General features: G+C 39.3%; 1 protein-coding gene across 1 annotated transcript; it reads left to right on the forward strand.

Moving 5' to 3' along the window:
- Nucleotides 1-21,365: 21,365 nt before the first annotated feature.
- MYOG (myogenin) lies at nucleotides 21,366-37,350 on the forward strand. The gene is made up of 3 exons (XM_075850744.1): nucleotides 21,366-21,863; nucleotides 30,597-30,675; nucleotides 37,229-37,350. Exons 1-3 carry the CDS (start codon nucleotides 21,366-21,368, stop codon nucleotides 37,348-37,350), a joined length of 699 nt encoding a protein of 232 aa, XP_075706859.1.
- The last annotated feature ends 34,739 nt before the right edge of the window (nucleotides 37,351-72,089 follow it).

Genomic DNA, 72,089 nt, shown 5'->3' on the forward strand with positions numbered 1-72,089 from the left:
GAAAGTTGTGGGATCATGGCGAAAACAGGGTTGAACACTTTCCCTAGATTGTCCCTACAAGAAAGCAGGTAATTTGCCCTAAAAAGGACGGCCCTGTACAGAAACTTGTCCCTGCAGCTGTTCCTTGTATATCCTATATAAGACAGATATAACTTTAAGGCAACATTATGTCAGTAATACTGACAGTACCTTAAGACACGCAATTAATAGCAGGCAGTGATCTTTTGATGCACATGCAGCAGTACATTTCCCATGTTTGAAACAGAGACCTCCTCCACCCCTCCATGTGGAGATACGCAGTCATGGCATCCAGTGTCTTCTCGCCACCATTGCCATGGCAGTGGGGATGCTCTGCACGGCCAGCAGCACCCTTCTCTCCGCCACACCACGCCAACCTGCTCAGTTGCTCTGCATAGACATCAGCTGCTGCTGGACCACAAGGAAAGTCAGGGGAGTGAAGCAGTAGACATTAACCAGGTCACAGGCAGGGCCAGATTGAGGGTGTCTAGGATATGGAGCAGTTCATTTATCGTGGCCCTCCACTAACTCCAGACAAAGATTAAGGGCTTATCCACGCGTAACAGAATTACTGCAGAAAATTTCTGCAGCAATTCCGCAGAAACTAGCAGACATTCCGCGGCGGAAAAACCGCACCATTTCCTAAGTTTTTTTACTGCAGAAAATGGTGCGGATTTTGCAGCATTTTTCTTAATGCTGATAGATAGTGATATCTCCTCCGAAAAATGCAGCAATTAAGTCCACTTTCCGCAGCAGGAATTGACATGCTGCAGTCCGAAAAATACGCACCGCATGTCAATTTCTGCTCGAAAAATTTTACGCAGCGTGTGGATGAAATCTGTTAAATCACACACACTTTGCTTCAACTGTATTCTGCTGCATATCTTCCTTCCTGAATTCCGGACGGAAAATACGCAGCAGTTCCGTTACGTGTGGATAAGCCCAAAGACGTCACAGAAGGGGCACATGCATAGCAAGTGCCTGTGACGTGGACCATAAAAATGTATCTATAGATACATAATATGTCCCTTTATGTCTCTATATATAGGTCTGTGTGGTCCCCATGCTGCAGGAGGGGTATAGGTTCCAAAATGGGGTCACTTCTCACGGGTTTCTTTTATTTTTTAACATTCAAGCCCCTGAAATTGTGAACCAATACTTTGTAAATCGCCAAGTTAAGCCTCAATTTCGCATGGTACTCTTTCAGTCCTGAGCCCGGACGAATGTCCAAGCAAAAGATTAGGGCCACATGTGGAGTGTTTCTAAAACCAGGAAACACAGCATAATAATTAGAGAGCTGTCTTGTTATGGTGGCACAACCTGGGAACCACATATTGGCATATCTATGGAAAAATTCCCATTTTCACTCTGCAACATCGAATGCACGCTAATTTCTGGAAAACACCTGCAGGGTTAACATGCTCACTACACCCCTAGGTGAATACCTTAAGAGGTGTAGTTTCGATATGGGGTCACTTCTGGGGAGTTTCTACTGTTTTGGTCCCACAGGGGCTTTGCAAATGTGATTTAGCGCCCAGAAACCAATCCAGCAAAATCTGCACTCCAAAAGCCAAATGGCGCTCCTTCTTTTCTGAGCCCTGCCGTGTGCCCAAACAGCAGTTTATGCCCACCTATGGAGTATTTCCGTACTCCAGAAAAGTTGCTTTTAGGGGGCTTTTTCTTCTTATTCCTTGGGAAATTGTTTTTTTCTAGCTAAAACTACATCTTATTGGAAAAAATTAAAATTTTTCATTTTCACGTCCAAATTCTAATAAAATCTATGAAACACCTGTGGGGTCAAAATGCTCACTACACCCCTAGATGAATTCCTTGTAGGGTGTAGTTTTCAAAATGGGGTATTTTTTTTTAGGTGTTTACTTTGCTTTGGCATCACAAGACCTCTTCAAACCTGACATGGTGCCTTAAATACAATCTAATAAAAAGAAGGCCCCAACATCCTCTAGGTGCTCCTTTGCTTCTGAGGCCTGTTTTTCAGTCCACTATCACACATGTGGGATATTTCTAAAAACTGCAGCATCGGGGGCGTGGCCTGGCTGCTGAACTGGATGGACGTGTGAGTACCTAGCTCCCGCTCCTTGTTGATCAATATAGCGACGAACATTCAGTATTAGACCTCAAAAAGAGACTTTAACCTGCCAGAAACCTGCCAGATACCTGCAGCAACATGCCGAGAAAAAAAAGGCCTCTGCAAAGACCGGAGAAACTTATAGATTTCTATCTCTCACACACGGCGGAGCAAAATCAAGATGGCGCCGAAGCACACTCGCCAGCTAACTCCGTTGCCTCAGAACCGCTGCAGAGATCAGTGGAACGTATTTCACTGACGCTGCCACAACGAAGGAGCATATCTGTCTCCCCTCGAACACAAACACTTCTACAGGCGGGGAAAGACTTGCGGTTAGACTCTCAACCCTCGGAACAGGCCGTGAATGCACATATTCAAGATCAGACATACCTGGGTCCTACGAGGGAAAAATCCATCATGGCGCAGACCGCACCTTCCTCACAGATCCTGACAAGACAAAGCCAACAACTTCTATCGCATGCAGATACATCTGAGGTAAGAGCTGATGACATGCAAAATAGAGAATCTATAGCTCCCTCGGATTTATTTGAAGATATGCACACCTCAGATAAGATGGTGACTGATTCTATAATGAAGGAAATGTTGAAAGCATTACGTCAATCTTTGCAGGCTGATATTGGGCATTTGATTAACCCTCTTCAAATTGCTATTCAGGAAGTGGATCAGAGAGTCCACAAAGTTGAATCCAAAATGGGGGACTTTGCTCGTTCACATAATGACTTGATAGACGCACATTATGAGATGGAATCGGAAATGCAATTTTTACGTACTAAAGTAGCAGATATGGAGGACAGGTCAAGAAGGAATAATATAAAATTCAGGGGCATACCTGAAAATATAACCCCTCCAGACCTGATATCATATATACAGTCGTTTATAAAAGTTATGTTACCGAAATGTACAGAGGCGGACATGTCTATTGACAGAGCTCATAGGGTTCCCCGCCCCAAACATCTAGCGGATACTGTGCCGAGAGATATGCTGGCGCGCATACATTTCTACACGGTGAAAGAAAACTTAATGGAAAAGACGCGTAAAACTGGCCAACTACCGGAACCATATCAGCAATTGTCGCTCTATACAGATCTCTCAGCAATGACACTCCAAGTGAGACGTCAACTTATCCCCATAACTACCATCTTAAGAGAAAACAAGATTTTATATAAATGGGGATTTCCGGTTCGTTTGCTTATCACCCGAAATAATGCCTTCTACGCGATCAAGAATGTGGAAGATGGACTCAACTTGTTGAAGCAGTGGGATCTGAGTCTCCCCACGTCTAGCCAAACGAAACAGCAAGTACCTCAGCATATTTCGAATGAGTGGCAGGTGGTGGGATCCCGGAGAAGGGACAAACTTTGAGGTTTATGACATATTACATGGGAGTTCTGACTCTCCGATCATCCAGAGTTGGCAAACAGGAACTACGGTTTACTTGCCCTCACTTTTGTAGATAGCTGGAATGCTATCTCCTGTTGTACAGATACTCTTCAGAGTAAAAATGGCCGTGTTATTTGCCTATGTTATATGTAAGATGTTTTGTTTATGTTTTTGTACTCAAGGTATATTGTGTGGGTCGAACTTATATAAGGGTCAAATTGATGCATTATGGTGGCTAATCTACTATTCTGATATAGGGAGGGTAATACTAAAAGGGAAAAGAGAAGAATATCACCGCTTATTGTATAATGTAGTAAAATGGTACTAAAATTTATGTCTTTAAATGTCAAAGGCCTGAATAGCCCACAAAAACGGTCGTTCTTATGGACGGAAGCTAAAAATCTATCTTGCGATGTTATATGTGCACAAGAAACGCATATAATGTTGAAAGACGCATTCCGATTGAAACATCCAAACTTCCCATTTCTATACCAAGCCCACTATTCCACTAAATCCAGAGGAGTTATGATAGCGTTCAAAAATTCTCTCGCTTTTAAACCTATGGTGGAAAAAATAGATCCGAAAGGACGATTTATTATACTAATCTGTTCAATTAACAATGTTATCTACACTATAGTGTCGGTATATTCGCCAAACAAGGGACAGATTCGCTTTTTTCACAAGATAACACGGATTGTAGCGAAATTGCAACAGGGGAAACTTATAATGTGCGGAGACTTTAACATGATTGTTGACCCCGATATGGATGCAACCTCCTCTGCCAGAGGAAATGGTCGGACTCTGAGCAAAGTACTGTGGCAGAGGGAGTTGTATGATGTTTGGAGAACACAACATAGCACGGAGAGGGATTACTCCTTTTTCTCGGCAGCTCATGGCACATACTCAAGAATTGACATGTTCCTTGTCGATAGAGAGGGCCTACTGATATCCCAAGATTCCACTATTGAAACTATTACCTGGTCTGATCATGCAGCAATTACTTTATCCCTGGAAGAGAGACATGGTATGAATCGTTCATATCTATGGCGGAACAATACTTATATTATGTCACATTCCAAGTATAAAAGGCAGTTTGAGGATGACTTAAATGAATACTTTCAGTCTAATGTTAATTCAGTTTCGGACCCTAATATTCTTTGGAATGCTCACAAAGCTTTCATTAGAGGTACATTTATCAAATTAGGTCATCGAGATAAAAAAGATAGAAATATTCGTATTACATCTATACTGGATGAGATCAAGCGGTTGGAACTCTTAAATAAAGCTCAGAAATCTATGACTCATACAAAACGACTTAACGAGTTGAGACAACAACTTCGTAGCTGTCTTCTACATACATATCAGAAACACCTAAAGACTGTAAAAGCTAAATATTATTCCCAAAATGATAAAGCAACTAGACTCTTGGCCTCCCGTCTTAAGGTGCAACATACGAAGTCTCGAATTCCCTTTCTGAGAAACGGGACGGATACTGGAAAATTATATAACCCAGAGGATATAGCCAATAGATTTAAAGAGTATTATAGCTCACTGTACAATTTACACGCTGACCCCTTTTCTCATCCAGTATCGGAACAAGATATTAATAAGTTCTTAAAGACCTTGTCGCTCCCGAAACTTACACAGGAAGACGTAGATAATCTGAATTTACCTATTACACAGACAGAAATATCTAAAGTAATAACATCTTTACCTTTGGGTAAATCCCCAGGCCCAGATGGGTTATCAAATGACTATTATAAACAGTTTGCTGGTATTCTAATACCTCACTTACATGCAGTCTTTGAAAAAGCCATAGCTACCGGAACATTCCTGAAAGAAAATCAATCGGCCTTAATAGTAACACTGCCCAAGCCAGAGAAAATCCCCGACATACCACAAAACTTTAGACCTATCTCATTGCTCAACTCTGATTTAAAGATATACGCAAAAGTGCTGGCGAACCGACTGGCTCCTATTTTGCCTGATTTGGTAAAGGGTGATCAAGTGGGATTCGTCAAGGGCCGACAGGCGTTTGATAACACTAGGAGAGTGCTGAACATATTACATACCTTAGAATCCCGAGGTACACCAGCAGTACTGTTATCATTGGATGCCGAAAAGGCGTTTGACCGGATTAGCTGGTCGTATGCATTTTCGGTTCTTAGGTATATGGGTTTTGAAGGCAGTATTTTGGACGCAATTCTAGCCTTATACTCCGCTCCATCTGCTAAAATATTCACAAATGGCACACTTTCTGAGGAATTCCTCATCACTAATGGGACTAGACAGGGGTGTCCATTATCGCCACTGATCTTTGTTTTATCAATAGAACCTCTAGCTCAAGCCTTAAGAGAAGATGTTGAGATATGTGGCATCAGGATTGGAGATCGCACACATACAGTTTCACTATATGCGGATGACATAATTCTGACGTTATCTGACCCGGAGACGTCTCTTGCTAAGGTTATGGAGGTTATCAAATTATTTGGGAACATATCATACTCTAAACTGAATACTCAGAAATCGCAGGTTCTCCCTCTCAACATTTCAGAGCAATCTTTATACTTTTTGAAGACCAAATTTCCTTTTGATTGGCGAGTAAACGGCATTAAGTACTTAGGAATAGTTTTGACAAGTACACACAAACAGCTTTTTAAACACAACTATGAACCATTACTGACACATATACAAGTAGAAGCACAGAGAATGACTAAATCAGAGGTTTCTTGGATTGGAAGGATTGCGGCCTTTAAAATGTTATTACTCCCAAAATTGTTATACCTCTATCGAACTCTTCCAATTCAGATTCCCATGTCCTTTTTCACCTCAATGCAAAAGATCATCTCTCATTTCATATGGGCCGATAAACATCCTAGAATTTCCTACAGATTATTAGCTAAAAGTAGGAGAACAGGTGGATTGGGAGTGCCTGATGTTTATCACTATTATTTGGCTTCGCAGGTGTCGCAGCTGTCCTCATGGTGGATAGAAGATGATAGTAAACATTGGGTACATATTGAATCGTGTGGAGCACATCCAGTATCGCTGAAGTTGTTAATGTTGGCTTCATGTTGGGGGATACCTACCCCACCTGGCGTTTCTCCACTGACACGGGCCTCAATCTATAGCTGGTCGAAATTTCATGAGTACTCTCAATCTAGCAGTCCCTTGTCCGAGACCAATTCTCCAATAGAACTATTACCCTTAGCTATTCCTAACCTACATATTAAGCATTGGAAACTGGGGGGGGTGAGGGATCTGTCTCAGCTCTTGGAAGGATCTCATATGATATCATTTGAAATACTTTCCCAACGGTTTAACTTACCTACTACAGAATTCTATACATATTTCAGAATTAGCCACCTTCTCCGCTACCAACATAAACATGAGACCTTTTGCAACAACGCTATATTTCCCATACTCTCGAGAAGAGGTAAAGGCTTGAAAGCCATTTACAATTTTATATATGATCACGATTCATTTAACAAAGCATACCCATATAGGGAATGGGAAAGAGAGCTGGGACAAGCCTTTACTCCTGAACAGTGGACAAGAGCTTTTATTTGGATTAATAAATCAGTACAATGTAGCTCTCATTATGAAGCAGCAATGAAAACTATGCTAAGATGGTACTATACACCTGAACGTCTAAGTAGGATATATCCCAATTCTTCCTGTAGATGTTGGAGAGGATGTGGAGAGAGAGGTACTTTGCTTCATATTCTATGGAAATGCCCAATGCTGACAACATACTGGCAAGATATCTTCGGCTTGATTTCCTCATTGACCAATCAAGTGGTCTCTAACTCTCCACAAATGGCATTGCTATTGCTAGATATCCATGTGATACCGCCCAGATTGAGGATACTCATATGTAAAATTTTGATCATCGCTAAGACGGTAGTGACAAGATATTGGAAATCTTCTTCCATTCCCACAAGCGCGGAAGTCATTTCATCGGTTAATGACACATATACATATGAAAAGATCCTTCTGTATGGTTCAGACAAATTTAATACTTTTTCAGGGATATGGAACGTGTGGAAGAACAGTCTGTACTGTACAAAAGCATGAGAATTGATGTGATATGACTCTGTAGTTAACACAAGAAATTCTTGAAGAAAAGACCTATTGAGTATACCTGTAATGTTATGTTTATTTTTATTTTGTTGTTAATGCTGATGAGGGGTGAGCACACCTGATCGGTATATGTTCTTTTGATCAATTATCAAAGTATTGACACAGAATTTTATATTCCAATAACTCAACATTATACTTTTTCAGTTTATGTACATGGAAATATGTGGTTATTGATCATGTTTGTTCCTTTTGTGTTTGTTTGAAAAATATCAATAAAAAAGATTGAACCATAAAAACTGCAGCATCTGTGCAATAAATATTGAGTTGCATTTCTCTGCTAAAACCTTCTGTGTTACAGAAATTTTTAATTTCTTTAAAAAATACGAGAAATTTCTGCTAAAGTTTTAAGCTTTGTAACATCCCAGAAAAATAAAAGTTAAAACCACATAAAGTGACACGTCAGATTTGAAATATAAGGCTCTGTCAGGAAAAGTGGCTGTAGCGGGAAGGGGTTAGGCTGGGTTCACACTGAGTTTTTTGCAGGCAGAAAATCTGCCTCAAAATACCGTTTGGAATTTTGAGGCAGATTTTGCTCTGCCTGCACGCCCTGAAAATTTTCGCTGCATTTAAGAAACGCCACAAAATACCCTTTCTCTGCCTCCATTGATGTCAATGGGAGGTCAGAGACATAAACGCCCGAAGATAGGGCATGTCGCTTCTTTTTCCCGCTCGTAGGAAAAAAACGCCTCCGCCTTCCATTGAAATCAATGGGAGTCATTTTCGGACGTTTTTTGGCGCGTTTTCCACGTCAAAAAAACTCAGTGTGAACTGATCCTTAAGAAGACAAATGCAAACAAAAAATGATGCATTTGCAAATTACAGTACTCAAATAGCTGCACCAATAACATTGCACGGGAACCAAGCTTATACATATACAGCACCAGAACCAAGCTCAGCACATATATGCAGTGTCAGATTCAAGCTCTGTACAAATAAACAGCACCAGGATAAAGCTCAGTACATAAATATAGTACCAGAACCAAGTTTATAACAAAATTAGAGCACCAGAACCAAGCTGAGTACATATATACAGCTCCAGAACAAATCTCAGTACATATATACAGCATCAAAATATATATCATACATATAAACAGTACCAGAACCGATCTCAGTACATAAATACAGAATAGGACCAAGCTCAGTCCATATATACAGCACCAGAACCAAGCTCAGTGAATATATATAGCACCAAAACAAACTTCTATACAAATATACAGTACCAGTAAAAATACTATACATAAAAACAGTACCAGAACTAAGTTCATACATATATACAGCAAGAAAACCAAGCTCAGTATTTATACAGCACCAGAACCAATCTCATACATATATACAGCACCATAACTAAGCTCAGTATACAGTGAAGGAAATAAGTATTTGATCCCTTGCTGATTTTGTAAGTTTAACCACTGTCAAAGACATGAACAGTCTAGAATTTTTAGGCTAGGTTAATTTTATCAGTGACAGATAGATTATATTAAAAAAAAAACAGAAGATCACATAGTCAAAATTATATATATTTATTTGCATTGTGCACAGAGAAATAAGTATTTGATCCCCCAAAAATCATTAAGAGTTCAGACTCCTCCAGACCAGTTACACGCTCCAAATCAACTTGGTGCCTGCGTTAAAGACAGCTGTCTTAAATGGTCACCAGTATAAAAGACTCCTGTCCACAGACTCAATTAATCAGTCTGACTCTAACCTCTACAACATGGGCAAGACCAAAGAGCTTTCTAAGGATACCAGGGACAAGATCATAGATCTGCACAAGGCTGGAATGGGCTACAAAAAGATAAGTAAGATGCTGGGTGAGAAGGAGACAACTGTTGGTGCAATAGTAATAAAATGGAAGACATAAAAAATGACTGTCAATCGACATCGATCTGGGGCTCCATGAAAAATCTCACCTCGTGGGGTATCCTTGATCCTGAGGAAGGTGAGAGCTCAGCCGAAAACTACACGGGGGGAACTTGTTAATGATCTCAAGGCAGCTGGGACCACAGTCACCAAGAAAACCATTGGTAACACATTACGCCGTAATGGATTAAAATCCTGCAGTGCCCGCAAGGTCCCCCTGCTCAAGAAGGCACATGTACAGGCCCGTCTGAAGTTTGCAAATGAACATCTGGATGATTCTGAGAGTGATTGGGAGAAGGTGCTGTGGTCAGATGAGACTAAAATTGAGCTCTTTGGCATTAACTCAACTCGCCGTGTTTGGAGGAAGAGAAATGCTGCCTATGACCCAAAGAACACCGTCCCCACTGTCAAGCATGGAGGTGGAAACATTATGTTTTGGGGGTGTTTCTCTGCTAAGGGCACAGGACTACTTCAATGGGAGAATGGATAGAGCAATGTACCGTCAAATCCTGAGTGACAACCTCCTTCCCTCCACCAGGACATTAAAAATGGCTTGTGGCTGGGTCTTCCAGCACGACAATGACCCGAAACATACAGCCAAGGCAACAAAGGAGTGGCTCAAAAAGAAGCACATTAAGGTCATGGAGTGGCCAAGCCAGTCTCCAGAACTTAATCCCATCGAAAACTTATGGAGGGAGCTGAAGATCCGAGTTGCCAAGCGACAGCCTCGAAATCTTAATGATTTACAGATGATCTGCAAAGAGGAGTGGGCCAAAATTCCATCTAACATGTGTGCAAACCTCATCATCAACTACAAAAAACGTCTGACTGCTGTGCTTGCCAACAAGGGTTTTGCCACCAAGTATTAAGTCTTGTTTGCCAAAGGGATCAAATACTTATTTCTCTGTGCACAATGCAAATAAATATATATAATTTTGACAATGTGATTTTCTGTTTTTTTTTATATAATCTATCTCTCACTAGTAAAATTAACCTAGCCTAAAAATTCTAGACTGTTCATGTCTTTGACAATGGGCAAACTTACAAAATCAGCAAGGGATCAAATACTTATTTCCTTCACTGTATATATACATCACCAGAAACAATCTTCTTACATATATACCATTTCAGAACCAAGCCCAGTGCATATATATACAGCACCAGAATCAAGCTCAGTACATATTTATACAGCACAAGAAACAAACTCAATGCATATATACAGCACCAGAACAAAGCTCAGTACATATTTATACAGCACTAAAAACAAGCTCAATACATGAATACAGCACAAGAACCAACCCTTATACATACAGAGGATTCAGAAAGTCTTCAGACCCTTTCACTTTTTTCACATTTTGTTATGTTGAGGCATTTCCCTTAAATTCAGGTTTCCCCCCCCCCCCCCATCATTCTGCACTCACTATCCTATAAAGGCAAAGTGAAAACAGAATTTTAGAAGTTTTTGCAAATTTCTTAAAAATTAAAAACTCACGTTTTGCATGGACATAAGTATTCAGACTCTTTGCAATGACACTTGAAATTTATATCTGATGGCCTCCCATTTCTCTAGATAATCTTTGAAATGTTTCTACACCATGATTGGAGTCGATCTGTGGTAAATTCATTTGAATGGACATGAGTTAGAAAGACACAACCATGTCTATATAAGGTCTCACAGTTGACAATGCATATCAGAACAAAAACCAAGCCATGAGGAGGAAAGACCTGTCTGTAGAGCTCAGAGACAATATTGTGTGGAGGCACAGATCTGGAGAGGGGTACATTTTTTTTTTTTTTTTTTTGCTGCACTGTAGAGCACAGTGATCTCCATAATTCTTAAATGGAAGAAGTTTGGCACAACCAGGACTCTTCCTAGAGCTGGCCGCCCTACCAAACTAAGTAATCTGGGGAGACGAGCCTTGGTAAGAGAGGTGACCGAGAACACAATGGTCACTTTGGCTGAGCCCCAAGAATCCTGTGGGCAGATGGGAGAAACTTCCACAAGGTCAACCATCACTGCAGCACTTCACCAAGAAAGAAGCCTGTCCTCAATAAAAGACACATGAAAGCCCACCTGGAGTTTGCAAAAAAGCACCTAAAGAAATCTCAGACTGTGGGAAACAAGATTATGTGGTCTAATTAAACCAAGATTTAACTTTTTGCCCTCAATTCCAAGCGTCATGGCTGGAGGAAACCAGGCACTGCTCATCACCTGCCCAATACCATACCTACAGTGAAACATGGTGTTGGAAGCATCATGCTGTGGGGGTGTTTTTCAGCGGGTGGGACAGGGAGAATGGTCAGGTTTGAGGGTAAAGATGAATGGAGCAAAGTACAGAGATATTCTTCATGAAAACCTGATCCAGAGTGCTCTGGACCTCAGACTGGGCCAAAGGTTCACCTTCCAACAAGACAGTGACCCTAAGCACACAACCAAGACAACACATGAGTGGCTTAGGGACAACTCTGTGAATGTCCTTGAGTGGCCCAGCCAGAGCCCTGACTCGAACCTAATCAAATATGTATGGAGAGACCTGAAAATGGCTGTCCAGCGACGAACCCCATCCAACCGGACAGAGCTTGAGAGGATCTGCAGAGAAGAATGGCAGAAAAACCCCAAATCCAGGAATGCAAACCTTGTAGCATCATACCTAAGAAGACTGGAGGCTGGATTGCTGTCAAAGGTGCTTCAACTAAGTACTGAGTAAATGGTCTGAATACTTAGGTCAATGCAATATTTTAGTTTTTCCTTTTCAATAAATTAACAAAGATTACTAACATTCTGTTTTCACTTTGTCATTATGGGGTATTGAGTGCAGAATGGTGGGGAAAATCTTGATTTTTTTTATTTTACCACATGTCCTCAACATAACAAAATGGGAAAAAATGTAAAAAGTCTGAAGACATTCCAAATGCATTTTATATACAGCACCAGAACCAAGCTACAAACATAAATAGAGTAACAGAACAAAGCTCAGTACATATATACAGCACTAGAACCATGCTCAGTACATATATACAGTACTAGAACAAAGCTCAGTACATATATACAGTACTAGAACAAAGCTCAGTACATATATACCGCACTAGAACCATGCTCAGTACATATAAACAGCTTCAGATCCAAGCTCAGTACATACAGTACCAGAACAAAGCTCAGTACATATATACAGTACTAGAACAAAGCTCAGTACATATATACAGTACTAGAACTAAGCTCAGTACATAGATACAGCACCAGAACCAAGCTCACTACATATATACAGTACTAGAACCAAGCTCATAACATAAATACAATACCAGAACCAAGCTCCGTACATAAACACAGTACTAGAACCAAACTATGTACATAAATACAGAACTAGAACCAAGCTACGTACATAATTGCAGTACTAGAACGAAACTCCGTATATAAATACAGTATCAGAACCAAGCTCAGTACAGCAATGCAGCACCAGAACCAAGCTCAGTACAATAAATACAGCATGAGAACCAAGCTCAGTACATAAGCTCAGTACATATAGACAGCACTAGAACTGAGCTCATTACATATATACAGGGCCAAAACCAAGCTCAGTATATAAATACAGTACTAGAATCAAGCTCAGTAGATAGATATAGCACCAGAACCATGCTCAATACATATATACAGCACCAGATTCAAGCTCAGTACATATATACAGCACCAGAACAAATCTCCATACATATATACCATTCCATAACCAAGACCAGTACATAAATACAGCACCAATCCAAGTTCAGTAACTATATACAGCACCAGACCCAAGCTAAAAACATAAATGGAGTACCAGAATCAAGCTCAGTAAATACATACAGCATAATAACCAAGCTCAGTACATATATACAGTACCAGAACACAGCTCATTGCATATATATATATAGCACCAGAACCAGGCTCAGTACATATAAACAGCACCAGAGCAATGCTTAGTACATATCTACAGTACAAGAACCAAGCTCAATGCATATATACAGCTCCAGAACCAAGCTCAGTACATATATACAGCACCAATACAAAGCTCAGTACATATATACAGTACCAGAACAAAGCTCAGTACCTAGATACAGCACCAGAACAAAGCTCAGTACATCTATACAGCACTGGAACAAAGCTCAATACATACATACAGCACCAGAACAAATCTCAGTACAGAAATACAGTACCAGAATCAAGTTTAGTACATAAATACAGCACTAGAACCAAGCTCAGTACATAAATACAGCACCAGAACAAAGCTCAGTACATTTATACAGCAATGGAACCAAGCTCAGTACATATATACCGCACCAGAACAAATCTCAGTACAGAAATACAGTACCAGAATAAAGTTTAGTACATAAATACAGCACTAGAACCAAGCTCAGTACATAAATACAGCACCAGGACAAAGCTCAGTACATACTGTATATTCAGCACCAGAACAAAGCTCAGTGCATAAATACACGACAAGAACCAAGTTCACTACGTATATACAGTACCAGAACCAAGCTCACTACATACACACAATACCAGCACAAATACAGAGATCATTTGCAAAGTCAGGTTAGCCCCTACCATATAAATTGGTATGGCATGAAACCACAGCTTCTAGTATGACCTAAACAATGGTTAGGATATGCTGGCAGTTAATGTTTCACAAAAAGAATGATACCACCCATCATCTCACTTCAGATCATACAGTAACTACAGTACGGATCAGTGAGAGGCAGAATAAATAGTTACATTCTGTTATCCACAGGCAACATCTCCTCTGACTGGCGTAATTCTCTTTCCTCTTTTTCTCCATCTGAACCAGACCTCCATGATGACGTCTTCTGGCCTTGACCCATCTCTGCAGAGTTTTCCTCACAGATGTCTTTGACTCCTCTCTTTTTTTAGCATGTCTGCATCTGAAAACCTAGACAAAATCTTCATGGTGCCACACAGTGCCCCCTGCAGATAGTGCCAGCTACAGTGACCCTGAAGAAATTGTCACAGTGCCCCCTGTAGATGATGCCACAGTGCCCATGTAGATAGTGCCACACTGCCCCATGTAGATAGTGCCAAAGTGCCCCCTGTACATAGTGCCACACAATGCCCCTGTAGATAGTGACACAGTTCTCCCTGAAGATATTGCCACAGTGTCCCTCTAGATAGTGCCACTGTTTCCCTATTACTAATCACCATAGCCCTTGGATCTGCATATAGCAACTCTATCCAATAAATAAAATTATGACCAAGGCTGAATTTCCCCAAAACAACCCACAAAAATGTTAACTCAATAGAGTAAAATGCCTTGGATGCATCGATTGATAATATTAGTACTATCTATTTGTAAGTGGAAGAATACATTTTTTAAGTCATCAGTAATAAGATTTACCCAACATAAAGCCACATTGCTCATTATGGACTAGTGCAGCGATAACTTTATTAGGTCTTGTCAAGAGAACCATAGCGAATCATTTTGTATCAAATTTTATCAAGGAGATAGGTCTATATGACTCTGTGAAAAGGAGATTCATGTCGTGCTTCAAAATATGAACAATCAATGCCTCATTTATATACTCCAACAGGGTCCTCTTGACAAGGCAGGAGTTATAGGTCTGCAACATCTGCAGAAGAAGTATATCTTGATATTTCCTATACACCTCCAGTGGGATCCCATCAATACCAGGTGACTTGTTTATCGGCATGACCTTTAATGTATTTTTCAATTTCTCTAAGGAAATTAAGTGATTCAACTATTCTCTCTGATCAATGGAGAGAGATGGAAATTCAACTATTTTCAAGTAGATATTAACCTCCATGTCAGAGTGCATTGCCCTTGAGCTATATAGTGAATCATAATAGGCTACAAATTATTGGAGGCTGTCCAAACTATCCTACATTATATACAAGAAGTCTTTTTCTGGTTCTTGATCAGATTCGCGAAAATTTTTCACGATTGTCCGTCCTTTGTAAATCTATTACAACCCTGTATCCCATATATATTTTGTACTTTTTCCATGACTAAATTATTATATGCATTCTGAAGCCCCTCTCATATCTCCCTTTTAGCATCAATTGGATTATGCAAATATCCAAACTCTGTTCTTTGGAGTTTTACCTGTAGAAATGATTAAGCCTTCTTCTGTTTCCTCCTCACCATAGCGATTTTTCCTAAAAATCTCCCTTAGATAGCACTTTGCTGTAACTAATACTATTGATTCTCTTAAATTGCTATTCATTTGAAAGTTGAAGTTTCAGCCCGATCAAGTCTTTTGCATCAATAATATCCAGCCAAGCAAAGTCCTGCTTAACCCCTTAATGACCGGGCCATTTTGCACGTTAATGACCAAGGATTATTTTTTGTTTTTTCACGGTTGCATTCCAAGAGTCGGAACTTTTTTTTTATTCCGTCGACATAGCCGTATAAGGGCTTGTTTTTTGCGGGACGAGTTGTATTTTGTAATTGCACCATTTTTAGATGCTTACAATATATTGATTAACTTTTATTAACTTTATTTTAGGAGAGAATTGAAAATAAGCAGCTATTCCAGCATTAATTTTCACGTTATAAATTTACGCCGTGTACTATGCAGCGTAAATAACATGTTCACTTTATTCTATGGGTCGGCACTATTACGGGGATACCAAATATGTAAAGGTTTTATATGTTTTTCCTACGTTTGCACAATAAAAACCCTTTTAGAAAAAAATTACTTGTTTTTGCATCGCCGCGTTCCAAGAGCCGTCATTTTTTTATTTTTCGGTCAATGAGGCCGTATGTGGGCTTGATTTTTGCGGGCCAATGTGTAGGGAATGGGAGAAGAGAGAGAATTTTGCCGTTGTTTTTTGCGTTTTTTTGGACGCCGTTCATCCGGCGGTTTAATTAATGTGTTAATTTTATTGGTCAAGTTGTTACGATCGCGGGGATACCATATATGTGTATGTGTGATTTGTTTTGACACTTTTACTGAATAAAACCACTTTTTGGGCAAAAAAAATAGTTTTATTTGATTTTCACTGTAATTATTATTTTTTTTTTCTACAAACTTTATTTAACTGATTGACATTTTTTTTTTTTAAGTCCCATCAGGGGACTTCACTATGCGATGTGCCGATCGCATATATAATGCTTTGGTATACTTAGTATACCAAAGCATTATTGCCTGTCAGTGTAAAACTGACAGGCAACCTGTTAGGTCATAACTCCGGCATCGCCTAACAGGCAGATGCTGAAGGCAGACCTGGGGGTCTTTGTTAGACCCCCGGCTGTCATGGAAACCCAACGGCGACCCGCGATTTGTTTGCGGGGGCGCCGATCGGGTGACAGAGGGAGCTCCCTCCCTCTGTCAAACACATTAGATGCCGCTGTCACTATTGACAGCGGCATTTAATGGGTTAAACTGCCGGAATCGAATCGCGCTTCGATTCCGGCAGTTGCAGCAGGAGCCAGGCTGAGTATAACAGCCGTGCTCCTGCTGCTGATCGCGTGGGTACAGTGACAGTACCCGCGCCATCACAGGACGGATATATCCGTCCTCCTGCGCGAACTAGCAGCTGCTGAGGACGGATATATCCGTCCTTCGGCGTTAAGGAGTTAAAGGCTATGTACACCTTTGAAAATGTTTTTTTTTTTTTTAAATTGTGTATCAGTGTGATCAGTGGTGGATTAAGTAGACCATAGGCCCTGGGCTATTACCCAAACTTGGGCCCCCCTTTTCCACAGCCGCCCTGACTTGCCATAACTATTGTTAACACTACCTTTTTGTGCGAGCATTAACAAATGGGTGTTACGATTTCCCTTGTCAAAGGGCAGTATTCCTACATACTGACAGTCGCCTACCATCGCTGACAGTATCACACTGTGCAGGGGCACATCCTCCTGACAAGGGGAATGGTAACACCCATTTGTCTATCAGTCCTGAACTGCACAAAAAGTTTTTGTGAAATACAAGGATTTCCTATAATAAACATGTCAGATGTGACAGATTCTCCAAAAATTCAGTGACTCACAGGTGACAACTTCTCAGATTCTAGCAGTTTTTTTCTCTTTTCTTCTCCATCCGGTCCAGACTTCATGACGACTTCTCCAGGCCATGACCCATTTCTGCAGAATTTGCCACTCAGATGTCTTCGGCTCCTCACTTTTCCAACATTTCCACTCCTATAAACAAAGATAAATTATCATGGTGCCAGACAATGCGCTCATAAGTATAATACCACCATACACTGTATCCATGAATATAATTGTGTCAATCACTGTAAAGTAAAGCACCACATACACACCGCTCCCTGTAGATAGCACCACACACAGCTCCTGTAGATAGCATCACACACACAGCCCCTATAGATAGCATCACACACCCCCCTATAGATAGCGACACCCCCCTGTAGATAGCGCCACATCCCCCTGTAGATAGCATCACACACAGCCCCTGTACATAGCATCACACACAGCCCCTGTACATAGCATCATGCACACACACACACACACACACACCTATAGTGCCACACACATCCCCCTGTAGACAGCATAACATACCAATAGATAATGCCACACAGCTCCCCTGTAGAGAGTGCCACCCCCCCCTGTGGATAGCACCACACACTCCCCTGTAGATAGAACCACACGCAGCCCCCCTGGAGATAGCATCACACACAGCCCCCTATATATAGCGCCACACAGCCCCCTATAAATAGCGCCACACAGACCCCCTGTAGATAGTGCCACACAGAGCCCCCCTGTAAATAGCTCCACACACATCCCCCTGTAGACAGCATCACACACAGTCCTACCTATAGATAGTGACACACTGCCCCCCATGTAAAGAGTGCCACACCCTCCCTATGGATAGGACCACCCCCCTGTAGATAGTGCCACACACAGCCCCCCTGTAGATAGTGCCACACACAGCCCCCCTGTAGATTGCATCACACACAGCCCCATATAGATAGCGCCACACAGCCCCCTGTAGATAGTTCCACACAGCCCCCCCTCCTCTAAATAGTGACACACGGCCCCCTTGTATATAGTGCCACACAGCCCACACTTGTATATTCTGCCACAAAGCCCCCCCTTGTATAAAGTGCCACACAGCCCCCTCTTGTAAATAGTGCCACGCAGCCCCATATGTGTATAGTGCCACACAGCCCCCCTTGTATATAGTGCCACACAGCCCTCCCCTTGTATATAGTGCCACACAGCTCCCCTACTTTGTATATGGTGCTACACAGCAATCCCACCCCCGTGTAGATAGTGCTACACAGCAATCCTCCCGTATATATTGCCACATTGCCCCCCCAGAAAAATATTATACTTACCTTGCCCTTTTCCCGCGACGGACGGATCACAGCCTTGCGGGCTGTACGCTTCCGCAGACGTCATCACGCCAGTCCGCGCAGGGAGTCTTTCCAGTGCCTTATAGGCTTCAGGCCTAACGTGGCCTGCAGCCTATAGTATTCATTTGTATCTGCTTCCTGAGGATGCAGATACAAGTGAATGTGGCTGTCGCTAGCATCGGGGCCCCCTCCGGTGCTAGCGACGCCACTGGGCATGAGGGGGCCCGTGCCGCCCGGCCCATAAATGTTATGGACCGGGCGGCCATGGGTCTTCTGAGAGCCTTGGGCCGCCTGAACCGCCCTTATGATGATCCGCCCTTATGATGATCCGCCACCGATTTTATGAAAAAAATATTTTTCCTTTTTAGGTACATCTGCTTTGCATCCTGTATACAGAGCAGTTGTATACAGAGACTTGAATCTGTCAGGTCAGTGAGACTGACAGGTTCAGTAACAGCGGGTCAGAGAAACTCAGGATCCACCTGTTATTGATGACATCTAAGTTATGAACTTAGATGTGATCGATAACAGCTTGATCCCTGCTGTCACTGAACCTGTCAGTCCTGCTTACCTGATGGATACAGGTTTCAGCCCAAGATACAGCTGCTCTGTATACAGGATACAAAGCAGCTGTATCCGAAAAAGTTTAAATAATTTTTAATAAAATGTAATTACAAAGTTGCACCAATTAAACTGATAGGCATTTTTATCAAAAGCAATTATTTTCAAAGGTGTACATAGCCTTTAAACCTTTTTTAAAATGAATTTGCTTAGATTTACATTATCAATAATTTACTATTTACTATTATTTACAATATCAATGGTGTATGATCAGAAATGCCTCTTGTTGTATATTCAAATCCTCTAACCAACCGGGCACAGCTCCAATCTACCAGGGCCATATCTATATGGGAGAATGTCTTGTGTATTTTAGAGTAGCAAGAAAATTTAATGCTCTTTTGATTTAACAATCCTCAATGCATCTTTCCAACCACATGTAGTTTTGCAGAGCCAGACTGGTCATTAACTTCGGATATAACAAGCCAGTTCAACCTATCCAAAAATGGATCCAGCATAGTGTTATGGTCGCCCACTGCCAATATAGGATGATTGTTTTTATTCATCCAGAACTGATGTAACTTGATCACTACCACCGAATTATATTTGGAGGAATATAAATATCTGCATGTACTGTTGTTAAACCATTAAAGTTTTTTTTCCCCATCATGATAATTTCTTACCTATCTTGTGGAAATGAACTGGGGCCCTGGAGTGCCCTGTTTGAATGGATGGGAACTGTGCATGATCTCCAGTGGTGATCTTTCTATGGGGTCCTGGAGATACTGCTTTATAGATATATATGAAAAGGATGGATGGATAGATAGATAGATAGATAGATAGATAGATAGATAGATAGATAGATAGATAGATAGATAGATAGATAGATAGATAGATAGATAGATAGATAGATAGATAAATAGATAGATAGATAGATAGATAGATAGATAGAATTAATAGGCCCTAATGGTTGCAATATCATTAAACATTCTGGACTGTCATGAGATGTTCATAGAAAAGTTTATATATATATATATATATATATATATATATATATATATATATATATATAAAATGTGCGTATTAACATATACATGAAAAATATATGAATTTCTAGAAGGTGGATATGAGAAAGGCTCCTGTGTTGAGCTGAAACGTCGTGTGTATATGGACCAATAAAGCACCTTTTTCTACCTTGCTTATACCTTGGAGTGCTGCCTGATTTTTGGATTCTACTACAGCAGGTCTGTTAGCCCTGACCTGGGCAGGTCGGCACCCACCTATGATTTACAAGGCTGTGCGGCTGACATTGTATTTGGACTTTAGATAGATAGATAGATAGATAGATAGATAGATAGATAGATAGATAGATAGATAGATAGATAGATAGATAGATAGATAGATAGATAGATAGATAGATAGATAGATAGATAGATAGATAGATAGATAGATATGAAATAGATGGATTGATGGCTAAAAATATAGATAGATTGTCATAGCGTATTGATAGAAAAGTATATATATACATATATAATGTATGTGTGCGTGTGTGTATAAATATATATATATATATATATGTATATATATATATATATATATGTATGTGTAAATATATATATATATATATATATATATATATATATATATATATATATATATATATGTATACAATATATATAAATGTCTTTTATATAGGCCTTAACACCATTTACTATATATACAAAAGTTTTCTTCAAAGTTTTCTTTTTTTTTCCAGAATCCCCTAGGGAGAATCCTGTCTATCCAGACGTAAAAAGTTTTGATGTCAGGCAACAGCTAAAAAGTGGATCAAATTTCGTGAACGTTTTCTATATTTATCTCTGTGATTTAATGCTGGGCAGAGGGTTTAAATGGCATCAAACAGTTGGTGTGAAGGGGAGAAGTGCAGTTGCTGTGTAGTTGTTGAGCAGACACACATCTTAACAGTTCTGAAGTATGGAACTCTTTGAAACCAGTCCTTATTTTTTTCAAGACCAAAGATTTTATGACAATGACAATTATTTTTCTGCTCGGCTCCCCACATATGAACAAACTGGATTTCAAGATCGTGGATCATTAGGACTTTGTACGGAAGGAGTTTTACTGCAAGAGTCAGGTATTGAAGATAAGGTCTCACCACATTCCACTATAAGCCAGCAAGACCACTGTCCTGGCCAATGTCTACCATGGGCCTGCAAGTTGTGCAAGCGGAAGACAGTGTCATTGGATAGAAGACGGGCAGCTACCCTGAGGGAGAAACGCAGGTTAAAGAAAGTAAATGAAGCCTTTGAAGCCTTAAAAAGAAGCACGTTGTTAAACCCTAATCAGAGACTCCCCAAAGTTGAGATCTTGAGGAGCGCCATTCAGTATATAGAACGACTGCAAGCTCTGCTGGCTTCACTTAACCAGCAAGAGAGGGACCAGCTCTACATCAGTAATGGATCTCAGAGGGTAGTAAGTAACCTTTCATGAATTTAAAATAATCTATAATCTATTTTCCTTCTCTATCTATCTATCTATCTATCTATCTATCTATCTATCTATCTATCTATCTAGCTCATATCTATCTATCTATCTATCTATCTATCTATCTATCTATCTATCTAGCTCATATCTATCTATCTATCTATCTATCTATCTATCTATCTATCTATCTATCTATCTATCTATCTATCTATCTATCTATCTATCTATCTATCTATCTAGCTCATATCTATCTATCTATCTATTATATTTCTATCTATGTAGTAGAGCTCTTTTTTAAAGCATGAATGCTCGGTTACTTGGCATGATTTGTCTTGATATCATATTCATAATGTATTCACTACCTGTTGTTTTCCATGGGACTACCTAACACATTCTCTTAGGGCTTATTCAGACGAACGTGTAATACGTCCGTGCAACGCGCGCACGGAGCTATATTAGTCTATGGGGCAGTGCAGACAGTCCGTGATTTTTACGCAGCGTGAGTCCGCTGCGTAAAACTCACAACATGTCCGTTCTTTGTGCGTATTTCCCGCATCAAGCAGCACCCATTGAAGTCAATGGGTGCGTGAAAATCACGCGCACCACACGGAAGCACTTCCGTGGGACGCGCGTGATTCGTGCAACAGCAGTGAAAAGTATGAATGAAAACAGAAAAGCACCACATGCTTTTCTGTTTACAAACATCCAAACAGAGTGTCATCATGATGGCGGCTGCGCGAAACTCACGCAGCCACGCATCATATGGTGATGACACACAGAGCTGTTAAGTGCCTTTTGCGCACGCAAAACGCTCGTGTGAATCCGCCCTTAGCTTGGATAGTTAAATAGCAAATCAGACATCAGTATATAAACTGAGATTGATGCTTCAATCTGTTTCTTTAATTACCTTGACGATGTCACCAGTATACAGTGCCATCAACTCAGTAAAAAAATAAATGCTTTCAGAATTATTCTTTAGTATAAAGATAAAATACATGAGTCACTAAAAAAAACAGAAAATAAGCGTCCTTGTGTTTTTTGATATTAAAAACCTGGGCAAAAATATATATTTAATTATTGTCAATTATAATAAGATATAAGCTACTAAGAAGCTATAAACATAGTTATGGATATTAAAAATGTCAAAATACCAACATATTCAGTGTGTGTGGAGATGATAGATAGATAGATAGATAGATAGATAGATAGATAGATAGATAGATAGATAGATAGATAGATAGATAGATAGATAGATAGATAGATAGATAGATGATAGATAGATAGATAGATAGATAGATAGATAGATAGATAGATAGATAGATAGATAGATAGATAGATAGATAGATAGATAGATATGAGATAGATAGATAGATAGATAGATAGATAGATAGATAGATAGATAGATAGATAGATAGATATGAGATAGATAGATAGATAGATAGATAGATAGATAGATAGATAGATAGATAGATAGATAGATAGATAGATAGATAGATAGATAGATATGAGATAGATAGATAGATAGATAGATAGATAGATAGATAGATAGATAGATAGATAGATAGATAGATAGATAGATAGATAGATAGATAGATAGATAGATAGATAGATATAATAGATAGATATGAGATAGATAGATAGATAGATAGATAGATAGATAGATAGATAGATAGATAGATAGATAGATAGATAGATAGATAGATAGATAGATAGATAGATAGATAGATATGAGAGAGATAGATAGATAGATAGATAGATAGATAGATAGATAGATAGATAGATAGATAGATAGATAGATAGATAGATAGATAGATAGATAGATATAATAGATAGATATGAGATAGATAGATAGATAGATAGATAGATAGATAGATAGATAGATAGATAGATAGATAGATAGATAGATAGATAGATAGATAGATAGATATGAGATAGATAGATAGATAGATAGATAGATAGATAGATAGATAGATAGATAGATAGATAGATAGATAGATAGATAGATAGATAGATAGATAGATAGATAGATATGAGATAGATAGATAGATAGATAGATAGATAGATAGATAGATAGATAGATAGATAGATAGATAGATAGATAGATAGATAGATAGATAGATAGATAGATAGATAGATAGATATGAGATAGATAGATAGATAGATAGATAGATAGATAGATAGATAGATAGATAGATAGATAGATAGATAGATAGATAGATAGATAGATAGATATGAGAGAGATAGATAGATAGATAGATAGATAGATAGATAGATAGATAGATAGATAGATAGATAGATAGATAGATAGATAGATGATAGATCATTTAATGGTTCCCCTAATTATGATGGTTACTCTAATTTAATGGTCATACAATGATGACTACTCTTTTTTGTTTTATTTGACTAGAATCTTAAATTCCAGCACATGGCACTTTTGCTGTCACATGTCATAGATGACAAACATGTTATCCAAACAGCTGTCACAAGTTTGTTTTCTTCCTTTCTTCATTTGGGCAACACTTGAACTCCTTAAATATGTCAATGCCAATACGCTTTTAAGGGTGACCTCTTCACCTCCTGAACTGATGAAGGTCACGTGGTCACTTGGTAGAGGAGCCGGAGTCCAGCCAGTGTTGGTCAGGACCAGCAGTCCTGATGAGACCGTAGCCCATAGTCATGCCTTATTAAGGTTACCCACACAGTCATGTCAGTCATCTTTTACTAACACCTGCCCTGCAATGTAAGTAATGCCGTGAAAAACAAACTGGAAACAAATGGACATTGTCTTTAAATGGTCATAATGCTGGAAACCATCTGTTCTTAAAAAGAAAGCGTAGAATTTGTAAAGCTTTGACCTGAGTTCTAGAGATGGGTGAAACTTCTTCATAATGATGACAAGTAGCCCCACAAATAGGACACACTCAAATAAGACCTTGATCCCCCTACCAATGACCATTATTTATTTTATGTATGAATCCACCGCCCGTTCCCCATGGGATGTTAATAGATGACACAATGCATTCGGCATATGTTCCTTCTCCGCTAGAATTCTTGCTCAGAAGGAACGCTATTCCATTCCGTTACAACTTGCATATGCTCCTTTTCTTTACACTATAGACAATATGATGGATTCAAATGCATGTCATCTTGACATCAGTTTTAACCCCATATACACTACTGTAAATACTGAAACTGAATGCAGTATACATTTAAGGGCCACCCTATTTTTTTTACAATGGACTTTTTGGATCAGTTTCCCCAAAACTTTTTGAAGGCTAGTCTGCTCCCTTTACCAGCTTGTAGGTGGCAGGCCACAGGACTCATACAGGACTAACAAAGTAGAGGCCTAAAGGGCTTTTCCCACTTCAGACATTATGGCATATTTACATGAGATGCCATACCGGCTGAAGTGGCATTAACGCTTTAAGGGCATTTCATAATCCTCAGACCTGTGAATTTACAACTCTCATTTCATAAAATTTCTGTATGACATTGTAAGGGTATGTTCACACTACAGCGTCCGTAACGGCCGAAATTACGGGGCTGTTTTCAGGAGAAAACAGCCCCGTCATTTCATCCGTAACGGCATGTGCAGGCGCTTGAACGCCGCGTCCATTACGGACGTAACTGGAGCTGGTTTTCCATGGAGTCCATGGAAAACGGCTCCATTTACGTCTGAAGAAGTGACAGGTACTTCTTTGACGCGGGCGTCTTTTTTACGCCCCGCCTTTTGACAGCGGGGCGTAAAAAAAATGACCGTCTGAACAGAACATCGTAAGATGGGCAGATGTTTGCCGACGCTATTGAGGCGCATTTTCGGACGTGATTCGGGGCTAGTACGCCCGAATTACGTCCGTAAATAGTGTGTGTGAACATACCCTAATGGTGTCATGCTCTTGTTAACTTCACTATGAAATTCCTATCAAATAATTGACAAGTGACATGTCAACATGCCGGGCTATTATTTTTCTGGCTATCATGTTAATAACTCATCATGTTGCTACAAATCATAAGATTTTAAATGTACGAAAAATAAAGATGTGGGTGTTACTAAAATCTTCCTTATGTTTTTTACTACAGACAAGTGGGACAATAAATCTCTTACTTTGTAGTGAGTGACTGTAGCAGGCTGTGTGTGTGGTATAGTCATTCATCCACCTTGTGTACTCAGTCGTGTGGCTGGTGGTCCGCATCTTTTATAGTATCACTTTACCCTTCCATGTGTGTCCACTCACTCATCCGGTTTACTTACATATACCCGTGCTTTACTAACTTGTAATAACTTTTCCTCAATACGTATGCAATCTATTCATATTTACAATGGTAATATCTATAGCAAGTCCATTTAATTTGAAATTAAAGACAAACAATTGACTTACATGAGGATATTGCAGTGTGCGCCAGTCCTGTTATTATTATGTACGAAACATATTACATTATTTGGATTATTATGAATTCGCTTTTATCTCGGCTGGCTTATTGTATTATTTTGTGTCATATACCCATTCTTCAACAGGAGAAATTAACCCTCTGTGTGGATCACAAACAAATTTATACTGTAGATTTTTTTAAATGCATTGAAAAGAATTTCATTAAGGTTTATTATTCACATGCGGCAGATTTGCCAGAGAAACAACTCCATTCAGATGTATGGAACAGATTTTTAATCGCAAACATTTCTGCGGCACTTGTGAACATAGCTTTATGGTAACAATGGTTTTCTTGCTATTAGGCTGAGTTCACACGTTGCGGATTTGTCACATATTTTGTTGCGGTTTTGACGCAGATCTCACCCTTTTGCATTGCAAAGTGTAAAATCTGCGCTGAAAATCTGCGTCAAATCCACGATGTGTGAACTCAGCCTTATTGCTCTCTTCGTTCCTGAGATGGCAAAATCCCTTAAACACCAGGGTACTATTAAATAGAAATCCTATGGAAGCCATATAATGACTAAAATGCATTTCAACCGTCAAGGAAATGGTCATTTTCTTTACAATATCGTAAAGTGTAGTTGAGCTTCTAAAAAACATTTCACTTTGCAAAAACGTTGCTTTACTGTTTTTGTAACGATTTTTAATGACTTTATGAAGTTTTATCCATTCATAGGCAGAGCTACTTTTTACAATTCTGCTAGTTGTCCTCAGAAACAGAAAGTCCACATACTCTTGACTGTATTTAAGTTCCCTTTTACATAAACAGAAACTGCAGCATGCTCCATCGCATGCCGTATATCATGCAGAGTCAGAATCTAAAAGCACTGTTGCAGTGAAAAAATTCGGGGGGAAATTCGTTCTGAGATATGACTCCCCGTGCAACCCATAATATGATGTGCAATATGATTTTTTAATGCGTACCATATTACTGTTATGTTCTAACAACTTACCTTTAAGGCTATGTTCACAAGTGGCGGAATTGTTGCAGATTTTCTGTCTGTATTTGTGGATAGAAAATCTGCAGCATACTAAAGAAGCAGCAGAGTGGACTTTAATGTAACATTTGGCTGCAATAAAAAAATACATCAAATAACGCCAAAACAAGCAATTAAATATGCCACTAAAAATGCTGAAAAACGCATCCAGCCTAATCCAGCCTAATACATGCATTTGTACATGCCACAATAAAGTGTCACACTGAGTTAGGGCATGGCCAGAAATGGCGGAATTGCTCTGGAATTCCGCTGCAGACACTCCGCAGCGGAAATCCGCAGCGGACCCGTTTCTCCATTGCCTTCCACAGCTTTTTAGTAGAGTTTGTTTGCACGTTGTGGACAAGTCCGCTGCGGAGCATAGGCTGCGGTGCAGAATTTGGTGTCCGCAGCATACAATGGTTGTTGCGGACGTGTGGCGGACTGGTTGCGGACTCATTGCGGAATTTCGCCATTGACTTCAATGGAGATTCAAAATTCTGCAATGAAGTCCGCAGATGTCATGTACATGTTATGTGTGCTGAGGAGCGTATTGGTTTTACTAACATTACATTTCTTCATTCTGGCTGGACCTATGTGTATTTCTAGGTCTACAGCCAGACTGAGGAAGTCAATGGGGCTCCCGTAATTACGGGTGACTACGTGTGTGCACCCATAATTACGGGTGACTACGTGTGTGCACCCATAATTACGGGTGACTACGTGTGACTACGGGAGCGTTGCTAGGCAACGTCAGTAAATAGTCACTGTCCAGGGTGCTGAAAGAGTTAAGCGATCAGCAGTAACTCTTTCAGCACCCTGGACAGTGACTTCCGATCACAATATACATCAACCTGTCAAAAAAATAGAAGTTCATACTTACCGATAACACCCTGCTTCTTCCTCCAGTCCGGCTTCCCAGGAGGACGTTTCAGTCTAAGTGACGGCTGCAGCCAATCACAGGCTGCAGCGGTCACATGGACTGCCGCGTCATGCAGGGAGGTCGGGCTGGATGCCGAAAGAGGGACGCGTCACCAAGACAACGGCCGGTAAGTATGAAATTCTTTTACTTTCACAAGGGAAAGTGCTGTCCCTTCTCTCTATCCTGCACTGATAGAGAGAAGGGAAGTACTTTCACCTCAATACGCAACGGCTAGTCTGCATTAATTTAATGCCCATTTTGGGCAGAGCCGCAACAGAATCTGCAACGCAGATTCTGTGCGGCATTGATGCGGACAGTTGCGGAAGAAATACGCCACGTCTGGGCTAATGGCATTATATGGGCAGTATTTGTGCGCCGTATTACAGCTCTGTACCGCGTGGAACTGGTATAGAGCTATAGTACAATGGTATGCATGACGCGGGTTGAAAGTTTTATGTCCCCTCAGCTTCGACTTGCACCAAAATGCAAAGTGTGAACTTGGCTAAATCTCTTTCCTGTCTTGGAATCCAGGCTTAAATATTTTACCTACAGTGTTTCATTGTAACAAATTGTAGCTGTGTGAGCAGGAGTAGGTCAGGATAGGTTTTAGTCTCTGAATGTAAACACATTTCATTAACCCCTTCCCGACATTTGACATATGGTTACGTCACAGCCGGGTAGGGGAAGTATGGAGCAATGGAGTGAGCCCGCTCCATACAATGTGGGTGTCAGCTGTATGTTACAGCCGATACTTCAAGGTAATGAGCGGGATCACGCTCGAGGGTGATCCCACTCGATTAACCCATTAAATGTCGCGGTCAATAACGACCGTGGCATTTAAATCGAAAGAAAGAGGGGGCGACCCCCTCTAGTAGCTTATCGCGCCCCCCGCAATGCAATCATGGGGTGGTGATGGTTGCTATGGCAGCTTGGGGGCCTAATGAAGGCCCCCAGCTCTGCCATCTTTGTGCTCCTATTAAGCGCTGCCTCTGGCAGGGCTTAATAGAAGCCTGTCAGAAAGACGATATACTGCAATACATTAGTATTGCAGTATACAGAGCAAGTGATCTAAGGATCGCTGGTTGAAATCCCCTAGGGGCACTAATAAAAAAAAGTTAAAATTAGTAAAATAAAGTTTTTTTCTTATGTAAAAAAATAAAAACATTAAAAGTAAAAAAAAACAAAAACTTTTTCCATTTTCCCCTAAAGCATTGTAAAAAAAAGATATAAATAAACATCGCCGCATCCGTATCGCCGCATCCGTAAAAGTCTGAACTATTACAATATATCATTATTTAACCTGCACGATGAACGCTGTAAAAAAAAAAGTAAACTCAATAATCTCTATTTTATGGTCACCTCATCTCCCACAAAAAATAGAATAGAAAGTGATCAAAACTTCGCATATACCCCAAATTGGTAGCAATAAAAACTACAGCTTATCCCGAAAAAAATAAGCCCTCATACCACTTAATCGATGGAAAAATAAAAAAGTTATGGCTCTCAGAATTTTGCGACACAAAATAAATTTTCTTTTTTACACTTAGTTTTTTCCATGTAAAAGTAGTAAAATATAGAAAAAACTATATATATTTGGTATCGCCGTAATCGTATTGACCCAGAGAATAAAGTTAACATGTTGTTTTAATTACACAGTTTATTCCGTAAAAACAAAGCGCAAAAAGCAATGGAGGAAAAGCAGTTTTTTTCATTTTCTACTCCACAAATAATTTTTTTCACATTTCTTAGTACGTTATATTGCACAATAATAATAATAATATGGTGCTACGAAAAACTACAACTCCTCCCCCAAAAATCAACCCCTCATAGGACTATAAAGACGGAAAAATGAAAATGTTATGGCTTTTGGAAGGTGGGGAGGAAAAAATGAAAATGAAAATTGTTTATGATGGGAAGGGGTTCAAAACTTTAGTGTTTGATACATATTAGTCCATTTTTATAATATACAGTAGTTTCTTTATCCATCTAGTTCATGTCTGAAATCCATGGATACTATTGATCGTATTAAAGAACATAAGACAAGAAAAAGACAAATCAATTTCATTCGTTTTTCTTTTGCCAACTTTTACGTGTAAAATACATGAAAAACTACAAACTTTAACGTATTGTGTAAAGATAAATTCAGAGGCGCAACTTCTGTAACACGGTCCTCACCTACCATGTGCTAATTTTAACACTGGTGTCTTCCTATGTGGCAGATGGGCCTTTGGGCCCCCTCATGCTCCAGGTGCAACTGCTATTTCTACACCCCCTATAGCTACCCACTTGGATAAATTCATATTTCCTATTCACTCAGAGCTAACATTTACTTTTCTAAGTATAATTATTTGTATATTTCATTTACATATTATTTTTATTTCTTTTATACTTTTAGGTATCAAGTGACTGTAGATCAAGTTCCTCTTCTTGCAGCCCAGAATGGAACGAATCTGATTTTAACAGTAGTCAAAGCGGTGAGTTAAATACTACAAATTTGTAAAAAGAACTTAAAAGTAAAAGAAATGTCTCACACACCTAACTCCATCATTCTATACATAACATATGTTGTCCACCTAGAATGAGAACAAAGCAATATTTTTTCAAAAGATAGTTTTTATTGGGTTTCTTTCAATACAAATAAAAGACAAAATATAACTAATATAATAGAAATATAATATATTATAAATCTATAAATAATATAATATATAGAAAATATAACAGCAGTGTCATTATATTTTGTATACATAAGTTACCAGTATCATTGTACAAAGTAGAACTTTGAGAGAGCAAATCTATCTTAGGAGTGGTGGTTAAGGGGTTAAAACCAATCAATATTTTGAGACATTTTATAAATCTCTATTAATAGTTGGGTCATTAAAAATATAATAATTATTGTTTTTCTTATTTAACATTCTATTCAATAAAATGCAAAAATATGAATGTAAAAAAAAAAAACTACCGGGGGACCAGTCTTGAAGGAAGTATTGTAAAATTCAACAAATAGGGAAAAAAATGGAATTATTACATGTGATACGTCTTGGAAATATGGACTTGCTTCCATTATCTTAATTAGATAATCCTTCATATGGAGACAGCCACGTTATTTTACATTGTAATTGGCCATCGAAATCCTATTTTATACAGTTAATGTCAATAAATAACTGGTAGTAAACGAGAAAAAAGTCAGTTGATCTGCTCAGCTGGATCTCTTTGCATGTTCCTCTCATGAAAATGTAAAGGTCAATACCTTCCACATGAACAGTTTACCCATACTTGGCTGATGTACAGGGTGGGCCATTTATATGGATACACCTAAATAAAATGGGAATGGTTGGTGATATTAACTTCCTGTTTGTGGCACATTAGTATATGGGAGGGGGGAAACTTTTCAAGCTGGGTGTTGACCATGGCGGCCATTTTGAAGTCGGCCATTTTGTATCCAACTTTAGTTTTTTCAATGGGAAGAGGGTCATGTGACACATCAAACTTATCGAGAATTTCACAAGAAAAACAATGGTGTGCTTGGTTTTAACGTTACTTTATTCTTTCATGAGTTATTTACAAGTTTCTGACCACTTATAAAATGTGTTCAAAGTGCTGCCCATTGTGTTGGATTGTCAATACAACCCTCTTCTCCCACTCTTCACACACTGATAGCAACACCGCAGAAGAAATGCTAGCACAGGCTTCCAGTAACCGTAGTTTCAGTTGCTGCACATCTCGTATCTTCACAGCAAAGACAATTGCTTTCAGATGACCCCAAAGATAAAAGTCTAAGGGGGTCAAATCGGGAGACCTAGGGGGCCATTCAACTGGCCCACGACGACTAATCCACTTTCCAGGAAACTGTTCATCTAGGAATGCTCGGACCTGACACCCATAATGTCGTGGTGCACCATCTTGCTGGAAAAACTCAGGGAACGTGCCAGCTTCAGTGCATAAAGAGGGAAACACATCATCATGTAGCAATTTCAGATATCCTGTGGCCTTGAGGTTTCCATTGATGAAGAATGGCCCCACTATCTTTGTACCCCATATACCACACCATACCATCAATTTTTGTGTTCCAACAGTCTTGGAGGGATCTATCCAATGTGGGTTAGTGTCAGACCAATAGCGGTGGTTTTGTTTGTTAACTTCACCATTCACATAAAAGTTTGCCTCATCACTGAACAAAATGTTCTGTGTAAACTGAGGGTCCTGTTCCAATTTTTGTTTTGCCCATTCTGCAAATTCAGTGCGCCAACCTGAGTCATCCTCGTTGAGATGCTGAAGCAGCTGGAGTTTGTAAGGGTGCCATTTGTGAGTAGCTAATATCCGCCGAAGGGATGTTCGACTGATGCCACTCTCCAGTGACATGCGGCGAGTGCTACGCTGTGGGCTCTTGCTGAATGAAGCTAGGACAGCCACTGATGTTTCTTCATTAGTGACAGTTTTCATGCGTCCACATTTGGGCAAATCCAACACTGAACCAGTTTCACGAAACTTGGCAAGCAGTTTGCAAACTGTAGCATGGGAGATGGGTGGTCTCTTAGGGTGTCTTGCATTGAAATCTGCTGCAATGACCCAGGTACTGCGTTCACCAGACATCAACACAATTTCTATCTGCTCCTCACGTGTTAACCTCTGCGACATGTCAATGGCTGTAAACAAAGAGAAGCTTGTAAATAACTCATGAAAGAATAAAGTAACGTTAAAACCAAGCACACCATTGTTTTTCTTGTGAAATTCTCGATAAGTTTGATGTGTCACATGACCCTCTTCCCATTGAAAAAACTAAAGTTGGATACAAAATGTCCGACTTCAAAATGGCCGCCATGGTCAACACCCAGCTTGAAAAGTTTCCCCCCTCCCATATACTAATGTGCCACAAACAGGAGGTTAATATCACCAACCATTCCCATTTTATTTAGGTGTATCCATATAAATGGCCCACCCTGTACATTAAAATAGAAGACTGGCTCATATTGGACTGATTGGACTGAATAAAAACTATAAAGTATTTAAGAAAAAAGTAAAAAGTTCAATAAAAAAGTAAAAAGTTCAAAAAAAAGTTCAATACTAGTACATATAGATGAGGAATAAACCCTATGAATGTATCTCGTTTATAGATGGAGTGTAAATAAATTAACTATATTACAACATTCTAATAGCAGGTGGTGCTCAAAAGGCTATACCTGATACTTGGAACATGAAGATGCAAACATTGCCAGCCATTTTAGATTCCATAGTCCAGTGGTCAGCAACCTTCGGCATGCCAGTTGTTGAGAAACTACAACTCCCAGCATGCCCTGACAGCCATAGGCTTTATTATTCCAGCCAAGTCTGTCAGGGCATGCTGGATATTGTGGTTTTACAACAGCTTGAGTGCCGAATGTTGCTGACCCCTGCCATATACCGTTGTCTTTAGTCACCCAACCATCTACCTGCATACAGAGAAATACAAACTATTGACTGCTCTCTCCTAACTTCTCGCTATCTTCTCTTTTTACGTCTGTGAATCTTGTCCGTATCAGTCTCATTGTTCACCCCTTTGCCTCCTGTGCCTACTTGGACTGCCTACACAAGACACTCCTAAACTGAACTCTGGAAGTTTGAAGTGCAAAACTTTCTCTGAGTGCTTCTGTTAAATTAAACTCACAACTTAAAAGAAAACAGTCCTATAAGTTCTTATTTTACTGTGTAATGGCTCACGTAAACGCTCAAAACGCTTGTACGGAGATGTAATATGGCCCCTGTAGACTCTTATGGGGTGCAACTGCACACCCATATGTCTCTGATTTCCTACAAAGGCATATGAAGGTGGCATACTCCATCAGATGCCATATACAGAGGTATTCTCTCTGCTATTAGGGGAGTATATCTCCAGATGGTAGCACACCTAGCGTAGTATGTGTCTGCATACAGTCTTCATTCAGGAGAGCATAGTGGGCCATAGTGGGCCACCACAAAAAAAACGTACATCACGCAATATACTTCCTTTTTCTTGCATGGAGCCCTATGCATGATGTGTATACCATACAGTGGCACACATTGAGGCTGTACGTTCGACACATACGCAGGGAGATTTTGCCAGCCAAAAAGTGATGTGAACAGAGCTTTACAATGCACCAGTCCTCCATTTAGAATTTGTCAAAGTCTTAAAAAGAAGTGGATAGTAAACATAAATTTTCTCTAATACTTAGCAGACAGAACATTCATAGTCGATAAATAGAATAAATTAAAAAATTCCATTACATTTGCCACAGGTAAAATAATCAATTTAGAACAAAATCCATGCCATATAAACATATGCACGGCACATCTGAATGGATTTGCATGAGAACAAAGTGTAAATGAATTGTTTTTCTAGCAAAGGTTGAAAATGTGTACTTTATGTTAATTGATTAAATAAGAACAGAAATCCCTCCAGGCTCTGAGCTTCTGCATTACAAATTACATGCACTGCTTAGGAAATCACATGCCCCCAATAAACGGTTTGTGAAGGTCATACTTGCAGTAATGTGCACTAATACAAAGTGCCAGCCGAAGCACAAAAGAGTAATAAAGAGTCCGCTCTGAGAACTCTGACCTAACGCTGAGGACATTCAATGATACCATTTCAAAGGACCTGTAAGAATTTTTCTTTGTTTCATTTTGCCTAGAGCTGACGAAATATAAAAGATAAACTTTTACTCATAGTCGCTTACATTTCTTAAACTTCCGTAATGACTTAAACACTTTGGACACTGGCTGGATTTACATTTGCCCCTTAAAGTGAAGCTCCAACGTCTTAACTACTACATTAAGGGATTACCTTGTGAGTGATCCCACAATATATACATATACATTATTAACCCCTTTTCGCCGCAGCCATTTTTCGATTTTTTTTTTTCTTTTGTTAATTCCTCCCCACCTTCCAAAAGCCATAAGAGTTTTATTTCGCCGTAGCTATAGCTGTATGAGAGCTTATTTTTTGTTGGATGAGTGGTAGTTTTTCACAGCATCATTTATTGTAAGATATAATGTACTGGGAAACTGGAAAAAAAATATTTGTGGGGTGGAATGGGAAAAAAACTGCGATTCCTCCACAGTTTTTTTAGTTTTGTTTTTACGGTGTTCAGTATTTTACTACTTTTACAAGGAAAAAACGAATTATTTAAAAAAATATATGTTTGGTGTCTCCATATTCTGAGAGCCATAACATATTTATATTTTCATCAATTGAGTGGTATGAGCGCTCTGGCTGGGGATTCCGCTTCTAGAAGTAGCCCCTGACATCACTGTCCATATGTGGACAGTGATGTCAGGGGCTCCTCCAGTAGAGGAATCTCCGGCCAGAGGTTTGGCAACACTCTGGCTGGGTATTGCACTCCTACAGGGAGCCCTAATGGTGCTATCTACCCTACCCCACAGGGAGGTGGGGTGTAGCGATATTTACAGGGGGTGTGTGTGGCACTATCTACAGGGGGTGCGGGTGGCACTATCTACTAGGGGGGAATGTGGCGGTATCTACAGGGGGGCTGTGTGGCACTATTTACAAGGGGGTGTGTGGCACTATCTACAAGGGATGGTTATGTATCAGTATCTACAAGGGGAGTGTGACACTGTTTACAAGAGGGGGCTGTGTGGTACTATCTACAGGGGGGCTGTGTGGCACTATCTGCAGTGGGGGGCTGTGTTTCACTATCTACAAGAGAAGGCTGTTCATTATGTCATCATATAGTCTCATTAGCCTCAGTTATAAAATCTGTTTTAGTCAGACACACTGACCGCTTTAATTTATTTCCTTTTAATTTATTGTTATGTTAACTATCTTATATAACTAAATTGCTTGTTAAATGTATAAATGGTTTTAAGCTCAAGTTACATTAAAACATTTTAAAAAAAAATTACACTTCATTGCAAACATGGCGAGGGGGAAGGAGATGTCGGGAAAGAGATGGTGGCAAACTGAATCTTTGCCCCCCCCCCCCCCACTACGCCTCTGTCTTAACACTTATAACATTGATTGCAATTATTAAAAACAAGATAACTCAATGCTTAACTATTCACCTGTATTACTATGACACACCTAAATTATCATTGGAACAGAAATAGTAATTTGTTTACATGTCACATATTAGTAACATGTAGATCATCATGTACATCATGTACAGTTTAAGCTTGGTTTACACCAGTTTTGGCCATACAGTTGACAGTGTACTGTATGTCTGCTTATATGGGGGCAAATGTATGCAAAAGATTGTCTCTTTGGCACACTGTACATTTGGTAGCTTTATGGCTGGATACCTTTTTTGACACTACCGAAAGTGTAAGTTACCATGCTATACAGAATAACACCAAACTACCAGAAAACTTATATTATAAGGTATACCTTTTTTATAATTGGTAAATGGCAGATGTAGGGAACTATATAGTTGCATAGGCTTGTATTCCTTTTGACAGTATATGTTTGTTTTTTATTTAAGGCAAACACGTACAGCCAACTGAATGGCCAAACTTGGTGTGAACTTAGCCGATGGGGCTTTATCAAGTGATTATAATATAATAGAGATAAGACATATCAGTCTTTCCACTATACTTTTCCTTCTTTTTTCATCCACTTTCTGCTTTGACTAAAAAAACTGCATCAAATCTATATAAAAAATGTTTAAATACAGTCTCAAAGACATATTGTACCAAAAACCTAGAAGTTAAGCACTCAATTATTTGTAATTAATATAATATATAATAAGTATAGAGAACTTTGTAGAGATTTGTCATCACTTTTATATTAAAAACTTTTTTTTATTATTATTACTAGTGTCAAAAGCCTAAATAAAGTCAACGATTCAGTGTTTTCACCCAATGAGACATGAAAAAGTCCAAGGTGGTTAATACTTTTGATTGAATTTTTTTTCAGAATGATCTTTTTTCTATTTCACTTGAATTCATTACATTTTTAGTACATAGGAAACTTATCCTCACCAATCATCATTTATTCACACACACCTAGGAACAAATATCAGTGGTTGTAATAATAAGTTCATGTGTTTTATCTTGCAGATCATCTTTTAAGTGATGACTCTTCTGAGCAACGGGACATGGCCTCATTGTCTTCCATTGTTGACAGCATCACATCTGGAGAGGTGTCTATAAACTTTCCGGACCAGCATATTGGGAACTAGACATCCAACACATACAATATTTTGTGGTTGACCTTCCTGAAAATTGATACAAGATCAGGAATCTGTGGATTTCATTACTTATCCTACTTTTATATTTAAAAAAAAATTCCTAAGGATCACACAGATTAAATGAAGTTAATTTGATGGATAAAGTGGCTGATGAGGGACTTTTAAAAAAGCAGAATTTATCAAATTATTTTATATCTACTTAACTTGTCCAACCCAGTCCGTGACAGTAGGCAACTTCACTGGCAGATTATAATGATGATAAAATGTAAATTATAGGTTCATTGGGCATGGAACTCCCATTTCGTCTTATTACTACTACTACTACTACACAGAAATTGTGATGTAGTTTGCACTTGCTCCTTAAGAGTATGGTGGAGTTCTGAAAATGTATGCGTTCTGTAGAATGATAACACTGGATCATCACGTATACATTATCTATAAATTATAAATGACCTACAATAGGCATTTACTGATGTGTTAATAGGGAGCAGCAAAAAAAAAAACAAAATAAAAACTGCTCCGATCTTGCCTAATAAGGCTCTGTTCACACCACGTCTGTAATGAACGTACAGCACATATGTCAGGAGCACTTGAATATACCAAGAGAGTGTCCTCATTTTATGCAGGTATATTGTTTTTGCTATGAAAGAAATATATGTAGTCATATAGTCTGTATGGAAACAGTGAGTGCTAGATTATGTTTGTATAAGAAAAGAAAACAAGGGTCTTTACTTTTTCTCCCCCAGAAGCTTCACAAGTCTTGTTCATGGGCTGTATATAGTATTGCAACTCAGCCTTATAAGGCCCCTCTGCACATGTAGGGGCTTTTCTGTCCGTATTTGCCAACGGAAAATCTGCAGTGCAAGGGTATGTTCACACGGGCTATTTTCGGCTGTTTTTTGGACCGTAAACGCCCGAAAAACGGCCGAAAAATCGTAAAAATAACGCCTCCAAACATCTGGCCATTGATTTCAATGGGAAAAACGGCGTTCTGCTCCGACGGGTCGTTTTTTTACGCGACCGTTTTGAAAATCGCAAGTGGCTTAAAATCCGTCTGAAAATCAGGAGCTGTTTTCCCTTGACAACAGTTCTGTATTTTCAGACGTTTTTGAGTTTGCGTGTGAACATACCCTTAGACTGTTGCTTTACATTTTTCATTCTTTTTTAAGCCACTGCTGTCCGTGGCTCAAAAATTTGCATCAAAATCTGCCCCAAAATCTTTAACAAATGTGCAATGTGTGAATCCAGTATAAAAGTGAATGGGGCTAAGCTGCAATATTAGACACAGCCCATAGACAAGATTGGCGCGGTTACTGGAAAGAAAACAGACCATTTTTTTTAAATCTTATAATCCCCTCTAAAATAGAGGATTAGAAAGCACTGGCAAGATAAAACAAGGACTTTTAAGATTACAGGTAAATGGAGAAGGTACAGGTTACATGGAGAAAATATTTAATGGAAAAAATACAAAAAATTATTTTCTATGTGGGTTGGACAACTTTGTTTTATATGAATTAAAATCAATTATTATTTTATAAATGACTATCCCTTTTTGGGTCATATTTAAAGAACTGGCCTATAACATTGCTTAGGCAAGGCAAATTATTTAATTAAATTATTAAATTAAAATATAATAACACCTAAATTAATTTAAAATAAAGAGAGATCATTTAATGTAATTTAAAAATCAATCCAGTTTATATTTATTAATAATATTAATGCAACTCCAAGAATATAGACATTTTGTGATTTGGACAATTGAAAACAATACTTCTGATGAATTCCATCTTTTAGTACAAGAATGTTTTGTAATATATATTTTCATAGTTGTTTTTTTATTAAAGGGTGTGCTGTTCTGCAGAAATATACCATTTTTATGTTCGTTGGGGCCAATTTTTTTTATTGATTTTAATGTGGTTTGACCAATTTAAATGTAACATGATTTGACAATTTTTTTTATTAAATGTGTGGGTTTGCCATCTTTTTATTTTTGCTAACTTATTTGTATGTTTTTTTTAAATAAAGATTTTGTTTGAATACATAATATGCTACAGCCATTTATTTAGGTTATTGGGCAAATTATATGATTATTATTATTATTATTATTATTATTATTATTATTATTATTATTATTATAAGGGTATATGATATATATGTATTCATCTGAATGGGATTTGCAGAAATTCAAGTGCATGCTGCAGAAACAACCTCTGCCATGTGTGAATATACTCTACGATTGCTTTTTCATACTCAGGGTATGTGCACACACAAAATCAAAAATTTCTGAAAATACGGAGCTGTTTTCAAGGGAAAACTGCTCCTGATTTTCAAAAGTTTTTTAAGCCACTCGCGATTTTCGCAGCATTTTTTACGGCCGTTTCTGGAGCTGTTTTTCTATAGCATCAATGAAAAACGGCTCCAAAATTGGAAAACAAGGCGTAAAAAAAAACGCCCAGTCGGAACAAAACACTGTATTTCCCATTGAAATTAATGGGCATATGTTTGAAGGCGTTCTGCTTCTATTTTTTCAGGAGTTTTTAGAGGCGTAAACGCCCCGAAATACGCCTGAAAACACTCCGTGTGAACATACCCTTATTGTGAACCACATTAACACATTGCATACCACAAAATGCTTTCTCCATATTATTTCAAAGATCTCATCATTGATCATTCCATTCTCACTATACCTGTCATTACATCACGCGTAGAATCCCTTCTAGCTCAATTTATTAATAACTAATTGCATTTCCAGATATTAACTATAATTAAACATATAGCATATTGTTAACTTTGGAAAGCTGTCTAATTTTAGATAATATACCTATCTCTGCAACTGTAACTAAAAATACATTTTAAAGCTGAATTCACACCCAGCAATTTGCTGCATTTTTCATGGTGTTTTCATTGGTGTTTTAAATATTTTTTTTTTTAAATGTTACTTTAAAGTTTATAGTGAAATATAGAAAACATTATATACAGCACAAAGCGGTTTTGTTTGGCGATTTGTTGCATTTTTGGAGCCAGTTAAGTTTTTTTTTAAATATAAAACGCAGCATGCTCCGAAACGCCAGACAAAACCCTGTGTTAAGAAGACATAAAGGGATGCTCCCACTTTTTGATGTATACCTCTTAAGCCTCGTTTACACGAGCGTGATATACGTCCGTGCGACGCGCGTGCTTTTCACGCGTGTCATACGGACCTATATAAGTCTATGGGGGCATACAGACAGTCCGTGAGTTTTGCTCAGCGTGAGTCCGCTGAAAAAAACTCACGACAGGTCCTATATTTGTGCGCTGTTCGCGCATCACGCACCCATTGAAGTCAATGGGTGCGTGAAAATCACGTGCACCGCACGGAAGCACTTCCGTGCGAACAGCGTGATTCGCGCAACTGCTGTCAAACTCTGAATGTAAACAGAAAAGCACCACGTGCTTTTCTGTTTACAAACATCCAAACGGAGTGTCATAATGATTGCGGCAGCGCGAAAATCACGCAGCCGCGCATCATACGTTGATGACACACGGAGCTGTTAAGTGCCTTTTGCGCACGCAAAACGCTGCGTTTTTTGCATGCGCAAAACGCACACGCTTGTGTAAACCAGGCCTTATGATTAGTTATTATATCAAGATTTTTTATGCCTTGCTCACCAGGGCCGCACCATTCATGAGGCGAGATGAGCATCTCGCCTCAGGCAGCGTCCTGCTGCCTCTCTGAGGGGGGTTGGCGGCGCCACAGAAACGAGCCGCTGCGACCCCCTCCTGCACTAATTGTACCTGCATCTATAGGACCCAGATACAATTACATGCATAAGCCCTGAATGACCAGGCAAGTTCTGTGCCCGACCATTCAGCGCCTTACAATGACGCTGATCGCACCGCTTCCGTTGTTGAAAGGCGCTGATTGGCAGGGCATTCATTCTGCCCTGTCATTCAGCCCCAGCAGATCTGCTCAGAAGAGAGCCCGTCTGCATTGACACAGGATGGCGTGGGAGCGGGATCAAGGTGTGTATGTAAAGTTTTTTTTTTCCACTTAAAAGTGTGAGTGGCATTATCTACGGGGGAGCTATATGTGGGGTACAATCTTCAGGGGAGGCTATATGTCGGACACTATCTACAGGGGGAGGCTATATGTCGGGCACTATATACAGGGGGAGCTATATGTGGGGCACAATCTACAGGGGTGGGCTATATGGGGGACACTATCTACAGGGGGCTATATGTGAGACACTATATACAGGGGCGCTATATGTGGGGCACCATCTACAGAGGGGGCTATATGTGGGGCACTTTCTACAGGGGGCTATATGCGGGGCACTATCTACAGGAGGGGCTGTATGTAGAGCGCTGTCTACAGGGGGCTATATGTAGGCGCTATCTTTGGGGCCTATATGTGGGCCACTATCTACAGGGGGGGGCTATATGTGGGGCACTATCTAAAGGGGGCTGTATGTGGGCCACTATCTATAGGGGCATCTATGTAAGGCACTATCTGCAAGGGGATCTATGTAGGGCACTGGCACTATCTACAGGGTGCTCTATGGGGGCACTATCTACAGGGGGCTCTATGGGGGCACTGTGTGTGTGTGTGTGTGTATGTGTGTGTGTATATGTGTGTGTGTGTGTGTGTGTGTGTGTGTGTGTGTGTGTGTGTGACACAGTGTATGGTGCTATTTTAATCAGGAACAGAGTGTATGGTGCCATTATAATCAGGGACACAGTGTATGGTGCTATTATAGTTAGAGGTGCAGTGTATGGAACTATTATATTTAGTGGTGTAGTGTGTGGCACCATGGGAATCTTATCTTCGTTTAGGTGCCGAAATGTTTGAAAAGTGAGAAGCTGAACACATCTGAGCGGCAAACTGCTGAAATGGGCTGTGGCCGGGAGAAGTCGTCATAGAGTTCTGCATTGGATGGAGAAGAAAAGAGAAAAACAACAACTAGAATCTGAAAATACGTCACCAATGAGTTACTTAATGTAAATGTTTATTTTGCCTCTAATTAGTACTGTAGGCACTGTATGATCTGCAGTTAGATGATCGGTGGTATGATTTTTTTTTTGTGAAATGGCAATTCCCAGCATATCCTTACCATTTTTCGGGCCGTGCTGGGAGCTGTAGTTTTGCGCCGTACAAACCTATACGGCAGGGGTTGCACTAAGTTGAGCTGTACTTGTGCTGGTGTATTTATGTACTGAGCTTGGTTCTGAAGCTGTATATATGTACTGAGCTTTGTTCTGGCGTTGTATTTATGTGCTGAGCTTGGTTCTGGTGCTGTATATATGTTAGAAGAAAGAAAGTTCCCCAGCACACCATAGAATATGTAATATAAAAGGAGCTTTATTAGGTAATCTTAAAAAAAATCCATGGAGGACACAGGTAAGGCGTGTCACAGCTTAAACGTTTCGAACAAAAGCTGTTCTTACTCATAGCATACGTAAGGCTATGTTCACACGGAGTATTTTGCCAAGTTTTTTGATGCGGAAACCGCGTCGCAAAACTCGGCAAAAACGGCCACGAAAACGCCTCCCATTGATTTCAATGGGAGGCGTCGGCGTCTTTTTCCCACGAGCAGTAAAACGGCCTCGCGGGAAAAAGAAGCGACATGCCCTATCTTCGGGCGTTTACGCCTCTGACCTCCCATTGACTTCAATGGGAGGCAGAGAAAGCGTATTTCACGGTGTTTTATGCCCGCGGCGCTCAATGGCCGCGGGCGAAAAACGGCGCGAAAATCGCCGCAAAAATCGGCGTGCAGGGAGAGGAAAATCTGCCTCAAAGTTCCAAACGGAATTTTGAGGCAGATATTCCTCCTGCAAAATACTCAGTGTGAACATAGCCTAACAGTTTCGATACATGTGTTTTAAAATCACAGTAAGCCAATCCTTACACATTATCTCAGTAACAGCACTACACACCATTTGAAATAGAAACAGGTTTCATGTATAACAAAATCACAGTGTGTGTGTGTGTGTGTGTGTGTGTGCGTGTGCGTGTGCGTGTGCGTGTGCGTGTGCGTGTGTGTGTGTGTGTGTGCATATAGAAACCTATGAGAAGTTTACTTTGTAATGAGATTACATATAGTTTATTTCTTGTTTTAAATAGAATATAAACAAAATGAATTATATCCAGAAAAATATCATCAAATAGAGAATGTGTCTATAAATACAATCCACAGTGAGTATAAATGAATTATTATGCATGTTTAGGCACTAACGGCACATAGAGAAAACATATACATATTATTCAGAAATTTGAAGTAATAAATATATTTTTTGATTAGAAATAAATGTTATAAATGAAAAATATTATAGAATGTATCATATGAAACAAGAATTAGACAAGGAACCTCCAGGCATTATACAAATATTAGAAAACATTTATCGGTATTAGTGTATGAAAAATGTAATTATGGAGTTGCACTGCTAAAGATTAAACATTAGGAATGGTAAGGCAGTATGTGTCCATTTTAAAGACAGACTTTGTGACTAAAGATATATTATATAAAATTTATAGTAACAACTGTAAGATGTTTTCAAGAATGTTAGTATGAAGAACACAGCTATTATCCCTATATGAGGCAAAAAAGAGTGGCGCTGGCCACTCCATTACAGATAGAATACCATCTGCCTGCTTCTTCCCTAAATAGTTCTTGCATAATTTGGAGGTGTGCTTTGGGTCATTGTCCTGTCGTAGGATGAAATTGGCTCCAATCAAGCGCTGTCCACAGGGTATGGCATGGCGTTGCAAAATGGAGTGATAGCCTTCCTTATTCAAAATCCCTTTTACCTTGTACTAATCTCCCACTTTACCAGCACCAAAGCAACCCCAGACCATCACATTACCTCCACCATGCTTGACAGATGGCGTCAGGCACTCTTCCAGCATCTTTTCAGTTGTTCTGCGTCTCACAAATGTTCTTCTGTGTGATCCAAACATCTCAAACTTCGATTCGTCTGTCCATAACACTTTTTTCCAATCTTCCTCTGTCCAATGTCTGTGTGCTTTTGCCCATATTAATCTTTTCCTTTTATTAGCCAGTCTCAGATATGGCTTTTTCTTTGCCACTCTGCCCTGAAGGCCAGCATCCCGGAGTCGCCTCTTCACTGTAGACGTTGACACTGGCGTTTTGCGGGTACTATTTAATGAAGCTGCCAGTTTAGGACCTGTGAGGCGTCTATTTCTCAAACTAGAGACTCTAATGTACTTGTCTTGTTGCTCAGTTGTGCAGCCGGGCCTCCCACTTTTCTTTCTACTCTGGTTAGAGCCTGTTTGTGCTGTCCTATGAAGGGAGTAGTACACACCGTTGTAGGAAATCTTCAGTTTCTTGGCAATTTCTCGCATGGAATAGCCTTCATTTCTAAGAACAAGAATAGACTGTCAAGTTTAACATGAAAGCTCTCTTTTTCTAGCCATTTTGAGAGTTTAATCGAACCCACAAATGTAATGCTCCAGATTCTCAACTAGCTCAAAGGAAGGTCAGTTTTATAGCTCCTCTAAACAGCAAAACTGTTTACAGCTGTGCTAAAATAATTGCACAAGGGTTTTCAAGTGTTTTCTAATCATCCATTAGCCTTCTAACACAGTTAGCAAACACAATGTACCATTAGAACACTGGAGTGGTGGTTGCTGGAAATGGGCCTCTATACACCTATGTAGATATTGCATTAAAAACCAGACGTTTGCAGCTAGAATAGTAATTTAGCACATTAACAATCTATAGAGTGTATTTCTGATTAATTTAATGTTATCTTCATTGAAAAAAATCTGTGATTTTCTTTCAAAAATAAGGAAATTTCTAAGTGACCCTAAACTTTTGAACGGTAGTGTATATTTCCTAATTTTTTTCATTATGTCTAAAGAAATGCATGAGCTTGATTCAAATAATGATTCAGTCTCTACCATTAGTAAAGAAACAGTCTTAAAGTCTATATGTGACATTACTACCATGGATGAAAGTTTCTCTAAACTAGCACAAGTTTTTGGGCAATCAGTCCCACATGGTGCAAGCACAATGGAATGCAAAGAACTTTTCTGTACTTTAGAGAAGCTTTTGAGTTCAGAGCAACGTACTTGGTGGGATCATAACATGCAAAAAATGTATGTAGAACGTAATATGATACAATAATTTGTGGTTGAATGGAACGAAATTCTGTCAAATTGCTATATCAAACTCATAAAGTTTTTTTTTAGTTTTTTTTATATCTTTTTTTTGTTCTACAGCAGTACAAAAAGGAAAGAAGTACAAAGTACATACAAACATGTAAAAAAAAAAAAATGCAATGCTATAGAAACCCTTGGGGGGAGAGGAGGTTAGAGGGAGGGGGAAGGAAATGAAGGAGAAGAAAAAAAAAATGCAATAAATAAAAATATACCTTTTATCTCCATCTTACTTGTTACTCTGAGAACTTACCCTAGCCTATAACCAGGTTCGTTCCCATTTAGCGATGTTGTTGGCATTGCCATACCATACCTTTTCATATTTCTTAATTTTACCAACCAAGCCCAGCCAGTTTTGCAGTGTTGGGTGAGAGCTAGACCCCCACAGTCTAGCAATCAGAAGACGGGCCAAGAAGAGCAATTTCCCCAATAAAGCTCTTTTGTCCTTTGACATCTGCAAATCGCTTAAATTGCCCAAAATCAGGTACTCAACCTCTAATGGGACAACCAGTCCATAAGAACCGCTGATCTCTGAGCAGATCTCCATCCAAAATTGGGCTATTCCAGGGCAAGCCCAAATTAAATGCAAAAAGGCCACCTGCGGGTGTTGGCAACGTAGGCAGAAAGAGTTTGCCTTGAAATTCATTGACTGAAGGGATATAGGCATATAATACAATCTATGCGTTATATTGAATTGAACCATCCTATGGGCGGCACTGAGAGAGACCGTGCTAATACTCCTATAACAATGATCCCAGTGAGATTCATGCTTTGGTCCTAGATCTCTTTCCTATTTGGCTTGTGCTCTAAAGTGAATTTGCTTTCCGAATGTGCTCATAATAGAGCGATAAATATGTGAAAGTGATTTTTTCCTTTGTGAAACTACTAATAAATAATCAATTACCCTGTGAGATTCCAATTGAATCCGTTCTACATCAATTTGCTTACATGCGTGCTGAATCTGGTAATATCTAAATAAATACTTCTCTTCAATACGTTACCATTCTTTCAAGTTATCAAAAGTGACTATTTGTTTATCCATAATAATCTGTGAGATTAAAAAAATCCCTCTATTTTTCCAGAAATTTATATCCGGAATTGTCCCAAATTCTCTAAAATTATAATTATCCCAAATTGGAGTAAACTTGAGAATTCCTTTAAAACCTAACATCTCTCTCAGTGCTCGCCATGAACGGGACAACATCAGACTCAGGGGCCATTTATTCAGTGGTTCCATCTCCAGTAGGCCTGTCTCCAATAACTCAAAAATATTTCCAGCTTTCTTTCCCACTGAATCAAGCAACCTCCTGAGGGCCGGGTCCTTCTCCCATTGAATCAGAAGCCTCAATCCAGCGGCCACAAGGTACCCCCGGAAATAAGGAAAGGATAGTCCCCCTTCAGACGTATTCTTGCACAAATAAACCTGTTTCATCCTAACACGTTTTCTTCCCCAAATCAATTCATTTAGTAAAGATTCCAACAACTTAAATGTATTGTTATCCATCCACACTGGTGTTGTGGTCAGAACATATAAGACCTGTGGAAGCACCACCATTTTAACCAGACCAATCCTATCAGCCCTGGATAAGGGAAGTTTCTGCCATACCGCTATTTTTGATCTGACCTTCTTGATCACTGGTAGCATATTCAGGGCACTAAATCTCTCAACAACTCCTGAGACAGTTATACCCAGATATTCAAGTGGCTGGCCCAATCTTAGGATAGTAAGATCTCCAAAATGGGAGTCCTGTTCCTGATCCAATGGGAGAAGACGTGATTTGGACCAATTGATTCTAAGACCCGAAAATCTACCATAGGTCTCCAATACCTGCATCGTTCTGTGAACGGAAGTTGGGGTTTCTTTCAAGCACAATAAAATATCATCAGCATACAGAACCATTTTATCCCCTTCCCCACCACAGCCGCATCCCTTAATCTCTTTATCGACCCTAATCAACATGGCTAATGGTTCTATAAAAATAGCAAATAGAAGCGGAGAGAGGGGGCAACCCTGCCGTGTTCCCCGAGACAACATAATTGGTTCAGATAGTTCACCATTTACATTTACCCTGGCCAATGGGGCAGAATACATTATTTTAACCCAATTTATAAATGTATCCCCTATGCCAAACCTTGTCATTACTCTCCATAGGAACCGACACTCCACCCTGTCAAACGCCTTGATAGCGTCTAAAGACAGGATGGAGCGGAGCTCCCCCTCTCCCATTTGTATATTAGTGTACAGTCTATGCAGACAATTACTAGTACTTCGACCCGGAATAAAACCGTTCTGATCTGGGTGAATGATTCCTGGGATCACCTGCTGTAGCCTCCTTGCCAACACCTTAGCTAACAGCTTCACATCTGTATTTAATAAAGATATGGGCCTGTACGACCCTGTATCCGTCAAGTCCTTGTCCTTCTTAGGAATCAATACGATCGTGGCTTCCGACATAGATCTAGATACTCCCCCTACCGCATATGACTCCTCAAAGACTTCCAAAAGACAGGGGAGAAGCAACTCTCCATAACGTCTGTACAGCTCAAAAGGTAATCCATCCTGACCGGGCGAGGAGTCCCCTCCAATCGACCCGAGTGCCTCCCTCATTTCCTCAACCATCAGGGGGGCATCCAATTGTTCCCTCTGCCCCTCCGTCAATCTTTCAAAATTCAGACCACCCAAAAATTCGTCTATGGACGCATCATCCTCAAGCAGTGTGGAGGTATAGACCTCAGAAAAAAAAGAGTTAAATTCCTTTTGAACAACGTGTGATTTATTAGAGAGTGTGCCCCGGCGAGTCCTGATCACTGAGATATGATTACCTTTTTGATTCTGGACAATAGATGCCAGAAATTTACCTGGTTTCCCAGACTCACAGAAATATTTCTGCCCTGAGAAGAAGATCCTCTGCTGGGCTTTATTAAACAGAAATTCCTTATAGCTTTGTTGGGTTTTATATAATTGTTGTTGGTTCAGCGCAGTCGGGTCGCCGGTAAACTCTCTCTCCGCATGAGAAGATTCCTCTCTCAATCTAGTTTCGTCTTTAGGCTGGGTTCACACGGAGTATTTTGCCGGGTTTTTTTACACGGTTTCCGCAAAACTAAAATGCCTCCCATTGATTTCAATTTGAGGCGTCGGCGTCTTTTTCCCGCGAGCAGTAAAACTGCCTCGCGGGAAAAAGAAGCGACATGCCGGATCTTCGGGCGTTTACACCTCTGACCTCCCATTGACTTCAATGGGATGCAGAGAAAGCGTATTTCGCGGTGTTTTATGCCCGCGGCGCTCAATGGCCGCGGGCGAAAAACGGCGCGAAAATTGCCGCGAAAATCGGGGTGCAGGGAGAGAAAAATCTGCCTCAAACTTCCAAATGGAATTTTGAGGCAGATATTCCTCCTGCAAAATACTCCGTGTGAACATAGCCTTAGAAAAGTTTTTACGCAGGTGCTGGATTTTGTATCTAAACAAGCCTCTTATATATGCCTTAAAGGCATCCCAAACAAAGTGAATATGGGCCGATTTCAAATTAATATCCAAAAACATAGCCAGCTCTTGTTTAATCTCGTCATGATCTTGGATTATCGAAAACCAATGTGCATTAAGTTTAAACCTGGGCAAGGAGTCTACAACAGTTCCAGAACCATTCCGAATGGTAATCACAACTGGAGAGTGGTCAGAGACTGTGTGTGGTTCATATGTCATCTTATCAATATCCGGAAAAAAGAAATCATTAGCCAAAGGCAAGTCAATCCTAGACATAACGTTCAAAGAACGACTAAAACACGAGAAAACCTTCTTGTCATGATATTTCATCCTCCAAACATCTGATAATCCTACCTACTCACAGAATATTGCAAGCCGAGATTTCCCCTGACTCCTGCCGGCCTGAACCCCCTGAAGGCTAAACCGATCCATACGACTATCCATAACGTTATTCAAATCGCCAATAACCAACATCGGACAGTCCTCATGATCATTCCTAAACTCATAAAGTTAATTATAAAATATGAAGAAGCAAGATTAAACAATATCAAAATAGAAATCAAACACGTAGAAATGTCTCTTGAAAAATACACTACCTTATCGGATTTTGAAACAATGCAAACTAAACTTAAAACAAATATATAAAAATTTGAAACGATTATTATGGACATTAAAAAAAGAAAATACCAACGTGAGTTGATGATTATGCCAATGACCAAATATACAACTGGAATCTATTCTAAGAAAAAAATCAAATAAATCAAACAGGAACAATATTCGTTCCCAAGAACTAAATTTTTTATCTACATCTAAATTTAATATTTTTCAAACTATACTGGATGTTAACAAACTTGCCCGTATCCTAACAGTAAGGAGACATTTTTTTGAGAATGATCACCGTCAAGAAATCAAACATAATCTTTGTAACACAAATAAAGAATCTGTTTCAAATCCCTCCACGTCAAACATCATGGACACAATTGATCATGGTTCATATGAATGCGGTTTTTCCAACAATGAATTTCAACACTTGAATTTTTCGGAACAAAAAAACACTCTTGCATTTGACAGATCTGTATAATGAGAGTAATAGAGTTGTTTTACATGATACACAGGTAGCTGAGATCAAATTGTCGAATCCCAGTTTTTCCCGACCCAGTAAAGGGTTAGTCTCCTGGATGACTTTCAGTTTTGTGTAGAAAGGGATTTTAAGTCATTGCAGATTGAGATTTCAACTCCCACTTTGCATAATACTGAAATAGACCCGGTCAGCCATAGACACAACCTTACAAAAAAAAATGTTTTGCCCTAAATAATAAAAATACAAATATTGTTATATGGAGAGCTGATAAGGGGGGAGCGGTAGTGGTATTAGACTCCTGTACAGATTGAAGGTGCCCCTATGCGCTCAAAATCTTCACCTTCTCTAGCCAATCTATATATGTTATGGTGGGAAGAAAATGTTATTTTTTCAGAATCCAATATATTTAGTAGGGCCATCATATGGTATGGACCCTACATCGATTACCTGCCCCTGGTTTGGGGTGGAGATGTAGCGTCCATACCGCAGTTTGTGAACTTCTTTAACCCTAACACTTTAATAAAAAATGTACCTTTAATGTATCTAACACTCAGACTCCCTTTCTAGATATACTTTTGATTGGGGACGCCGACAGGAGATGTGTGTCTACTTGTCTATATCAAAAAACCTATGGCAGGCAATACCATTTTGCATGCATCTCGCTGTCACCCTATTCACACCATCACATCGACACCGCAGGGAGAATTAATCAGAGCTTGCTCCAATAATGTGTCTTTTGCTATACAATGCAAAGACATAGAAAAGGGACTTACACATAGAGGTTATAAAAAGTGGATGTGGAAAAGAGGTTCGAACTACATCAACAATAAATCCCAAAGGTCTATTTTGGAAAATAGCAGAGGAATTACTTCCCCAGTCATATCCCCTATAGTTTATTCCACTGCTCATAGCTCCAATTATACGGAAATTATTAACATCATAGTGTAAAAATTCCTCAAAAACGTCTGGGGCTGCTAAACATTTAATTGACAAACATAATAACTCTCTTGAATTCTTCAGGTTTTATGGTATTGAGTTAGTGGGGATGCCTGTTAGGGGGGGGGGGTGTGTGACTGGAAAACACATCTCTTTAACAGGGAAGCCTTTTGGATTCTCCAAATGGAGACTCGTGACCCCAAAGGGTTAAACTGGGGAGGAGACCTCCTTTATCTTTATTAAAGCCCCTTTATCTCCTCATAACCTGCAATTCTAAAGTTTTTTAAAGTCCTATTGTTTTTCTTTTTTGCCTCATATAGGCATAATAGCTGTGTTCCACATACTAACGTTCTTGAATACATCTTACAGTTGTTAATATACGTTTTATATAATATATCTTTAGTCACAAAGTCGGTCTTTAAAATGGACACATACTGCCTTACCATTCCTAATATTTAATCTTTAGCAGTGCAACTCCATAATGAAATGTGTCATACACTAATACCGATAAATGTTTTCTAATATTTGTATAATGCCTCGAGGTTCTTAGTCTAATTCTTGTTTCATATGATACATTCTATAACATTTTCGTTTTTAACATTTATTTCTAAACGAAAAATATATTTATTCCTTCAAAATTTCTGAATAATATGTATATGTTTTTTTCTATGTACATTTAGTGCCTAAACATGCATAATAATTATTTTATACTTACTGTGGATTGTATTTATAGACACATTCTCTATTTGATGATATTTTTCTGGATATATTTCGGGGGTTTTTATATTTTATTTAAAACAAAAAATATACTATATGTAATCAATATATGTTGCAAAGTAAACTTCTGATAGGTTTCTATAGGCACACACATACTGTATACTGTGATTTTGTTATACATGAAACCTGTTTCTTTTTCAAATGGTGTGTAGAGCTGTTACTGAGATAATGTGTCAGGATTGGCTAACTGTGATTTTAAAACACATGTATCGAATCTGTTACATATGCTATGAGTAAGAACAGTTTTTGTTCGAAACGCGTAAGCTGTGACACACCTTATTTGTGTCCTCTATGGCATTTCTTGCCTACCTGCAAGCCCCCTTCCCATTGCACTCCTTTGAGGAACTGCAGATTCTAGAATGAAGATTGGGTGAGCACGCTTGTGGCTTTTTTGCTGTTTTTTTTCTTCTTGCTGTATATATATACTGAGCTTGGTTCTGGTGCTGTATGTATATATATATATATATATATATATATATATATATACTGAGCTTTGTTCTGGTACTGTATATATGTAATGAGCTTGGTTCTGGTGCTGTATATATGTACTGAACTGGGTTCTGGTGCTGTAAATATGTACTGAGCTGGGTTCTGGTGTTGTATTTATGTAATGCGCTTGGTTCTGGTGTTGTATTCATTTACTGAGCTTGGTTGTGGTGCTGTATATCCTAAGCTTGGCTGTGGTGCTGTATATGTACTAAGCTTGGTTCTGGTGTTGTATATATTTACGGAGCTTTGTTCTGGTGTTGCATTTATGTACTGAGCTTTGTTCTGGTGCTGTATTTATCTATTCTGCTTTGTTCTGGTGCTGTATTTATGTGTTGAGCTCGGTTTTGGTGCTGTATATATGTAATGAGCTTGGTTCTGGAGCTATATATATGTACTGAGGTTGGTTATGGTACTGTATATATATAGTGAGCTTGGCTCTGGAGCTGTATTTATGTATTGAGCTTGGTTCTGAAGCCGTATATGTCAGAGCTTGGTTCTGATGCTGTAATTATATAGGATATATTTATCATAACAAAATTGCAGGGCAGATGGAGTTGTTTGCAATTCATTGTATATTTGATGGGAACCTGTCATGTCGTTTTAACCCATTGACCCACCACCATGCGGTAATACATGACCTGACAATATTTCCAAACATGCCCTTGTCAAATGTAGCAAAATCGATCAAATCAACTTTTGAAACCGGCGCACACTATATGCTAATAACTCATTAAATTGTCATGTGGTGGTAACGCTATCTTGAAGAGTAACATTGTCCTGCCTCCAAACCCACCTTTCCATGGTCGATTGACATCCCCCTGGCTGATATACATCACTACCAGTCTCCTCCAACTTTCTCAGATGCGCCATTGGCTTGTACTACTTGGGCATGCACCATGCAGTGAGGTGTACTCTGACCAGCTGCACCGGTTCACCGCGCATGCCGGTACAATGCAACGGCGCATCTGCAATAATTGGAGGAGGCTGTTGTGATGTAGAAAAGCCAGGGGGATGTCAATAAAAATCTGGGGGGCGCTATTTAAATTTACACTTCAGGCAGCAGAAAAGCTAGAATCGGCTCTGTTGCTCACACACATGCCAAGAGGGGCAATAGAGGAGAAACCTGAAGCCTCGTTCAGCCACACATTTCCCCTGCGGCAGTTGATGTAGATAAAATATAATATTACATGTCGGCAATTCATCTTACCATGAAATACATTGATGGCCGTGTCCATCTATGAAGTCTATATACCCCAATAGGGCATATGGACAGAGGTCATCTTAATGAGACAAGCCGTTTAACATTTGACTTCTGCATCAAAATAACAGTAAAATGCAGTGTGAATATCATTCGTCCATCTCAACAACTCTTTTGAAATGCGCTTTTGAAGTTGCAGAATTTGCGGCTAGCCAGACATTTCCCCTGCAGCAGACATATGTCTATATGGTTCTTCATTTAAATGAGCTCAATGTAATACAACATATCATCTGATTACTGAGGAAGGGGCCTTGCTATTGGGATAGTAATACTACTTTAAAGGGGTTTTCCCATGAAGAAAAACATTTTCTACAATGAAGCAAGCGTGACGTTCAGCTGATCACCACCGGTCCGGTTTCTTTAACCCCAGATGAACAGCTATCCCCAGGGGAAGCCACTTTTGGCCATTTGGTTCTCCTGCAGTGGCAACTGCATGGGAAATGAGGGGACACATGGCGGTCATTCAAATAAAATATAATCCACAGACGGGGTCCACTAGACTTACATAGCGTCTCTCTATTTTTGGTCGGTGTTGGACTCCCGTCTATGACATCCATATGCACTATTAGGGTATATAAACTGGTGTTGTAAATTGCAAAGCTTTGGGCTATATCCATACAGCATGGTTGAGGTATGGTTAATATAAGAAGATTTGTGACAGCATCCATGTGGCAAAAAATCAAGTGTTCAACATTTCGACTCGCGTAGGCGTCTTTGTCAAGCTTCACATAGACTGCTGTGTGAGTTAAAACGTTGCATGTGTTTTTTGGGGAACTTAAACACTTGATTTTTTTCCCCCAGATGAATGCTGGCATGAATCTCCCTATATTGGACATAATGGTATGAAACTTGGGATTCTTTGGACATAGGTGAATTTTTTTGCATCTTTTGGACTTTATACTTAGCGAGTGCTGGAGGCAACTAAAACTTTTTGCCATTCAGGTATGGTTGTCACACGGTGTTTTTCTATTAGCCAAATCCAGGATCAGATGAAAAAGAGCAGCTACTCCTCTCTTTAGCAGATGGTTAATGATAAAAAATAAAAAAGTGTGACGCAACAATGCCTTAAATAAGTTGTGTGAGCCTGACCTTAAAAGATATTAAAATATATAAAAAGCATGTTTCATTTTTGTAAACACATAAGGTCCGTTTGTATGCCAATCTGCCACATACACAAATCTCTACTGTAGATAGAGACAGATGGAAACATAAACCCGGAACACATAGGTACAATTAAAAATGAGTAGATAAGAATTTACTATTGTATGGCCAATAGATAAGTAATTTCAAATCTGACTTCATTATGAGCAGTAAAGGAAAGTAACACATGTAAGTTAAGATAGTTTGGTTTCTCCTCATTCCATGCACATTCCGTATCTTCTCTTTCCACTAAGTACCATATACACCATCATTAGACTAGACCATCTGCAATCAAAACTAAGATTTTTAGATAATGTTATTGTGTCTTATACGAACATCATTCTGGTTTTAAAGAAATATTACTAATATTCCTAATTGGAATCAATGAATATTTAATTTCTTCCTGTTTTCCGCTTAAATACATTGTAAAATGTTTGTTTTGACTCATAGACCTTTTATTCCCTTTGGATATTATTCTGTCCTCACAGCTGTTAATTGAATATGATGCCATTACTGGCTGACAAATAATTGCTTTAATGACTAAATATTTATACTGCTTACAGTCATTTCCAATTTTTAATGCAGATGTGAGAATTTTATGATGGGTGAAGCGATGATTATCCACCTGGGACTGTATGTTGTGGGTTGACATTCTTGGTTTATGGCTTATAATGACTTAATAATGTATTTTTCTACATACAATGACATTTATGGTTTTTTTTTTCGGCTGTCTGCTTTCATTAGAAATATTGTTTTCTTGTTCTGGCTCACTTTTGTGCTTTGTTTTCTAATAAAATGTTGATTTCATCCAGGTGGATATATTGTTACATTTTTTTGTCCCTGGATACTGAAAATGGCAATAGATGAAATGATATTTCCATTGATATAACTGATAACTAGTGCTTGTACTGATAATGACTGTGTCCATAGTGACAAAATAGTTTCTAACTCACGAAGACCTGCTCTAAAGGTTGTGATTATTACCAGACATTCTTACAAATTTACTTCGGTTAGTACAGACATCATAGTGTTTTGTAACTATTAGCTGATCAATTGTGGATACTGAATTAGACCACGTTCACACAGAGTGTTTTGCAGGCAGAAAAAATCTGCTTCATAATTCCTTCAGGAATTTTGAGGCAGATTTTGACCTGCCTGTGCTTTTTTGCCATGGTTTTCGCAGCGCTATTTGCAGCCATGACGCTAATGCAAGAACTGCAGGCAAAAAAACACAGCAAAAAATGCTTGGAAATGAGCGATGCAGGTTTTTTCTGCCTCCCATTTATTTCAATGGGAGTTCAGAGGCGGAACCATGGCAAGAAAGGACATGCCGGTTTTTTCCCCCCTCCGAGCAGCTAAAATCCGCCCGTGAAAAAATAATGCCTCTGCCTCCCATTATAATCAATCGGGAAAAATTTCGGCTGTTTTCTGGCGCTGATTCCGATGCGGTTACTGTGTCAAAATCAGTACCAAAAACCACTGTGTGAACCGGGCCTTAGGTTTTCTTTTTTTTACATTCAAAACAAGTAATGCGGGTAGAAAGAAACAAACGTACTCTTCATAAGATATACATATTCTAGCAGTAAAAAATAGACGTCTACAGTGAAAATACATAGCAGACTAAACATAAAGACAATTTACAAGAAAACAAAGCCTAGACATAATAGAGCATAGTAGATTCCTTTAGAAAGTGTTGTACAGCACTAAAATAATATAAACGGTAAGAAGTTGAACAAGGACTAGCACAAGGACTAGCACAGATTGGCACTCTTTAAAGTGGCAGCTGAATAAATCATGGCCAGTGCAGTGCAGGGAAGTACGTGCCCCAAGCTCAAGAGTAGAATTCACTATAACCTAAAGAGAGGGAACTTAAAGAGGCTCTGTCACCACATTATAAGTGGCCTATCTCCTACATAAGGAGATCGGCGCTATAATGTAGGTGACAGTAATGCTTTTTATTAAAAAAAAGATCTGTTTTCACCACTTTAGCAGCGATTTTAGATTTATGCTAATGAGTTGCTTAATGCCCAAGTGGGCGTGTTTTTACTTTAGACCAAGTGGGCGTTGTACAGAGGAGTGTATGATGCTGACCAATCAGCATCATGCACTCCTCTCCATTCATTTAGGCAGCGCATAGGGATCCTGCTAGATCCTTATGTGCTGTCTTATACTAACACATTAACGATACTGAAGTGTTTAGACAGTGAATAGACATTCCACGGGATGTCTATTCACAATCTCTGCACTTCGTTACTCTGTCTGTGGTAGTTACAGCAGATGAAGCGTAATCTCGTTGTAACCTGTCATCTACAGCGTAATCTCGCGAGATTACGCTTCCTCTGCTGTAACTACCACAGACAGAGTAACAAAGTGCAGAGATTGTGAATAGACATCCCGTGGAATGTCTATTCACTGTCTAAACACTTCAGTATCGTTAATGTGTTAGTATAAGACAGCACATAGCGATCTAAAAGGATCCCTATGCGCTGATTAAATGAATGGAGAGTAGTGCATGACGCTGATTGGTCAGCGTCATACACTCCTCTGTACAACGCCCACTTGGTCTAAAGTAAAAACACGCCCACTTGGGCATTAAGCGACTCATTAGCATAAATCTAAAATCGCTAATAAAGTGGTGAAAACAGATCTTTTTTTAAAATAAAAAGCACTGCTGTCACCTACATTATAGCGCCCAATCAGTGACCAATCAGCATCATACACTTCTCATTGTTCCAGCCCAGCATGATCCATAGCACAGTGAGATTGTGCAGTGAAAGAAGCTGGGCTGGAACAATGAGAAGTGCATGTCACTGATTGGTCACTAATTGGTCAGCCTCATACACTTCTTTACAACACCCACTTGGTCAAAAGTAAAAACACGCCCAGTTGGGCATTAAGAAACTAAATCTAAAATTGCTCATAACTTGCTCAAAAATGATCGTTTTTCAAAATAAAAACCACTGCTGTTATCTACATTCCAGCGCCGATCAGATTATGTAGGAGATAGGGCATTTATAATCTGGTGACAGAGCCTCTTTAAGTAACAAACCCCGTATTTATTGTAAGAACTTAAAAGATAGGTTCTTGTTTCATAGCAAAATAGCTCGATACACATCTTCTACAAGCTCCTTATAATTATGTCCAACCCGTTTTGCCCATTACAGCTTCTTTAGAAACATATTTTTGAGGATAACAACATTCCCATAAAAAGCCGTAAGGAGCTCCCTTCCAGGTCCACTGTTACAATTTATAAAATTACAATAAACTTAAACAGTAAAAACTATTTTATAATAAATCAATTTAGATCCAATTCAATATTCAATCCCCCTGGTCATATTCTATTTAATACATATATGAATTCTGTTTTCTTTTCGGATAAGGTTTGTATCACATCCCATTCCCCACCTCTCCAGTTACATTCTATTGTTAATATGGCAGCCCTGGGTACACTCTACTGCTCCTATAACAGAACGTCTCTCCGTCTATCAAACTAAATAGCCTACGAAGATAAGTCTACTTCTGCTGTGGACATATAAACCACATTTACTGCTTTAAAAACGTATTTTTTTTAAAGTAATACTTTTTTTTTTCAAACAAAATGTAACACTAAAAATAAATCTAAGTTAAATATTAACAAATGTTGGCAACCCTTCGCATTAGCTCTCACATATCAACATGATGCTTGTTGAACCTTGCTGTGATATTGAGTTAAAGAGAGACCTTTTTGTCCTTGTGTCTCGCGCTTTGCACCTAGCGTTGCCTGTGTACTTTTTCTTCATTGTACTAATCCTGTCCAGTCCTGTTCTAGCTCTTTGCATCTGGTACCAAGTTCAACAGATGCATTACTTTGGGATTTATTATTTGTATGGGTTCATGATTAGCATAAAATTTGCTACTTTGATTTTTTTCAGCAAGCGTGGTTAACGTACGGCAGAATGCTCGGGAAACTTCTACCCTGTCTTCTCCCTTTGTGCTGAACAAGCTGACATATACTTTTATTCAAGTATGAATGAGCAAATTCCAGGAATAAATCAACATCAGTCTGAGCGAATTGTTGTCTTTATATCAAAGTCAGACCCACCAGCAGAAAATGCTCCTTTGCATTTGTTCCATTACGGAGATAGCGGAAATTACCTCAATACATGACAACTCATCTTAAATTCTAGGAATAGAATAGGAGATAATGTAATTTTAGCTTAAAGCGAAAAGACAGAGAACAACAATGTGAGATGGTACTATATTCGAGGTTTAAAAACATTGTGGTGCATGCATTACATCGGTAGTAAAAAAAAAAAAAAGAACGGACTTATGCAGATACTCAGCATAAAAATCAACCTATGACAGTAATTTCTTATGAAAATGGCAAAATGACATTATAAGATATAATAATATTGCAAATTATTGCAGATTAATTTACAACATTAATACTATATATACAAAGGAATCCTGAAGAGATGCATAACATATTTTAATTAAAACATTCCTCCATTTGCAGGAATTACAGCTTTGCAGATAATAGGCATTCTAGATGTCAATTTAGGAAGATATTCAGGGGAAATGTCAACCCACAACTTCTATAGCTGTTTTAAGAGGAAGGCAATTCAAAGATAAGTTAAAATGGAATCTAGTTCCAATTTTATTTGAAAAATATGCATAAAACAGGGAGTCTTAATCCCCCAGCGGGTAAGGTGGATGTAGATGGAAGAAAAATGAATGCGTAGCCTACGCGTTTCAGACGATAGCCTCGTCCTTAGTCATGGCTGAGAATGAAAAGTTTGACAGCTGGGGTTGGGGCTATATCCGGTTCTAAACAGGTGAAATTGATTGCGGTTCAAAGCGGAACCCGAATGGAACGCTAAAATTGTGATTGGACTGATATTACTGTTTGTCAAATATCAATTTTTAACCTAAGAATACTGTGTAATAATATACCACATTGGAATCACTATATGGCAGATAAGTGATTTATTTATATGTCTATTGTCGGCAGGTGGGCAACCAATGACGCGCAAATTCCCCGGCACGCGACAACGCGACCTGCACAAGGTAAACAATTAATTTATTTGTATACTTGTTATCAACGGGTGTTTTGGTGTTAGTTCCAGTCACGAGAAGGAAAATAATCCTAATAATGAATAATTATGTTTTAATTATGTTAAAACCGGAGGATGTCAAAACCCCAGCATGTCAGAAATTCTGAATAGGAGTAAAAAAATGGTGTGAATACTGAGTAAAGAGAAATGATTAAAATGGATAAAAAGTGACAAACATTGATGTATGTCCAAATACCTGTAGTGGGCTACTGATTATATATTCAACTGATCGCTTAACAAAATAACTGTATGTACATGTTTGTGTACAGCACGAGAACTTGGTCATAAATAATGTTGTTCTGTTGTTTTTTTAAACTGTACAGTAAACGAAAGTATAGACTACTGTGTTATAATAAATGATTTGATATGGAAATGCCAAAGAAGGAAAGGGAGAATATTGCACTTATGAGACAAAAATTTTTGGGACAATTTACTATGGATATGAGGAGGGAAAACATATCCTCAGTATATCTAACGCGGTGTTATTTATTCTATATTTGTTATAAATAATGGGTTGTCTATATAACGAACTGAACCTGGTTATAGGTTATAGACTAGTTGTAGACTTACAATTTGGATTTTATTTTATAATATATTTATTTAAAGCCTAATGGTAAATGTGTATCCCCAACACAGTACATGTATTTTAATTATCGTAAAAAACACTTTTAATAGTGAAACATGAGTTCTTTTCTCAAGTTCAACCCATGAGGGTGTCTCGTTTTGAGACGAAAAATCCAAAAGGCTTCCCTTCCTAAAGTCTTATGCTTCAAATTACCTCCCCGTTTAGGTGAATTTACCTTTTCAATGGCATAACATTTCAGGGAATCAGTAGCTCTATTGTGATATTTGATAAAATGTTTGGCTGCATTCGATGTATTTAAAATATTGGGATTCCTAATATATCCTAGGTGTTCCAGAAATCTTTGTTTAAACTTGCGATTGGTGCAGCCAATATATTTTAAATTGCATGCTGTACATTCTAGAATATAAATCACTGATTCACTATTGCAATTGATGTAGTTTTTAATGGAAAAACTATAGGTGTCTGAAGAGTCGCAAAAGTTTTTTTTGGGAGAGGCATAAGTACAAGTTTTACATGGATGTGTGCCGCATCTAAAAAATCAATTTTGTTCTATCCACGTACTTGTGCGTGTGTCTGGTCGCAGCATGGATGGGGCTAGAGCATTGCCTATGGTAGAAGCTCTGCGGGCAACTATATTACAGCCTTTTTTCAAGATCTCATCTAACGTTGGGTCCTCCTTGAGGATTGATATATGATTCAGAATAATGTGTTTTATTGCCGTGAATTGGTTACTGTACTGGAGGATAATAACTGGTTTATTGATATCTGTTGTTGTATGTTTGTTAGTATTAGTGAGCATATCTTCTCTACTTTTTTTAGATACAATTTCAGAGGCTCTCTTTAATGTCCAGTTTGGGTAACTTCTATTATGTAGTCTTTGGCAAATGATGTTTTGTTCCGCCTTAAAATTACCTTCCGTGTTACAATTTCGTCTGGCCCTATGCATTTCACCAACTGGAATAGAGGTGATCGTTTGCTTGGGATGATTACTTTTTGCGTGGAGGATGGTGTTCCCCGAAATGAGCTTACGGTGTGTCTTAGTACAGATAATTTCACCTGCAGTCCCTTTCAATTCCAAATCCAAAAAGATTGTGTTGTTGGAATGAAACGTATGGGTAAATTTAAGATTGGCAATATTAGAATTGAGGTAACTTATGAAATGAGAAATATCTGAGATTGGACCTTTCCAAATGAAAAGCAGGTCGTCTATAAAACGACCATACCAATGTATATGTGTATTGAAGATATTGTTGTCTGAAAAAATATAGAGTTCTTCCCACCATGCCATTACCAAATTGGCCATGGATGGTGAGAATTTTGCCCCCATTGAAACACCCTTAAGTTGAAGGTCGAATTTTTGATTGAATAAAAAATAATTGTGTTGCATCAGAAAAAGTGAGACATCTAGAATGAAAAGTTGGAGCTCTTGACTATAGGAACTATGTTTGAGTAAATGATGCTCCAGTGCTTTGTGTGCCACCGTGTGTGGTATATTGGTGTATAATGAAATGACATCACAATTCAACCAAACATATTCTTGGGACCAGGACTCTTTTTCAAAGGATCTAAGAACATCCTGCGTATCTTTGAGAAAACCCGGAGTGTTCTTTGCAAGAGGCTGTAATAGAGAGTCCAACTATTCGGAAAATCTTTCAAGGAGTGATCCTATCCCAGATACAATGGGTCTCATCGGTGGAGGGTTCAGGTTCTTGTGTACCTTCGGTAGAGCGTGTAAGATAGGTATAGTTGGAAATTCGACGTCAATATACACGGACTGTTTCACAGTGAGGAGACCTTTGTTTAGACCTTCTTGAATTAATTTCTTTATTCTTGTCTGGAAATTCTTAGTAGGATTGTGGTCTAGAACTTTATAGGTATTTGTGTCTGATAACATATTGGACACTTCGGTTATGTATGTTTCTCTGTTCATTACCACAATACTTCCTCCTTTGTCTGATTTTTTAATAATTAGGTCATTATTATTTTCGAGAGACTTCAATGCTATAGATAGTTCTTTGGATAAATTCTTTGGATGTTTCAGCACCTTTGTGGAATCTGTAAGTAGTTGAAGATCCCTTTCTATAGCCATTTGAAATCTATCCATCGATTCTGTTCTTGATTCTAGTGGATAGAATTTAGGGTTGCTAGTTTTCATTGCTGTAGAAAGATGTGTCCCCTGTGTCAGTGTTTCCGAACTTAAACTTTCTAGATCAGTGAGTATTTTTAATTCATCAAATAAGAATAGCCCGGGGTTCTGGACTTCAGTGGATATTTCCCCTGTAATGACATGTTAAGGATCTGATTCTTGCTCCTTGGTGTTAATGAAATGCCTCTTGATGGTAAGGTCTCTGACAAATTTATTAATATCCAAGAGTGTTCCAGACAAGAATAAAGAAATTAATTCAAGAAGGTCTAAACAAAGGTCTCCTCACTGTGAAACAGTCCGTGTATATTGACGTCGAATTTCCAACTATACCTATCTTACACGCTCTACCGAAGGTACACAAGAACCTGAACCCTCCACCGATGAGACCCATTGTATCTGGGATGGGATCACTCCTTGAAAGATTTTCCGAATGGTTGGACTCTCTATTACAGCCTCTTGCAAAGAACACTCCGGGTTTTCTCAAAGATACGCAGGATGTTCTTAGATCCTTTGAAAAAGAGTCCTGGTCCCAAGAATATGTTTGGTTGAATTGTGATGTCATTTCATTATACACCAATATACCACACACGGTGGCACACAAAGCACTGGAGCATCATTTACTCAAACATAGTTCCTATAGTCAAGAGCTCCAACTTTTCATTCTAGATGTCTCACTTTTTCTGATGCAACACAATTATTTTTTATTCAATCAAAAATTCTACCTTCAATTTAAGGGTGTTTCAATGGGGGCAAAATTCTCACCATCCATGGCCAATTTGGTAATGGCATGGTGGGAAGAACTCTATATTTTTTCAGACAACAATATCTTCAATACACATATACATTGGTATGGTCGTTTTATAGACGACCTGCTTTTCATTTGGAAAGGTCCAATCTCAGATATTTCTCATTTCATAAGTTACCTCAATTCTAATATTGCCAATCTTAAATTTACCCATACGTTTCATTCCAACAACACAATCTTTTTGGATTTGGAATTGAAAGGGACTGCAGGTGAAATTATCTGTACTAAGACACACCGTAAGCTCATTTCGGGGAACACCATCCTCCACGCAAAAAGTAATCATCCCAAGCAAACGATCACCTCTATTCCAGTTGGTGAAATGCATAGGGCCAGACGAAATTGTAACACGGAAGGTAATTTTAAAGCGGAACAAAACATCATTTGCCAAAGACTACATAATAGAAGTTACCCAAACTGGACATTAAAGAGAGCCTCTGAAATTGTATCTAAAAAAAGTAGAGAAGATATGCTCACTAATACTAACAAACATACAACAACAGATATCAATAAACCAGTTATTATCCTCCAGTACAGTAACCAATTCACGGCAATAAAACACATTATTCTGAATCATATATCAATCCTCAAGGAGGACCCAACGTTAGATGAGATCTTGAAAAAAGGCTGTAATATAGTTGCCCGCAGAGCTTCTACCATAGGCAATGCTCTAGCCCCATCCATGCTGCGACCAGACACACGCACAAGTACGTGGATAGAACAAAATTGATTTTTTAGATGCGGCACACATCCATGTAAAACTTGTACTTATGCCTCTCCCCAAAAAAACTTTTGCGACTCTTCAGACACCTATAGTTTTTCCATTAAAAACTACATCAATTGCAATAGTGAATCAGTGATTTATATTCTAGAATGTACAGCATGCAATTTAAAATATATTGGCTGCACCAATCGCAAGTTTAAACAAAGATTTCTGGAACACCTAGGATATATTAGGAATCCCAATATTTTAAATACATCGAATGCAGCCAAACATTTTATCAAATATCACAATAGAGCTACTGATTCCCTGAAATGTTATGTCATTGAAAAGGTAAATTCACCTAAACGGGGAGGTAATTTGAAGCATAAGACTTTAGGAAGGGAAGCCTTTTGGATTTTTCGTCTCAAAACGAGACACCCTCATGGGTTGAACTTGAGAAAAGAACTCATGTTTCACTATTAAAAGTGTTTTTTACGATAATTAAAATACATGTACTGTGTTGGGGATACACATTTACCATTAGGCTTTAAATAAATATATTATAAAATAAAATCCAAATTGTAAGTCTACAACTAGTCTATAACCTATAACCAGGTTCAGTTCGTTATATAGACAACCCATTATTTATAACAAATATAGAATAAATAACACCGCGTTAGATATACTGAGGATATGTTTTCCCTCCTCATATCCATAGTAAATTGTCCAAAAAAATTTTTGTCTCATAAGTGCAATATTCTCCCTTTCCTTCTTTGGCATTTCCATATCAAATCATTTATTATAACACAGTAGTCTATACTTTCGTTTACTGTACAGTTTAAAAAAACAACAGAACAACATTATTTATGACCAAGTTCTCGTGCTGTACACAAACATGTACATACAGTTATTTTGTTAAGCGATCAGTTGAATATATAATCAGTAGCCCACTACAGGTATTTGGACATACATCAATGTTTGTCACTTTTTATCCATTTTAATCATTTCTCTTTACTCAGTATTCACACCATTTTTTTACTCCTATTCAGAATTTCTGACATGCTGGGGTTTTGACATCCTCCGGTTTTAACATAATTAAAACATCATTATTCATTATTAGGATTATTTTCCTTCTCGTGACTGGAACTAACACCAAAACACCCGTTGATAACAAGTATACAAATAAATTAATCGTTTACCTTGTGCAGGTCGCGTTGTCGCGTGCCAGGGAATTTGCGCGTCATTGGTTGCCCACCTGCCGACAATAGACATATAAATAAATCACTTATCTGCCATATAGTGATTCCAATGTGGTATATTATTACACAGTATTCTTAGGTTAAAAATTGATATTTGACAAACAGTAATATCAGTCCAATCACAATTTTAGCGTTCCATTCGGGTTCCGCTTTGAACCGCAATCAATTTCACCTGTTTAGAATCGGATATAGCCCCAACCCCAGCTGTCAAACTTTTCATTCTCAGCCATGACTAAGGACGAGGCTATCGTCTGAAACGCGTAGGCTACGCATTCATTTTTCTTCCATCTACATCCACCTTACCCGCTGGGGGATTAAGACTCCCTGTTTTATGCATATTTTTCAAATAAAATTGGAACTACATTCCATTTTAACTTATCTTTGAATTACCTTCCAATTTTTGCGCTGGATCCCAACTACTTCTCTGCTACAATTTCACCAACGTGTGCCGACACGAGGATCCATGCGCAACAGGCATTTGAAATTCATCTGCCCTAAGGTGAGCTGGAGGTCCCCTCCTATTTTACTTTCTTTCTGTTTTAAGAGGCATAAGGCCTCATTTACACGAGCGTAATATACGCGAGTGCGACGCGCGTGCTTTTCACGCGTGTCGTACGCACCTATATTACTCTATGGGGCAGTGCAGACGATGCGTGAATTTTGCGCAGCGCGAGTGCGTTGCGTAAAACTCACGACATGTTCTAAAATTCTGAGTTTTTCGCGCATCACGCACCCATTGAAGTCAATGGGTGCGTGAAAACCACGAAGGTCGCACGGAAGCACTTCCGTGCGAACTGCGTGATTCGCGCAAGAGCTGTCAAACTGAATGTAAACAGAAAAGCACCACGTGCTTTTCTGTTTACAAACATCCGAACGGAGTGTCTTACACATGAGCGAACCGACCTTTACTGGGCCGAACTCGTTTTGACCGAACCCGGCAGGAGACAGTCACTGTGCAGGGTGCTGAAAGAGTTAAACTATTTCAGCACCCTGGACAGTGACTTCCGATCCCAATATACGTGAACGTGTAAAAAAAAAAAAAGTTCTGACTTACCTATAACTCCCGGCTTCTTCCTCCAGTCTGACCTCCCGGGATGACAATTCAGTCCAAGTGACAGCTGCAGCCAATCACAAGCCAAGCACAGGCTGCAGCGGTCACATGGACTGCCGCGTCATCCAGGGAGGTGGGGCCAGATGTCAAGAGAGGCGCGTCACCAAGGACGCGTCACCAAGGACGCGTCACCAAGGCAACGGCCGGGAAGTTCTCGGTAAGTACGAACCTCTTTTTTTTTCAACAGGTTACTCGATATGGTGATCGGAATGCACTGTCGAGGGTGCTGAAAGAGTTACTGCCGATCAGTTAACTCTTTCAGCACCATAGACAGTGACTGACGTCGACTAGCCTCATCTCTATGATGGCGGCTGCGCGAAAATCACGCAGCCGCGCATCATACACGGATGACACACGGAGCTGTCAAGTGCCTTTTGCGCATGCAAAACGCTGTGTTTTTTGCGCGCGCAAAACGCGCACGCTCGTGTAAATGAGGCCTAAGTTGTAGAGCATTTTACCCTCCCTGATCTTCAGGCAGAAGTCACCAACATTTGTTATCTAAGAGAACCACATTCAAAAATAATAGGTGATGTTGAGCCCCAGTAGGTATTAAAAGAAAATTCTACAAAAAGTTACCACAAAATTGATAATAAAAACAAATAAAATGGCAAAAATAAAGTGGCAGTGATATTGCAATGGTCCACAGTCTAGTCTAGGCCCCATGCACATGAACGTGCTTTTGCGGCCCAAATTCCCCCCGAAAATCCACGGGAGAATTGCAGCCCCATTCATTTTTATGGGCCCATGCACACGACTGTGGTTTCCATGGTCCGTGCATGGCCCAGGAGCCGGACCGCAGAAAAAACGGACATGTCTTATTACGGCCATGTTCTGCAGACCAGGCTCATAGGAAATAATGGATGTGGCCATGTGCATGGCCCGCGATTTGCGGGCGGCTCGCGTGGGACACTAAGCGGCCGGCCGACCGACACGAAAATCACGGCCGTGCACATGGCTACGGTTGTGTGCATGAGGCCTTAAAAGTGCTGCCATGATACTGTATATGTATAGGTGCCTGTTGTCCCAAGAATTAAGCAACAGTAGTATGGTTCTGACCCTCGTGTCAATGTTTATTAGTGCTGTGACATCCATGGCGTCATTATTGACAGGAGTTTCTTCAGCCGACTACAGCTGGGGAGTCGCAGGAAGGGTTCTTGGGAGCCACGTGTGGGATTTAAGCCACCTGTTAGGAAACACTGAAGTAGCGCTATACGATTGAGATATGGCGATTGTGTTGGTCAGTCCATCAAGGACAGTACTTTAAGTCCCTGTTACTTTACTAAACAGTACTTGCATAGCTTAGAGGTGTGCTACAGGTTGTTGGCCTGCTGCATGATAATATTCATCCTATTATGTCCTCATCCCAGTTGTAAAAAAGAGGGGTATATGTTTTTTGGGATTATAATTCTTCATACTCTATGTAAATCGCACTAAAGCCGTCCCATGCCATTACATTTCCTTGATCCAAACACCTCAAACCCAAGCGCTTTTTATCCATAGAATTATTTTCTGTACTGTACTGTATATATAAACAAATTCTCGCTACATTTGAGGTATACTGAAAAGATGTTCCTAGAAGTAAGAACTACCATTTTGCCTTACAGAGACATATCTGACGTGCTAATCTAGCTGACTGATGCTGGTTCCTGATTTTGACTATGATTATTCCAATTTCATTCTGGTCCTGCAATCTGAGAAGTGTAGGTTCATCTGGGCTTCATCTTTGGACTCCAATATGTCTCTTTCTCATTTTTGCTAATCCATTGCTTTTTGAGCTTCGGCTCATTTGACTACCTTCTGCTTTGTACCTTCTGGTGCTTGTGGCAGCTGTTTTCTTGGTCCTTTAACATTAGATGAAATAATTGTAATGTTATTTTTACAGACAAATCAAAGAATTAGCCATTTGGTTGCAAATGGTGTATGCTCAGGCATGAAATAAAGGGCAAATGTACAAAGGCCACCTGCATTGAGTAAACTTTAAAACACGGTAGGACATTTATGTCCTTGAGGTCATGGCTTTGAGGTATGTTGGAGGCATAGCAGTAGGAAATATAGTTAAAATGAAAGACATAGAAAGTTATGTACTATATAGTGTCACTTTACATCTAAGATCTAGATTTGCATGCTGATTTGTTTTGTTATTATATAGTTAGGCTATTCCAGTGTAGAATTGTACATTTTATTCATTTCTGTATCATGGGACTTATCCTTCTAGGCTACATCTAGTAGACCAGGGTTTTGTTAAAACAACTTTAGAGTCAGACCCCCACCAATGTAATAGTGTTGGCCTATCTTAAGGGTAGACCATTTAAATTAAAGAAACGTGTATCTACTAAGGTTTTATCACTAACAGAGCATTGACATATCCTCTTCATACATCCCACATGTGCCCCAACTTAGATCTTACAGCTTGATTAATTTTCAAGAGTCACACAAGCCAATTCCTACAATGTCAGCATACCATATTATGATAGTTCAGGGCTAACCACAAATGTTGCTACTTTTTTGATACTGTATGACGCTATTCATCTTCAAGCTTCTTCTAAACCACTGCAAGTGCATTGTATCTTTGTGAGCCTTAATGGGCTGGACGAGCCTAATCTAATTTTGTGTGTCAATGTTTATGGAAAATTCAACCCAAATTCATGCAATAACAAAGCAATAAATCTCTGTACAGTGACAGTAACACATTTTAAGCCTGTAAGATAAGATATTTATGGCAAAACAGCTGCTGCCCATCGTCTCCTACTGTTCTCATGTACAGATCTGGCCACACATGGCAAAACAAAGCTAAAGAGGTACTTTACTATCTCAACCTGCGCTAATGGCTGGAGCCGGAGTAAGACTTTGGTCACACTGCCATTAGGGTCCATTCCATCAGGTCAGCCAGAATAGCGTTGTCTGCTGCATTATTCTTTCCTGTAAAAAAACAAATGGAAATCTGATAAAACCCATTGTAAGTAAATACAATGTACTGTAGAGACAGAGTGTGGCTGCTATGGGGCCCTTGAAGAGAGAGGGCTTATTCCAGCTAGATCTTGTCCCTATTTTAATTGGAGATGTGAACTTGCACCAAGCAAATAAGAGAAATATGTAGACAAGTCATGAAAAGGGATGGGAGCACCAATAACGTAGTTACAGTAGGAGTGTTGTGGTGTCAATCATCACCTGAAACTGAAAGGGGTCTCATTTTTAACCTTGTTAATAGTGCTCTCTTCCACTATACATGCCAATGAGGGAATCCATCCGGATCCTTTAGGACCCGTTAAGTCTCTTTTACATGAGCAAATGATCAAGCAGACGAACGTTCATATGAATGCTTGTTCCCAATCAAAGGTGTAGCTAGGGATTTGGCACAGGGGGCAAAACACATCTGAGTGGGAACCCAGTGGGCCGCCCCCACAGTGTAATGACCCCTCAGTGGCCCCCACACAGTAGAATGCCCTTATAGCTGCCCCCACACAGAATAATGCTCCCATAGCTGCCCCCACACAGTATAATAACCCCTTAGTGACCCCCAGGTAGTATAATGACCCCTTAGTGCCCCCACACACTATAATGATCTTAGTTGCCCCCACACTGTACAATGCCCCATAGCTGCCCACATACAGTATAATTCCCCCATAGCTGCTGTCATAGAGTATAATGCTCCCATAGCTGCCCCTACACAGTATAATGCCCCCAATGCTGCCCCCCTACAGTATATTTACCCATTGCGGCCCCCATACCCAGTATAATGCCCCTTAGCTGCCACCACACAGTATAATTCCCCATAGTGCCTAATAAAAAAATAAATATTTACCTATCCCCGACAATGGAGGAGATCCCTCTGCTCCTTCGCTCTGTGCAGTGTGTGGCTCTGCGCAGACAGGCACGGTGACATCACTACATCGCACCTGTCTGCGTCGTCCTGAGGACACAGATACAGTTGAAACTGGGACATGCCACCACTGGGGGAATGGCCCTGGGCCCGGAGTCACAACCCTCACTGCCCCCCTACTAGCTATGCCTCTGTTCCCAATCATTGCCCTGTGTAAACAAGCACACGCTCGTTCATTGGCTGATCGTATAGTTTATACTTCACGAAATATTATCGTTGTCGGCAGCAGATCTCCCTGTAGTAACAATCGCTCATCCCCATACTTTACTGATCATTGTGAAAGGACCAAATGAGCGTCGTCGATCAACGAGCTGTCTCGTTGATCGGCCCTCGTTTTTACAGCCGATATTGGCCAGTGTAAAAGGACCCTTACCCAACGGATCTGTCATAACCGTTATGACCCCGGTGACAACAAAAGTCACAACACTAATCTGAACAGAGCCTAACATGTGCTGTTATGCATCATTTATTCCGGATTCTCAAGCCCCTTCATAACAACTACAGCTTTCTCATATTTCTTTAAAAATTCACTTTGACTGTAGGAAGAATCATTTTACATTACAATCCTCTGGGCAGCGTGAGCATTCCTCTGTGCTTTATTATTTTTCCTCTATTTGACCTCATAACGTCCTCTTATTAAAGTAGTTTAGGGTTTCATTTTCTTTTATACCCAACAGATAACTTTAGAAAATGATTTGCCGAAGGTCCACTTATCTCCAGCTCTCAACAACTGTCAGATGTAGGAGTTCTCCGTAATTATCCTTTTATATGTCAGTTTTGTAAAAATGGAATAATATTTTTCTATGGCAATACTAAAGAAAATGGATGCTATATCTTATTACATACCACCCAGTACAGGAAGACTGGAAAAGTTCATCGAAATATCAAAATATCTTTCTCTAGCACATCTGCCATAGTCAATCACAGATGAAGAATGTTAATGCATGTTCGCTGCATGCGCCTGTGATTACAAAGCCAGAGAACAAACAGCTGCTACTGAATGTAAAGCATGGCAGGTTCGATTTTTCACTGTCAGTTTGCCATCCAGAATTTTTGCTCCACACCAGACTGCAGCCGGTACAATTGTTCTACTATACTAAACTGTATTTACATGGCAAGATGTGTTTGAAATGCAATTTAAACTGTTACTTAGCCATTTGACAACTACAATTTTCATTGATCATTGACAGTGACAACCATAGAGAATCCACATTTATACAATAGTAAAAAGCAGAAGAATGAACATATAACCTGGGTTCAGACTGAGATTGGCCTCAGTCTGTTTGGATCTGTAACATGGTACCTAAAGAATGCTATGGCTTATTGTCTGCCTGTGTGCAGGTTCCAGTGTGGGGGTTCCCGAATATGCCCATCCCCACACTTGGTCTCTGAAGTCAGCGGGTTCACCATGATAGTTGTTGGATGGACATTCATTCATTTACTTTCGCCACCAAAAACTGGTGTTTTTTTGGTAAAAAAAATCAAAATCAGGACATTTTTTTTTTTTTTTAATCCATAGATTGCCCCCTACCCCTTAATGGCTCTCTAGGCTACCACCTAGTTTTTTCTCTTCTCACCACTACTTCTCTGGTAGCATTACTGCTAGGGTAAATAGAGTGCCTTATGGAGGCACAATGCAGGAGGCCCAACTGCATACAGGTCCATAATAAGGATCCATAAGGACTCCATGTGCCGCTATACACGGTTTCTACGCATGGTAATGCTTGTATAAAGCCTGTTTATGCACAGAAGTTTTTGCATGCCTTTTTATTTTTAACCAAAAATGGGATTGGATCCAAAAATAAAGAGAATTATATATATTTCCCTTATCCT

This window comes from Rhinoderma darwinii, chromosome 2 (genome assembly GCF_050947455.1).
Source record: "Rhinoderma darwinii isolate aRhiDar2 chromosome 2, aRhiDar2.hap1, whole genome shotgun sequence".
In the NCBI taxonomy this organism is placed as follows: Eukaryota; Metazoa; Chordata; class Amphibia; order Anura; family Rhinodermatidae; genus Rhinoderma; species Rhinoderma darwinii.

What these genes read in the sequence shown, in the direction of transcription:
- MYOG (XM_075850744.1), top strand. Translation starts at nt 21,366, where the DNA reads ATGGAACTCTTTGAAACCAGTCCTTATTTTTTTCAAGACCAAAGATTT. An exon ending in GTAATGGATCTCAGAGGGTA is followed by an intron (nt 21,864 to 30,596) that starts GTAAGTAACCTT and finishes TTATACTTTTAG; the next exon opens with GTATCAAGTGACTGTAGATC. An exon ending in TTTTAACAGTAGTCAAAGCG is followed by an intron (nt 30,676 to 37,228) that starts GTGAGTTAAATA and finishes TTTATCTTGCAG; the next exon opens with ATCATCTTTTAAGTGATGAC.